The 72,089-nt window shown below is 43.6% G+C and overlaps 1 protein-coding gene across 1 annotated transcript; it reads right to left on the reverse strand.

The window, feature by feature from the left end:
• Positions 1–15,713: 15,713 nt before the first annotated feature.
• On the reverse strand, positions 15,714–49,841 carry POU2AF2 (POU class 2 homeobox associating factor 2; the record flags this gene model as incomplete). The annotated part of the gene is made up of 4 exons (XM_081098772.1): positions 49,737–49,841; positions 20,224–20,266; positions 17,399–17,700; positions 15,714–16,115 (listed from the first exon to the last, which is right to left on the reverse strand). The coding sequence occupies exons 3-4, from the start codon at positions 17,684–17,686 to the stop codon at positions 15,714–15,716; spliced, it is 690 nt and encodes a 229-aa protein (XP_080954898.1). The 5' UTR covers positions 17,687–17,700; positions 20,224–20,266; positions 49,737–49,841.
• Between the last annotated feature and the right edge of the window lie 22,248 nt (positions 49,842–72,089).

The following is a 72,089-nucleotide window of genomic DNA, read 5'->3' on the forward strand; positions in this document are numbered from 1 at the left end:
TTATGAGACTGTACCTTTTAATCATTGAAAGTAAAGCAGCCTGTATCTTCCAGTTGAATTGATAATTTTACCAACCGAGTAATTTAGGATTTGTTATTATTTCTTTAGGTTTCAGGTGCTGGCTTTAATGTTTAAAGGGACCAGCTTTGCTCTGTGATTCACCGCACCTCTCTCTCGGGTTCCAGGGTGTGCTCACTCCCACACACAGAGCCACTGGGAGAGCGCCGCCAGCCACGGCTGAAACAGGAGGTGGTGTTAATTTTGAAAGCGATCCATGCTGTAATGTCATGAACCAGGAAGCTGGAATCCTTCACCAGCTTTTCATGCAAATATTTGGCTGCAGCTTGAGCTAAAGGACTTGAAAGGAGTGGGTTTAAAAACTGCTTCATTGTAGGGCTCTCATTAACCCCATTCCTGCCCCCTCTTGCCCCATGGTCTGTTTGTCTGCCTCCCCACCTTATCTCCCTCAGGTATGTTTACAATATCCTACTTGATATTATCTTCCTAGTCATGGGTTCACTTTCTACTTTGCTCCAAGAGTACAAAGAAAGGCACCCTTCTCTTAGATTTCACACAGCGCAAAAATCCACAATCTAAAATTTAAAAAACACATCAAGGCTGTTAAGAAATTAATGGTTAAAAAGGGGTAAATTATATATTTCCATAAGTACTAGCTCAAGTTCCCCTTTATCCTAAACGTAAAATAAGTGTGTGCGTGTGCGTGTATGTGTGTGTGTGTGTGTGTGTGTGTGTGCGCGCGTGCGTGCTCCCTGGGTTGTTTGCAAATTGATCTGGCCTGGCTGAAATCAGTTTTTTTAAAAGTCAAATTTACAAATACTGCACACACACATTTCTCCTGGCACTGTTTGAGACCCTGATATTCATCTCAGTCTATAACTTCCATTCACAATTGCCTTCTTGAAATTTCAAATTGTGGTGGATACTACTGATTCTATGACAACTGAAGATACATTTCTTCCTGCTTTGTATATTTTATAAAATTAACTCTCTCCTTGGCTTAAAGCTCCCTAGAGCTATCCTTTAACCACCGAACAACTTGGAGATCCTCTGTATGAAGCCAGAAGTCTACACAAAGAAGCAGGCACATGTTATCCCCTCGTATCCGCTCTACGTGCCTCCTGAGCATACCTTCACAGCTTTCTTGGAATCCCAGATCCTTCTGATGGCTCCCACGGAGGGACTGGACTGTACGTCTGGCTCTCATAATTAAATCATCTGTGTGGTGCTACGCCTGCCTATGAGGGCATGGGCGGATATACTATGCAAGCAACCTCTGCAAGGCACTAGTTTGGAAGTACTGCTTTATTATTTATCGGGGGGGAGGGGGGGAGGGGAGGAGGAAGGGGGATTGAGAAAAACTTAGATAAGTCAAACATCTCCAGGGAACAGATCCTGGTTAGATACACAAGCTAAATGCTTAACCCTTGCTTTCCTTCCTGCAGCTAGCTAACAGGGGAACAGTGGCCAAACCAACCTGCAAGAGGCCAACAGCAATAAAATCGCCATGGATTTCTCCAGGTGTAGCTGAAGCAGAATTCTACCATGTACCAAAGCTCCGTAATGAAAGATTACATTTTGTTATGAATGTCTTGATGATTTTTTTCCCTTCCAGAAGCATTTCCCAGTTCCCTTGATCCCAGTTTTATTAATTTTATAATTATTTCTGAATTGAAGTGGTTGGTGGTTGAGGTTACCAGACTCCTGCTCAGCACAGCTGGATCTGCATAAAGATGAATTTAGGGAGCTAATAGGTGGGAAGTGTTGTGTGTGTGTGTGTTTAAGAATAAGAAGAACTTGGTTCTATTTTTAGCTCTGTCATCAGTGACTGCAAGACTTTGAACTTCAGCTGTAATAGAGGCATACAAATCCCTGATCTACTTACCTCCCCTGGTTATTGTAAGAACTAAATGAAATGAGGGTGCAAACAATGCTTTAAAAGAACCACTGTAAAGTCCTCTACAAGCAGAAGGAGGTTTTATTGTGTTAGCTGAAATTCTGCATATGGAGGTAATAACTTCGCCAGCAAATTTAAAATGTGTGTTCCACGGGCCATATCACAGCAAGCTCACACCTGAACCTCTAAACTCTGGGCAAAGGCGGATCAACATTACTGGAAAGCTGGCTTTCAAGCTTTGGTTGTAATTTTACTGTAGTTGCTTTTCACAAATAATAATGAGAGCGAACATTAACTGAGCACTTACTCCATGAAAAGCTCTCCGCTAAGTGCTTTATATGCAATAACCCATTTAACCTCACAAAATCTTAGTACCTCCAGTTTAAAGAGGCAAGAGAGGCGGAATAACTTGTTCAGGGGACACACACCACAGAGGCACTGAGATCTGAACCCAGTCCACTGGCTCTAGAATCTGTGCTCACCACCCCTACATCATTTGCCTCTTCCCACAAAGGCCCATTTCATGAAGTTGTGCGTGGCACACAGAGAGTACCAGGCACAACACCTGTTGTGGGGCAGATGCCAATAAGCTGGAGACAGCAGCAATGCTGATCCTGGCAATATAGGTCCCAGCTGCAGGTCCCACACACACATCTAAACCAACCCACAAGCAATTGTACAATCAAAGGCGCTCAGTGACGAAGTTCCCTTTCTTGGAGGATAACCCGACTTACTTTCTTTGGTTTTGCCACTGCCCTGAGAGCTCCTGGCAGGACTATCTGCTTAGAATGTATACAAGTGGCGGGGGACTCTTGAGTGTCCAGATTCATCTCGCGATAATTACGTCTTAATGAGGAGGTTCTACATTCCAAGTTGTCTCCCCTAAGGAGACATAGCCCCTTTCTGTTGGAAACTTTTAGTGACTGTTGATTAAAGATAAATGAGCTCAGAGGCTGGGTTCCAGAAGAATGAGGAGGGAGCGGGTCTGTTCCACCGGGATTCTATCCTTGAAGGGCTTCCTACTCTTCTAGGAGAGATGTTCTTTGCATTTGGGAGGGCACATCCACTGTCTTCCCACCAGAGTAACAACCTACTTACCTGCTGGCTACTCCTCTCCCTACACAGGATCAGCAAGCCCTTCCTACTCATTTAGGGTCAGTGAGGGATGGGCTCCCCAAATCCTGAGCCCCTCAACAGACCACAGCTGTTCTTTGTGGCTTCCTGTGGTGAACTAGGATGAAGCCGGCACCAAATTTATGAGACCAGCTGAGGAAGGCAGGTCTGGGAGTGGTGCCTGGGACCTGGGGTGGCCTCTATACCTTCCCAGATGCAGGTTGAATGCGGTCTAAGAAGAGTTGGGAGTAAGTGAAGGGTGTTTGCTTACGGTTCCCCCTGAGGCTGCCTGGTGAGCCCTTCTCTGCTGCAGCAGCTCCTTCACCGTGATCTTCACACGGACACCTTGATACACTTTTGGTTTTTCTGGGGAAAGACAACCGAATCAGTGGTCAAGTGTGGGGTTGGGTGTCAGGCTGGGGTCTGGAGGTCCTCTTTATAGACCGTGGCATCTGAGGCCAGGTTTTTAGGGTTGGAGAACACATAGAGAATGCTAAAAGACAAGTGGGAAAGCCACTCTAGTTGCCAAACTTGAAGGGGTGAAGGAAGAGAGGCAGGAACATACGGAAATCCGTTTGGTCGCCCACCTCAGGTTGGGTCCTATGCCTAGACCAATAGCACACAGGATTTTCTGTGCAGGAACGTGGAGACCAGGCCAGGGGAGCTCACCATCTTGGCTAAATTGGGGATACCTGGGCCCAGCCCGCTGGCCTGGGAGAGGGTATTATGGACCAGAAAGGGACCTGGCGCTGGTGCAGGGATGCTCTGTGACCTGTGGCGGCCATCCTAGCCCACCCCACTCGGATGCACCCAGCGGTGCGCCATCTGAGTCCCTTCCTTCTCCACCAGGCCAGGTGTGGCTTCTGGGGAGGCTCCGACCTCTGCGTGCCCTTGGTCTGGAAGCCAGCGGGGCCGGCTGTCAGGTTGAGCGAGCCTTGTCCTTGGGCCGGCGAGGGACCTGCCAGTCTGACCCCAGTAAAGGGCTCAGGCGCTGGGAACTCCGTCCCTCCCTTCCACCGATCGTTTTCTTCTGCCTCCCCTCCCTCGCCCCCTTCCTCCGCCTTCCCTGCTCTCCTTCTTCGCCTCCTCCCTCCTCAAGTCCCGCTCCTGCGCTCCCCTTCCTCCCGGCTCTCCCCACCCACTCCCTCTCTGGGGCAGGCATTTCTCCGCCGCGCGCGGAGGCTCCGAGCCGAGCCCGCGCAGCGCGAGTTCCGGGAAAGCGGTGCGGGGATCCCAGCGATCGCGCCCTCGGCTGGGAGGCCGAGCTCGGCAGGGGCCGCCCCGGGGCGGCGGGCCGGGCGGACAGCCTCCGGGCGGCGGGGCCAGCCGAGCGCGCGGGCGGGCGGCGGGAGGGAGCCCAGCGCGCCGGGAGCGGGCAGCCGCGGCCCCCGCCCCGACCCCGCCGAGCCGCAGTGAGTAGGTCGGGCCGGGCTGTCAGGTCGCGCCGGGCCGGGCAGGCCGGGCTGGGGACCGTTCCCGGCCGGGAGTGGCCGCAGGCGCGGGGCGCGACTCCGACTCCGACCTTCACTTTGGAGCGAGCGCCGGGGAGTCGCCGGGGAGGGGCCGGGCCCCGCGATCTCGGCGGCCGCGCGGCCGGCCCGGGCGCCGGGCGACAGTGCCAGGTCGCCAGCGCCTCGCCTGGTCGTTGCGAAGACCGCAACGGGTCGGCAGGGAGCCCCCAGGTCAGGTCCAGGGAGCTAGGGGTCTCCCCAGGAAAGGAGGGTGCGCTCCTGGTCGCCCAGACCCAGGGAATCCCGCGCCCCGCCCGCAGGGCGTGGGGGCCGCGTCCCCCCGGCGTCCGGTCTCCCCCGCGATTTCCTCGCCGCGTTTGCGGCACCGCGGGCCGCGGGCGCGGCTCGGGGTCGCCCTGGGGCCGCCGCAGTTGAGCCCTGTGCGCCCCGCACGTCCCTGCTCGCGTCCCGGGCTCACCGTGAGCCTCTAGCACCCCCCGCCGCCGCTTTTGGGCGCGCAGAATCCGGGCCGCGAAGTCCCCGGGTCACAACTGTGGCAAAATGGAGGGGCGGGTGGGGTGCCGGGATGGGGTAGGCAGCCGTCCGCAGCAGCTAACTGGGCATCCGGGCCTCTGCTCTGGGGAGCAGGCGCCGAGTGGGAGCGGCCACAGTGTGGCCCGTGCCCTCTCCGGATCCCCGGCACACCCTTGTATGCTCTGATTTTGTGCCTCTCTGTTCTGTGCAGGAAAAGCGGTGGAAATACACCCAGAAAAAAGGCCCCTGGCCCGCGTGACCCTACCCCGGAGAAGCAGCCGAGTTACCCGACATGCTGGTCAGCAGGAGCTGGGTCTGTGGCTGGAGGCAGCAGCTGCAGGGACTCAGCGCCTAGGATGGCTCCTGTGCAAGGAGAGAAGCAGAGATGCAACATTTTTAAAGTTTCACAAAGCATTCAGTTGCATCCAGGTTCCTGGAGCAGAAGACAAACAGAATTAATGTTTTATACCTTCGGGTATAGGTTTGAGTTTTTTCCCCCTCATGCCAAGTATTTAAAACCTCTAGAAACCCATGATTTGACAATCAATGATTGCGCGGTACTTTCAATTTGAATATTCAAAGGCTTAGCAAAATGGACTATCTTCTGCAGAAATCCTGCACACAGGCACCTCACAGAGAGTCCAGAGAAACAGGGAATGAGACCTTTTTGGGTCCTGACCCTTGCTTTTACTCTATTTTGAGCATTTTGCCCACCTTCCCCCAAACAGAGCAGGAGTGCTCGAAGATGCTCTGTATTTCTGCCTCAAAGGCAGCTCCAGGAGCCCCGAGTGACTTAGGCTGTCCTTCATGTGCACCTGAGCCAGATCGGCCGGCCAGACGGATCGCCACATCCCAAATTTGTATTTTAAGGGGGAAATCTTACATTTCGGGGAATGAACATGACAGCCAGTGGGTGTGGCATAGCAAGGTGTCACTCTGGGCCCAGCTTGCAGGCCAGAGATCCAGCAGGGGCCTTCGCTCTGCTCCTTTTGACACCTCCTGGCCATGTGCAGGCTTCCCTGCCCTTTTGTCTGCTCTCTGGCTGGGCCCCAAACAGTGGGGTTTCGGCCCAGAATGCCTGCCCGTTAACACCCTTTGCTCCCCCTTAACGTGCTGGGCTGCCCATGGCCTGGCGGCCTGGAGATTTTCTGAGGCTGGTGGTTTCTTCATGGTGAAGTCCCCTCTTCTCCCCCTTTTCCTCCCTCTGGAGCATCCCTGCTGGTTTGCTGCCGGAGCTAGTGTTTAGGAATGACAATACGCTTGGCTCCTGCTCCTTTTAGCTCAAAGGACATGATGTACTCAAGCTTCACACTTTGGGGTGAGAGGTGGGAAGGAGGTGGTCCAGGCCCGAGCCCCTCACAAATGACCTGGGACTGTGTTGGGTCATCTTCTCCAAGCACTTCCGGTGCCTCTTCCATGTGACTGGGAAGTTTGAAGGCAGCTGTGGTTCAGGGAGGGAGAGAGTGCCAGGCCCAGCCCTCTCCTAGCCCCTGAGGGGAGGGGAGGCACTGGAAGACAGAAGCAGGGTGGGAGTCCCGTGAGGCCAGGCCAGGCTAGGGGCCTGGGTCTCTGCTGTGTCCCCTGAGTTCTCTGAAATACCAAAGTGGCATTGAGCCCCAAAGGGCACGAAAAAATCATCTAGATGCCCTCAAATGTGTCTATACTGGGTGGAGCATAAGGCAATGGGACCAGGGCGCTCTGAGTGACAACACACCGGAGTCTGTGATGGGTAGGCATTGCTTGACAGCTCACACCTTGTCTCTGGGAGGGGGTCAGGACTGTGAACACCTGAGGCGGCACTGGGAACCCGAGGACAGAACAGCTGGAATCTGTAACAGCTTCTGCAGCCTCTTTCTCCGCAGGCCACTGCTGTGTCCTGAGTTTCCCTGCCGGGAGTCTGGCTGGAGACCAGACTCAGGAGCAGGGAGAAGAATTAAGAGCCTCAGTTCCTATTTCCAGTCCTGCCCTGCCCCACCCTGCCAGGAATGGGAAACAGCTGGGAATTCGGGACGGTTTCATCCTCATAGCTTTTCCATTATTTCTTTTGTCATCTACCTCTTTGTTTCACACTTATTTTTTGGTTTGCTTTTAAAAATCTTCCTCTTTGTCGTTTGGCCTGTTTGTTTATTTTCTCCCCTGAATATCTTTTTGTCTTTCTTCCTGTGGCTGCTTTCCTCCATTTCTTGCCTGCATTGATTGTTTTCCTCCCTGGCTCCCTGTGTGTGTCTGTTGTCCCCTGTACTGAGGTGCTGTCTCACTTCTTTTTTGTTTTGTTTGTTTGTTTATATATAATATATTTTTATTGATTTCAGAGAGGAAGGAAGAAGGTGAGAGAGATAGAAACATCAATGATGAGAGAATCATTGATTAGCTTCCCCTTGCAGGCCCCCCACTGGGGATGAAGCCCACAACCCGGGCGTGTGCTGTGTCCAGGAATCGAACCTGGGACCTCCTGATTCATAGATCGATGCTCAACCACTGAGCCACGCCGCCTGGGCTGCTGTCTCACTTCTACAGGCTCAGTCTCCTTCCTCCTTTCCTTCCATGTGGAGATGGACAGGGTTGGCAGGAGACCACAGGTTCCCTTGGCAACATCACTGAAGTTGATGGTCATGTTTGGTTGGAGAAGGAAGGTAGCGCTGGTGAGAGATGAGCTCCTTGGAAGTCACCGAGTCTGTAGGGACAGTGATGAGCTCTGTCCTTTTGCCAGGAAGCTGCTGCCTCAGCTATGGCAGCGTTCTGGGGGCTTGAGGGCTGGCACCTGCTACTGGGATAGAGGTTCCTGGGCTGTTGCTGCCCAGCAACTTCAGACAACTGGGTTTCCTCAGGCCTGGGCCCTATTTTGAGGAAAGAAGTCCCCATTTTTTAGCCCAATATTAAAGGATTTTAGTTCCTGCTGTTTCTATAATGGCAGACCCCACCCCACATATTCAACAGCCAAACACCAGGCTTGTGGGCATAAGGGAAAATCCTTTCTAGACATGTCCCGTGACTCTCTTCTAGACCTGCCCTTGCCACGAAGCCAGGAGCCACCAGGTCTGCCTTGAGACCCCAGAGAGTTGGCTGTTCCTCACAGGAGACCTTTTTAAAAATTGTCATCTATTGAGTGTCGATTGGATGCCAGACACTGTCTTGTATAGTCTCACCATCTCACAAACGAGGGAACAAGCACAGAGGGGCAAGCAACATGCCCATGGTTATTGGGCATAGACACGGCAGGATTGGGACTCATTCTGCGATATGCCTGAGGCGGAAGCCCTTCTACCCGATCTTTCACAGCACAGGCTTGCAAACCTTCGGCATCAGCTCACAATGAGAAATCCATTTTGCTTGTTCACTTACTATATCTCGAACAATACCTCCATATTTATAAAACGAACCTTTCATGGAACAGTGTACCCCTATGTACACAAGACACTGAACACTTCTATTCCATCCCACCTTTTCCATTTCATTCTATTTATGAAAAGCCTATGTTGGTTGGGAGTCACTAAGGTAGTTTAATGGCCCACTAATTCGTAGGGATGAACGTTGGAAAGATACTGCCTACAGGACATGCAAGCACACGTGTGCGTGTATGCATGTGGAAGTGTTGTGGTGTGCTGTGTGTTTCACTGACCGGTGTGTGAGGAGACTAAGGAAGTATAGCAGACTGACTAGAGTAGCAGTCGCCAACCTTTTGGACCTCACGGACCACCGGTTGGCGACCGCTGGACTAGAGAGTGTTCTGTAAACACAGGACACCAGAACCCTAAGAAGACACTGGCTAGAAGGGAGGGTGAGCTGTTAATTATGCTAATTGCAGTTTGCACTTCTCAGACTGGGAACTCTTCCCTCTCCCAGGGGCACAGTCGGTCACCTCTAGGGTGTCCTGATAATAATTTTAGGGTCTTAATACAAGGCTGAAAAATAGTGTGGAGTTTCAACAGGTTCACTTGCTTAAGTATATAGCACAGGGTCCTGATGTTTAGATGTTGGAAGGGATCTTTTTGGTACTGAGGGACTAAGTCTTTTGCCAGCGTCCCTGCTGGTGGTCATCCAGCCCCAGGCTCTCTCCATTGCTTGCTTGGCTGCTGGCCCCCCATAGACGAGTGGTGAGGAAATGGAAGCTTGCTATTTATCAGGCAACCTGTCCTACTATTAGATTGCTTTAAATATAATGATCATTGATCTAGTCAACCATCAATTAAGTATTAACTGAGCACCAACTATGTACCAGGCATGGTATCGAGTACCAGGAAAGCAAAGATAAGTAAGCCCTGCTTTCTGTCATCAACTGCTCTGTGAGTGAGTAACATGGGATAACTCTTTCCCACTTCCACCCTCCTGCTTCTCCACCAGGGCTTTGTTTGGTCATTCACTGCTTCATTCATTCATTCATTCATTCATGCATTCAACAAGCATATACTGATTATCTGCTCTGACCAGGCCCAGTGCTAAATCTGAAGAAGTTATCATGCCCACTCCCCATCCAAGGCTTTTTTTTGAGGCTCCCCATCTGTCGTTTCTCTAGTTCTTCATATATAATTTTCAGATCTCTGGGTCACTGAGCTCAGAAACCCTTTTGCTTGTCATTGACCTTCTTAAAGTCACTCAGCATGCAGAATAATGGGAATAGAATACATTTCTCTTTAAAGTTTCAAATTAACTGTTTTAACTGTATTTTATATGCACACAACACTGCAGAGCATTATATTTTCCCCACAAAGTAGGAGATTGAACTCAGACATGAATATGAAAAGACTTTCAGTACAAGGAAAAGGGGGTTTATTCCTTCTAAATTTGACTACAGCTCTAACCTCTATCAATGCAAAGTTCTTTTTCCATTTTGACTTTGGGACACTGTTACCAAACCTTGTGGGAAATATTAAGTTCAAAAAAAAGATGGAGGAAATAAGTAGTTACTGGGCCCAGAGTGAATGTTTGGTCCTTATGAAAATAACCAGGAAGAAGATTAGATAGGTGTTATTTAATGACTTGTGGTAAGTCCTTCTCTTCCCATAAAGCATACTCAAAGTTTTAACTTTTCTTTCCGAGGCTTCCATGGGCCGTGAGCATTTAATAATTTATTATTTAAACAAGAAAAATGCCATCAGGCACTGCTTGAAAATTCATCTTTTACTTAAACATTTTTATTATGTAATATATGTCATACAAAAACATATCTAAAGATTACCATGATAAAAACCTACGAAGGTTAAGAAATAGTATAGTTGAGGGATCTTTTATTTATGACCAAATTAATTTATTAAGCATTAAACTTTTATATTATTCCACTCAAGATATCTGGTTAGGGAGAAGATTAGTAGGGACATCTATCTATTTTCCTACTGCAACAGAGCTAATTCTTAGGTATTATTTGTTTTGTCCACATTTTTTCCCGTTTGGAACTTGTAAAATTTTTTAGTTCTCTCCTTTTGGCTTGCGATTTACTGACAATGATATTGCATATTGCAAACCCAGACATCTTATTATAGTGATGATCTGAGGACACTTCTATATCTAATATCAAAGATAGCATGGTATCATAATTTACAGATAATTATAGAAGATTTTCTCACTACTTAGTCTGATTTTGGGGTATTCAAGTTCCTGATTTATTTTTCATATTCATTTTAATCACATGGTAGATAATACCAAGCACTGAATAACTTTTATTTATAAGGCTTCTTAACATTACAATACAGAATGAATATATGAAAATTTTTCTGTACTACTTCAAATCTTCAGTAATTTTTCTTCTTAGAGGCATTTAAGTATACTAGATTAATTATTTAAAATGTATTATCATTAAATCCAATGTCCCTACTCTCAGCATTTGCAGAGAATATTGTTAATGTGAAATGCTAAATGTGGTGAAGAGGAGTGGTCACCCACAGAATGAGGGACTAGATATTCACCTTTGTAGTATGATTTTAGTCTAATGCAACAATGATTTCTTGAGCAGCTACAACATGCTGGGCACTAAGCCAGGTGCTGAGAGCCACTCATGAGTCCTCTCCTTGGCGAGTCTAGCGAGAGAATCACTATTTAGCTAGAGTGGAAGATTTTGCATGTAAACTCTCTAGATTCAATAGTTATTGATTATGGTGTATAGAGGGGCAGTGTCCTGTTGCTTTGATTAGAGAAGAGACTTGATACCGAACCCAATAATAGAACTTAAAGAAAGAATGTGGCGTGTGGTTGGTAGAATCACTCATGTAAAGTGACTTAAACCTAGGACATCAATCGTTATTTCAATTATATTTTTAATTTAAGTTTTATTAAAGTGTAGTTGGCATACAATATTATATTAGTGTCAGGTGTACAACATAGTGATTCAACATTTATATACTTTATGATATGATCACCCCAATAAGTCTAGTAACCACCTGTCACCATGCAGAGTCATTACAATATTACTGATTATTTTCCCTAGGCTGTACATTATACCCCCTGTGGCTTATTCATTTTATAACTGGAAGTTTGTATCTCCTAGCCTCCTTCCCCTTTTTCTTCCATTCTTCCTCACCCCACCCCCCAGGCGACCATCGTTTATTCCCTGTATCTATGAATATGTTTCTGTTTTATTTTAGTGCTTCAAATATATAACTAATGGTTTACTCCTTATGAATGTATTACTTAGATTTGCATATTGAATAGTTGGCCACAAAGCTACTAGTAATCTTTTATATGTATTATGTATGTCTGTAAGTAAATGCATCTTTTACTGTTGGGGTAACTCTTTTCTCTTTGTGGAATTTCTTACAGTATACTTCTAGCACTTCAGTACTAGAGTAGCATCATATTGTGTTATTAAATGAACTGTAGCAAGTCATAATGCTCATTTAGCATTTATTAAATAAATAAGGTAAAAATGTGGTTTCTTCTCTCATTTTTAGGGTTTATATAACATTATAAGAGACACACAAATACATTCAACTACTACTATGATTAATGTCTGTTTTCAGTGATTTATTTTGTCTATATTGCCAATTTTGCAGAGGCACATTTTGCATTCCACTTTTTTTATCTTATCATCTAGTGAGCTTTCTTTTTTTTATTGTATTTATTTATTTTATTTCATTTATTTCTTTGTTAATCCTCACCAGAGGATATTTCCCATTGCTTTTCAGAGAGAGTGGAAGGGAGAGAGGGAGGGGAGAAAAAAGGGTGTGGGGGGGGGGAGGGAAGATAGAAGGGAGAGGGGGAGGGAGAGAGAGAAGAATGTGAGAGAGACACATCAACTGGTTGCCTCCTAAGTGGGCCCTGACCAGGGGTGGAGAGTGAACCCTGCATCCCAGGTACGTGCCCTTGACTGGGAATTGAACCAGTGACCCTTCGGTGATTGGGTCAACACTCTAACCACTTAGCATCATGGGCCAGAGCTAGTAAACTTTCTTAAGTAGCTTGAACTTGACATCACCATCTCTGCTTAATATTTTTACTACTATTATTAACTAGAGGCCCAATGCATGAAATTCGTGCAAGAGTAGGCCTTCCTTCCCCCAGATGCCAGCACCAGCTTCCCTCTGGCACCGAGGACCCAGGCCTCCCTCACAGCCCCAGCTTCATCCGGAAGGTCCTCTGGGAGGACATCCAGTCTAATTAGCATATTATGCTTTTATCATTATAGATGACTTTAGAGAGAGAGGAAGGGAGAGGGAGAGATAGAGAGAAACATCTATGTCAGAGCTCAGCATGGATCATGGATCGGCTGCCTCCTGCATGCCCCCTACCAGAGATTTTGCCCACAACCCAGGCATGTGCCCTGACTAGGAATCAAACCAGCAACCTTTCTGTGCAAGGGACAATGCCAACCAACTGAGCCACACTGGCCAGGGCATCACTGCTTCATCTTAAAGGACCTGAAAGAGATGGTGTTGTGAACTCAAATTCTCTAATTTTCTCTGGCTTCCCCAGGAAGGCTGTGAGTGAGAGCACAGCAGATTCAAGAGAGGAGAGTGAGGGAGAAGGCGCATTTTTCTTCTTCTTGTGCTGCTCATTATTATAAAAAGATGCAGCTGGTCTCTGGAATGAAGTGGGAAATGGAGAGTACTCAGATGGGAAATGGAATGGGGAAATATAATTAATTTCCCTGACATAATTTTATAGCTTGGTTTTACTTTTTAAGAAAGTGTTATAAATTCCTAGAACAATGAAAGAACCAAATTGAAGTATATGTAATATAGAAACACACTGTAAAGCTAAATAGAATTCCTTTTTTAAAAAAAAAAATTTATTGATTTCAGAGAGGAAGGGGGAGAGAGGGAGAAATAAAAATATCAATGATGAGAGAGAATCATGGATAGGCTGCCTCCTGCACACCCCCTATTGGGGATCAAGCCCACAACCCGGGCATGTGCCCTGACTGGGGATTGAACCATGTCCTCCTGGTTCATAGGTTGATGCTCAACCACTGAGCCACACTGGCTGGCCCTAAATAGAATTCTTAAAAATTATTTACCATGTGGAATTATTAGAGCCACTTCCTGTCACCATCCCCATTAGACTAGACAACTTAAATGGATTCTAGATAGAGTATGGGCCTGTATATGTTTCCTTCTCTATAAGTTATTTTGTTAAATGCAATAAAATGGCTTGAATGCTTTAAGAAGAATGTAGACATCACTGGTTCCTGAGCTGTACCTATCTGAGAGCCAATGCGTACTCTGGTTGTGAAGAGATGAACATGATATGTGAGAAGGACCACAGTGAATTAAGAGAGGTGAGCATGCCTACCATTTGGCATTATACTCAAGCAAAAATATTGTGGGGGTATACTTGTGGTTTATGCAGCCATTATTGTGTGTGCCCCTTGGTAACAGATGGTAAACAGATAACTGTAATTATTATAAATTTTATACAATCAACCAATCTAGAAAAATGACTTTGAGACCCTGATGAAGGTCCCTAAGTCTATAGGGAGGGCTAGAGCTCTTCTTTCTGATGCAGGGACCTGCTGTCCAGGTATGAGTGATGCTGGATGACAGATGGCTCTGCCTAGGATACTGCGAACCAGGACTCAGTGGACTTACAGAGAAGCTATCTCCCTCACAGTAAAAGTTGCTTCCAATCCATTAAAGAGCAAATATGAAGCAAAGTAAAGACCAGGGGGTGATAAAGAAGGCAGGAGTGCAGGAGCAGGGCAGGGACCAGGACAGTGCAGCCCAGCAGCTGAAGACCACAACCCTCCCAGATCTCCTGAAGAGATGCTCTCCCAGGACAGTGCTGAGGGGTGTGAGGTAAAGAAAATCTATCTATCCAAGCATTGCAGTGGGTGTTCTTTACATTAGGAGAGTGTTTGTTTCACCATAAAACACTCTAGAAGACCTGGAGAAGGAGGAAGATCCATTATTCACTTCTAAGTGTTAACTAATGTCTCCATTTGATTTTCTGGACTCCTGCCTCGCTGAGGTAGAGCTTAGGGACACTGTCACAGGGTGTGATGAAGATTCTTTAGGGGATTTGGGCAACCAAGTGGAAAATGAGAACATTGGGCCCCCAGGAGATGGAGGTAAAATACATTGGGTCAGGAGGAACCAGAGGGGTCAGAAAATGCGTTAAGGGAATAAAGGAAGGTGGTAAGAAGATAAGAGGGAGGACGTGGGTATAGCCTGTGGGCCTTGATTCATGCACTACAGAGTCCAAGTGTCTGCAAGGCATTGAGATGGGCACACTGCTTGGTGGACATTACTCTGGGAACTTAATTGACAAAGGAATTTAAACCAATCAAACGTACATGAGACAGACGACTGCTTCAGATGTCAGTTTCTTCATTCATACGCAGTAAGAGTTGTACAGTTCCAACCAATGAGCTCCCAACAAGGTCTTCCTTCACATGGGAGATGTGTGTAATGCTGGCCCACACCTGACAATAGGTCCCTCTTCCAAGTGCCTTTGCCTCTGGTGTTCTGTGGTCTGCTGTCTCTTGCCCACCATACAGTCCTGCTCTCTGTGTTTTCTTTGCAACACACTTGTTTTATTTGATCACAGAATGCCCATTCTACTAACCCACTCTAATAACTGTAGGTTTATTCTATCAGAGAGACAATATCTAGCTGGATTATGGCAACCATTGATCAAAAATAAGTTTGGGCCTTTATTGTTTTTTTTTGGAGTGACCTAATTTTTGGACACCCTGTGCTTTAGGGAAAAGTCAAAACTATATATTTATGAAGCCACAGTCTCCCGACTCCTTCCTGTTTTAATGACAATGAAGCGTTCCGGTGTGGTGATAGATTTGTCACCGGGCCTTTGCGGGCCACAGTAAGGAGAGTGCTTTAAAGTCACATGGCATAAAATGAAGTTAGTCTTATGTGCCCTAATCTACATTGTATCCCATGAATTCTCTTTACTAAAGAACACACGTAGTTCATAACTAAGAAAAACTGAACAGGAGACTCATGTTTTGTGGATCTGCATAAACTTTTTAATGTAATTTAAGGGGAAAATATCAGTGCCAGAAATGATACCTCAAAGATAACAGAAGATTCAGAGTGCAACAGGTTACTAACGTTCCTCAAAACCTCACTGGCAGGTTGTCTCATTAGAATGTGGTCCCTGGGGAATATTACAAATAAATCCCATTGTCCACTAACCAAGAGGGACATGATGGCCCATTTTGAAAATCCCGTTCCGAGTGACTCCCACACCAAAAGCCACCTGTGAGACACAGAACCCCAGTTAAAGAAAAGCAGAGAGGTTCTTCGGTGCATCCCTCAGTAAGCTCGGCGGCACTCGTATGACCCCCACACCATGCTCCCGTCCTCTTTGGTCCATGAAGAAGGGTCCTGAAGGGCAGAGGCATCTGACCCCTCGTCTGGCGAGAGGGGCACTGCCTTGGACGGTAGGTCGTTGGACACTGTGGTGAAGGGGGCGAAGGGATATGGGGACGGGGTGGGGTACCCTGGTGTGTGGTACAGATCCTCCAGTGCATGCAGCGAGTAAGACTGAGCTCCAGCCAGGGGAGGCCCCCAGCTGGGGCCCCGGTGCTGGGCAGTGCTCCCCGACTCCAGCTGGGAGAGGCAACTCGTGCTGGGTGGCAAGGTCTGCAGGGCGTCGGTGGGCACAGGGTCGAGCTGGCTGAGACCATCCGGCACTGTCTGCTCCCAGGAGTCTCTCTGAGGAGAATGGAAAGGTCACCAGGGTTAGTCATTAGAGGAGGCTCTGATGTGGACAGACTTCCTCCCCAGCACGGGGTGCTGCTCAGAGAGGGCTTGGTGTCCTCCCTGTCGGAAGCCTCCTGACCGGCAGCTTTTCCCTCTGGGATTGACACAGCAGTGAAGTTTTAGTTTCCCTGTGTGTAGGAAGATTCCTTTCCCAGGCCACATTAAATGAGTGAAATGTGCGAATAAGAAAATGGACATTTATACCGCAGTTTGACGTTTACAATGCACCATGTCTTGCATCCTTTTTGAGTCAGGGTCCTAGAAAGCCCTTTCCACAGTGGGAAGTCAGGCAGCGGCACCTGGAAGGAGTGGGCCTCTCAGCTACTAAAGGGCGTTTGAGTGGGCCGGGAAGGCCACCTGTCTTGCCCAGCAAAGAGGTGGGAATTGCATTGGCTCAGGATGGAAAGATTGTGAGTCCAATCATCTTCCATCCTGACACTTACTAGGTTCAATCTTTCCATCCTGTGACACTTAGTAGGTTCAATCTTTCCATCCTGTGACACTTAGTAGGTTCAATCTTTCCATTCTGCGACACTTACTAGGTCCAGTCTTTCCATCCTGACACTAGAGCACTCACTTTGTTTAATGTAATTTAAGGGGAAATGAGGCTTTAACAACTATATCCTGGGATGTTGCAAGGAGTAAATGAACAAAGGCACAGGAAAGTTCCTGGCTGGAGTAGGTACTTAGTCATGTCCCCCCAAGCTTTAGCTAAAATCCCATTTTTAGAGCGATTCATTCCTTTGGGGCTGAAGGCTGTTTTCTCTAAGGAGGGTGTTGGTGTTCAGATCTGTACGGACTCCCCTTTGGAAGGACTGAGAGAGAACAAGGTTCGAGAGGGTGGAAGTGCTGTGGGAGGGGTGGGTCAGGGGTGGGAAGCACAGTGGGATGCGTGCGCCTGGTCTGAGGTGAAACTGCAGGCGCTCCCCTTGCGCTGGAGGAACGATGGGAGAACACCAGGCCAAGCCAGCGGAGTATTAACAAAATGGATATAAAACCTATCTTGTTAGTCAAACCGGTTCAGGCCTCAGGGTAGACCCTCCTGCTGTCATGGGTGGGGAGGATCTTTGAGAAAGGCCCCTTCAGAGAGTACCCTGGGGGGTGTCTGTCCTGGCATCTCTGGGGGCAGGTGCAGGGCAGCCTCAGGGGTCTCCAGGGCGACCATACCTGGCTGCAGTCCTGTTGCCAAGCCCTGATCCCAGTCACCCCCTAAGGTGGAAGAGCTGCATACTCACCAGCACGAAGTGTGTGGGGTCGCCGGGGAAGGGCGGCGGCAGGAGCGGCGGCAGGGGCGAGGCGCTGAACAGAGGGCCCGCGCTGGGGGTGAGGGCCGGCGGGCGGTGGTCCGCATAGGGCTCCGGGAAGTAGGAGTCTAGGAGGGCGGGGTGGCTCTGCCCAGCTGAGGACTCGCAGGGAAAGGGCCTGGCCCCGCTGGAGGTGCACGCATCGTTTGCAAATTGCTTGGTGCTGTGGAAGTCTGAGTCGGACAGGAAAGATCTTCGGACGCCGTAGTACCCGGACATGACCGGTGAACCTGCTGCCAAATGGAAAGCACACAGGCACACGTTTCCTCCTGGGAGGGCCAAGGCGTCTCTGTGGCACATGCCCCAGCACACGCTCCCGTCAAGGCCGCGTTTAGATACATACACGTCTCCAACGTGTTAGGTGTGGCCACATCACCTCTTTCCTCTGGTCCAGCCCAAACAATGATATGTTTACCTAAAGTTCTCTCTGCTGCCCCGGCTGAGTTCACTTCAGATGGTGCAATAGCTATTTAATGGTTCCCTCACTCAGTGTGCATGTGCTGTGCACCTTCTATGGGTCAGGCACTGAGCTAGGCAGGGGCTGGCCCTGAAGAGATGAGAATAAGTTGGCGTTGACATTTTATGGGATGAAGCATCTTTCCCACAGCTTCTGAGCTCTGTCCTCACATACACCCGGGCCACTCACAAGAGCCTGCTTCTGGCATTTCATCTGAGCTTCAGTGTCTCTAGATACGGTGACACTCTGACCCCATCCCAATCCAGAGGCAGGTTGTACTCTTCCTCTAATCCTTTGTCTATATATATATTGATTGATTTCAGGGAGGAAGAGAGAGAGACATCAACGATGAGAGAGAATCATTGATTGGCTGCCTCCGGCAGGCCGCCTACTAGGGATGGAGCCCGCAACCACGGCATTTGCCCTTGACTGGAATCAAACCTTGGACCCTACAGTCCTCAAGGGGCACTCTATCCATTGAGCCAAACCAGCTAGGGCTACTGACTGACTTCTAACACCCACCTGGCTTGCTTGGGAATGATATAGCTTTTATGCAGTCAAGGTAGGGGCAGGACCACAAAAAATTGTCAGGCTTCCGGGAGACGCGTGTTATTTGCTGCCCTCTTGTGGCCATAATGTGGGCACAGCACGCTTGGAAAGAGAATGCCTGGCACAGTTTCCCTGAGGAAAACGGGAAGAAGATGAAACTAAGAGTCATAAGTAAGGCTAAGGCGAGTGCAGTGGACCCAGAAGGAAAAAGAGGTGTTTGCTAAGGACTTTCTGACGCTGTCGCTCAGTTGTAGCAGAAAACACGATCACTGAGAACATGTTCAGGGCACGGGCTCAGCCAGTGAAACTGTCCTGCTCATGGTGGGTGTGCTTTCATCAGACAAGGCCGACACCTGCAGGCTGAAGTGGGAGGAAGATGCAGATGCTTGACTTGCCTACCTCCCCCCAACCACAGCGACCACTTCTGAGCTTTGCCCCTGCCCACCCTCCCCACTCGTCTGTAGGGAGAGAAGTCAGACTGCCCTTTGTATCATGACTCAGCCATAGGTCACTCCGCACCCAGCACCTAGGCCTTGCCACATGCTGTGGCACTTCATGTGATGCTCACTACTCTCTCACCTGAGTTACAACCTCTTTCCTATGAGTGCCCTGGGGGCAGAGCTTAGTGTTTTGATACCTTTTCTGTAAACACATTATTTTATTCCTGTGTTCAACAATGACATGTAAACTTACTCATTCATCCAGAAGCCCTTGTAGAAAAGTATAGCACAATGCTACTTACTCCATTTTTATCTTAAGATCTATAGCCCCGAACTTCTAATTTGCTCATGAATTTGAAAGCTACAGTTAGGGGTTTTCTCATAAGCACATTTCTCTAGGGGGAAAAGAAAACTGGAGCAAATGAAAATTAGAATCAATACCTAAGGTTCTGTTTCACACCACAGAGTTATATCCGAGGGAGTGGTTATGGCTGAGAACAGAATTAAGGCTATGTACACACATAAAAACAAGCACAAAGAAAGACTCTGCTCGGTTAAGCATATTTTTTTTTCTCCCTAAGAAGAGGAAGAATAATTTTAGGTGGTAAGAGAAGCTATCTAAGTTTCTCTAATATAAAAAGGAGCAGAATTTAGTAACAATAACATGTGAATGGGGAAACACAATAGAGACATTCAGACGTGTGAACCTTCTGCTTATTCCTTCCCCTATCCATCTCTGAAGGTTCCTAAAATTATTAACACGACGGCACTTCTGAGTTTGGGATCTGGAAAGAATGTGTGTGTGCATATATGGAGTGCCCACTACTGTTATCAAGAATGCCCCTTTTGGGTCCCCACAGGGGCATCTAATGAGACATATGTATTTAAATGAACACAAGACACTTAGCTCAGTGCCTGACATATAGAGAGAACTCAATGTGTACTCGTTTCCCATCTGCCCACAGGCCTCCCTCCTTGTGCGCTAAAGCAGGTGCATAATCCATCAGATCATGGAGCCAGAATTTTAGACCTTTTAAAATTGTAGCAAGAGCCTAAATGCCATTGCTTTTGCTCAATAAGCTTCTGCTAGGCAGGTGATCAAAAGGCTGCCTGCAAGACAGCGAGAGTTCTAAATTCAGGAATGACTGAATTAGGTCTCTCTTCACTGATTTGATATTTTATAAACAACTATTTTAAGGAAGCAACGTTTAAAACGTGCCGTTGGACAGCTATAAAAGAACCAGAGCCCAGGTGTCCCATTGAAACTCAAAAGGGAATGGATGCACAGCTCGTTGAGCTCAAGTACTCACCTGGCACCTGGACAAATGGAGACGGGGAGGAACCGACGCTGCCCTGGAAGGCAAAGACAGCGAGTGTTTTCTTCTTTAGAAGCACGTTTGGATTTAAGGAAAAAAGATCAGGAATACATTTTACAAACCTTGTTTCCTGATGCTAAGGAGCACTGTTGAGGGGGGTTAGATTGGTGGGAGTCACCTGAGGCCAAGCATGTAAGCACCGGAGAACAAAGTTTTACAGGGAACAAAGAGAAGCCAAAGTTTTAGACGCTGGTAATCATGCCAAAAATCACTGGCTAGATGAAATGGAATAATCTACCCTTTGCTTTTTACTATTTGCATGAATATTCTTCATCAAATCTATATCAAGTATAGTATCTATCTATCTATCTATCTATCTATCTATCTATCTATCTATCTATCATCTATCTATCATCTATCTCTACCTACCTGCATGGCATTTGGCTTCAACATTGAATTGCCACAATTTTAATATCTGCCTTTATGCAGAATCAAGTGCCACTGAGGGTGGGGACCCTGACTGTGACTTGTCTTCAGTGCCCAGATCAGAGTGTGGTTCATAGTCAGCACAATAAAAATATGTGGCATAAATATACAGTCCTCTAAACCACAGGTAGTGAGCTTGGGAGGTTGGGGGATGTTGTCAGTTGAATTATATCCCCCAAAAGATATACTGAAGTCCTAACACTCAGTCCCTGTGAACATGACCTGATTTGGAAATAGAAACTTTGAAGATGTAGTAGTTAAAGTAAGATGAAATCATACTGCATTAGGGTGGGCCCTAGATCCAACATGACTGGTGTCCTTTTAAGACAGCAGTTCTCAACCTGTGGGTCGCGACCCCTTTGGCGGTCGAACGACCCTTTCACAGGGGTCGCCTAAGACCATCTGCATATCAGATATTTACATGACGATTCATAACAGTAGCAACATTACAGTTATGAAGTAGCAACGAAAATAATTTTATGGTTGGGTCACAACACGAGGAACTGTATTTAAAGGGCCAGATGGTTGAGAACCGCTGTTTTAAGAAGAGGCAAGAGACACAGGCACAGAGGGAGAAGCCACCTGAAGACAGAGGCAGACATTTGAGTGATACACCCTCAAGCTAAGGAACACAAGGATTGCCAGCAGCCACCAGAGCCAGGAAGAGGCAAGGAGGGAGGCTCCCCTAGAGCCTCCAGGGGAAGCGAGCCCTGCTAAAACCTCCATTTTGGACTTCCAGTCTCCAGGGCTGTGACTAGACAAATTTCTGTTGTTTTAAGCCACTGCATTTGTGGCTTTGTTATTTGAGCCCTAGGAAACCAATGCAAGGACTGATGGATGATTAAATAGATGCTTTGCTACAGTGTGAGAGGTGTCATGGTCTGGCGAAGATGTGGGAGGAAGGCACTTAGGCTGGAGTTAGGGATGGGTGAGGAACACGTCCTGGAGGAAGTGGTGCCTAAGCTAACCTCTGATGGGAAGTGTTTCCAGGTGTATAGTCTTAAAATATATAAATGAAAATCTGGCTTTAAGATGATCAGGGACAAAGTGAAGTGGAAAATGTAGCTGTTTAGTAAGAGTTGAATCCTCAGTATCCAGTTCTATGGATCTGAGCTCTTGGCCCTGACCCTCACAGTCCTGTAGACTCTCAAGTGCGGAAGAGATTTTTATAGATAGTCTCATCCAACCACTCACTCAGTGCGAAATCCTCTCCATGCTAACACTGCATGCAGTTAGCTTCTAGTGATAAAGAAATCTGCTGGGGGTGAGGGGTTGAGGGAGGGAGTGATTAATGGGGAATTTATATGTATATATGCATAATCCATGGACACAGACAACAGTGTGGTGAAGGCCTGGGAGGAGTGGGTGTAGGGTGGGGGGGGGAGGTGGAGGGGGGGTGTCTTTGAAGAGGGAAGGGTACATCAGTTTGATGGATGTAAGTATTGTCTCCTCAGCATCTGTCAGCCATTCTTTCACCAGCTGCCATGGCTCTGCCTCTAGACTCTATGAAAGCATGGATAGAGCTCAGTCCATGCTGCCATGGCCCTTCAGATTTTGACTTCTCTGTTGTAAAAGCTTTCCTAGCTTTCCCTCCACCACCAATCCTCAGGATCTTCTTATACCCCTTCTTCTTCTTCAGCCCAGGTTTAATTCTTACTATGGAATTCCCAGCACCATATTCTCTCCAACCGAATTTTAATACCTGAGGACTCTACAAAGGTTTTTACAATCTGAGTGTAGTTTATGTTATTTGTTATATGATGAAAATAAGCCTCTTGTGTTCATTTTTCCTGTGTAATTTTGCCCCTCCCTGATGTGGAAATTAAACTCTCTATCTCAATTCTTTATGGTTACCCATAAAATGTTACCTTGTATATTTATCAAAGACTACAAAGAATATCTTAAACCTCTCACCGACAGACAAGATCCTTAGAACATTAACTCTTACTACTGCTCTCTTAATTTACATATGTACATTATCTTTCATTTTAGCTAGTTTTTGTTGTTGATTGTCGCTTTTTAAAAAATATTTTTATTGGGAGACCGTGCCATCTTGGGTGACTGTCGCCGGCATCCAGAGACCAGCTACTAACCCGGCAACAACGGCTCTCAAGCAGCGCGACTACGTGAACTCAGAGGAACTCGGCTTCTCCCCACAGAAAGGTTAGACTTTCCCCAAAGGTGCGGTTTGCAGTTTAGGTTGGAGAGTGGAACGCGCGCAGGGGGGTGGGGGCTCTGCGCCCCACAAAGACCGCGGCCGTTGGAGCCAGCGTGACCCACGAGTGTGGAAGGGCACCCCCTGGGCTGCTGGCAGAAGGGAACGCTATAAATAAGCCCACAGTTGGACGGGACACAAACGGGCAGCCTCAGATTACGCCAGTTTGCCGGCTACTCGGTGCCAGGAGCCAGAGCGCGCGCAGAGACTTCGCGCAGATTTGGAAGGTGAAGCGTTGCGAGTTCGCACAACTTCCCAGGCTCTTAAATCTGTGCGTTTGATTGTTGAACCCAGTGCAAGGGACTACCCAGTTGGGGGCAGTCACAGAGCTTGTAAGGGAAGGCTGTTTTGGGGGAGCCTGGGAAACAGAGCGGGGAGTGACTACTGGAAAACCAGCTCTGGGCAGAGGACATTCCCAAACCAGCTTCCGGTACAATAGAGAACACCTGGTCAGAGAGGTCCTATACCCTCGGAGGTCATTCCCGACGCACTGCCACCCAGAGGCAGAGCCATGAACTGACTCTTCTGTAAATACAGATAAGGGCTGTCTGGGAAACCAATGTAGCCTGCCTTAAAATCAGGACTGTGGCTTACAACACAGAGGAACAGTGTATCAGAGGAAAATTCAACATTCTCCTGAATACCTGGTGTGCCAAAAAGAGGAGCAGAAGATCTGAAGCACCTTCATTACAGCCCATTTTTTTTTTTAATTATTTTTTTTTAATTATTGTTTCACCTTTTAACTAAGAAACCATTTATTTTCTTTTTTCATCACCTGATATTACCCTTTTAATTACTACATTTTTATTTTTAACCAGTATTATTACTGCTGCCATTTTACCATTTTTTTTTTAAAGTGTCATTTTATTTTCTCTTTATTTTATTTTGGGACTAAGGTTCTCCATTCTATTTTCATCATTCCTTTAGCATCATTTTCCTCTACCTCAATTGTGCTGCTGTGCTAAAACTCTCTTCCCCACTTTTCCCCTTTTGCTGTCCTGTTTCTCTTACCCTATTCCTGCTTTAGATTTTTCCTATTCTTCATATGCCCTGTCTAAATTTCACCCTACTTATATATCCCTTTTCCAATCACCTGCTCTAAATCCTTATCCACCTCTCCCTTATCTTTCTTCACTATCCAAATTTTTTATTCTCTCCTTTTCTCTATTGTTCTGTTGTTGCTTGCTCGATTGTTGAGTATATTGTGTTTTTTTTTTTCTTTTCTTTTCTTTAAGGATTGTATGTGAGGTTGTTCTGCTTTTTCTTTTTCTTTTTCTGTCTCCCATTCCCCCTCCCCACCCCACCCCCGGCCAGTTATTTTTGTGCTTCTGCTTTCCCTTGCCTCACTTGATATTATTGGCTGTTTGTAGTTTGTATTCACTCCAGAGATCCGTTGCTGGAATTTGTTGGGATTAGTGGCGGTTCTATCGGAGTTTTCTCCTCATATGAATAGTCTCCTCCCCTCTTCTACTTCATTCTATTTTTCTTTTTTTTTTCTTTTTCTTCTTTTTTTTTCTCTTTTTTCTGTTTTTCTCTCTATCTTTTTCTCTTCTTTCTTCCTTACCCCCCAACTCTCTTAGCTTGGGTGGCCATCTTTATTTGGGGTTATTAATACCGTAATTCATTTGTGTTCAGTGCCTGGTACGTTGTGCCTTGTTGTGTTGTATTTTGTGCCTTTAAATCAACGCAGCAGATCCAAGCAACAGCGGCCTCCTGACCTCCACACGCTCTGTCTGAGGAACAGCTGCTGTGGGTAAAGCCTCCCTCCACCAGCCAAAAGAGCCACAACAGCTGTGAACAGCACCCATCAGAAGACCCGCTAACAACAGAGGAGCAGCTGCTACCACAACCGCCCAAGGAGCAACCACAGCCCAAGGAACCACTGCCACCTAGGGAGCAGCCACTGATCGACTCAATATCTATATACGTCAGTGAGATCAAACATGGGTAGACAAAGAAATCCCCAAAGGAAAGAAAAGGAGGACTCACCAGAAAAGCAGCTAAGTGATACAGAGGCATACAACATGACAGAAAAAGAATTCAGAACAAGGGTCCTAGAGTGCATACACCGGATGGAGGAAAAAATCGACAACTTATCCAAGAAGCAAGAAGAAACAGATGAAAAAATCGACAACTTAACTAAGACCCAAGAAGAAATGAAGTGCGATATAGCTGCAATAAAGAACACCATTGAAAGTATCAACAGTAGACTAGGAGAAGCGGAAGACCGAATTAGTGAATTAGAAGACAGGGAAGCAAAACACACCCAAACTGTACTTCAGTTGGAGAAAAAAATTAAAAGACAGGAGGAGAGCCTAAGGGAGCTTTGGGACAACATGAAACGAAACAACATACGAATAATAGGGGTGCCAGAACAACAGAAAGAGGAACAAGGATTAGAAAACCTATTGGAAGAAATAATATCAGAAAACTTCCCTGAGGTGGGGAAGAAAAAAGTCACACAAGCCCAGAGAGTCCCAAGCAAGGTGAACCCGAAAAGACCCACACCAAGACACATCATAATTACCATGGCAAATGTTCAGGACAAAGAGAGAATCTTACAGGCTGCAAGAGAGAGACGGAAAGTTACATACAAGGGATCTCCCATTAGATTATCAAATGATTTCTCAACAGAAACACATCAGGCCAGAAAAGAATGGACGGAAATTTACAAAGTGATGCAAAGCAAAGGACTGAATCCAAGAATACTCTATCCAGCAAGGCTATCATTCAAACTTGAAGGGGAAATAAGAAGCTTCACAGACAAAAAAAGGCTAAGGGAGTTTATCACCACCAAGCCAGCAATGCAAGAAATGCTAAAGGGACTGGTGTAAAAAGAAGAAATAAAAATCCCAGAAAGAAAACAGCCACACACACAAAAAAAGAAATGGCTACAAACAAGTACCTTTCAATAATAACTTTAAATGTAAACGGGCTAAATGCTCCAACCAAAAGATATCGAGTGGCTGAATGGATAAAAAATCATGACCCATACATTTGCTGTCTACAAGAGACCCACCTCATTAGAAAGGACTCACACAGACTGAAAGTGAAGGGATGGAAAAATATCTTTCAGGCTAATGGAAAAGAAAAGAAAGCTGGGGTAGCAATACTTATATCGGACAAAATAGACCTCAAAGTGAAGGCCATAACAAGAGATACGGAAGGCCACTTCATAATACTAAAAGGATCAATACAACAAGAAGATATAACCCTGATAAACATATATGCACCCAATGCAGGAGCACCCAAATACATAAAAAATCTTCTGGAAGATATCAAAGGAGAGATCGACAACAATACAATCATAGTAGGGGACTTTAATACACCACTGTCATCACTGGATAAGTCCTCTAGACAAACAATCAGCAAAGATACAGCAATACTAAATGACTCACTAGATCAGATGGACTTAATAGACATCTTCAGAACACTTCACCCCAGTGCCACGGAATATACATTCTACTCAAGTGCTCATGACACATATTCAAAAATAGACCATATATTGGGTCACAAGCAAAGTATTCCCAAATTCAAGAAGATTGAAATCATAAAAAGCGTCTTCGCAGACCACGATGGCATAATATTAGAAATAAACTGCAATAAAAACAACCCAAAATACTCAAACACCTGGAAGCTGAATAGCATGCTATTAAATATTGATTGGGTTACCAATGAAATCAAAGAAGAAATTCAAAACATCCTGGAAACTAATGACAATGAAAACACAACAATCCAAAACCTATGGGACACAATGAAAGCAGTCCTGAGAGGGAAGTTTATAGCTCTACAGGCCTATCTCAAAAAACAAGAAAAAATGGTAGTAAATCAGCTAACTCTACAACTCAAAGAATTAGAAAGAGAGCAACAAGAAAACCCCAGAGTGAGCAGAAGGAAGGAGATAATAAAGATTAGAGCAGAAATAAATAACATAGAGACCAAAAAAATAATACAGAAAATCAATGAAACCAAGAGCTGGTTCTTCGAAAGGATAAACAAGATTGACAAACCTCTAGCCAGACTCACCAAGAAGCAAAGAGAGAGGACCCAAATAAACAAAATCAGAAATGAAAGAGGTGAAATAACAACAGACCCCACAGAAATACAAATGATTGTTAAAAAATACTATGGACAGCTCTACTCCAGCAAACTAGACAACCTGGAGGAAATGGACAAATTCCTAGAAAAATACAACATTCCAAAACTCAATCAGGAAGAATCTAAAAATCTCAACAGGCCAATAACTATGGAAGAAATTGAAGCAGTCATCAAAAAGCTTCCAGCAAACAAAAGCCCAGGACCAGACGGCTTCACAGGGGAGTTTTACCAAACATTCAAGGAAGAACTAAAACCTATCCTCCTCAGACTACTACAAAAAATTCAAGAGGAAGGAACACTTCCAAGCTCATTCTATGAAGCCAGCATCACCCTAATACCAAAACCAGGTAAAGACAACACAATGAAAGAGAATTACAGGCCAATATCCCTCATGAACATAGATGCCAAAATCCTCAACAAAATCTTAGCAAATCGGATCCAGCAGTACATCAGAAAGATCATACACCATGACCAAGTAGGATTTATCCCAGGGATGCAAGGATGGTACAATATCCGCAAATCAATAAACGTGATACATCACATAAACAAATTGAAAGAAAAAAACCACATGGTCTTATCAATTGATGCAGAAAAAGCATTTGACAAAATTCAACACCCATTTTTGATAAAAACTCTCAGCAAGGTGGGAGTAGGAGGATCATACCTCAACATAATAAAAGCCATATATGACAGGCCCACAGCCAACATCATTCTCAATGGACAAAAACTTACACCATTTCCCCTAAGAACAGGAACAAGACAGGGATGCCCCCTCTCACCACTCCTGTTCAACATAGTACTGGAAGTGTTAGCCATTGCAATTCGGCAAGAAGAAGAAATAAAAGGCATCCAAATTGGAAAAGAGGAAGTAAAACTGTCCTTATTTGCAGACGACATGATATTATACATACAAAACCCTAGAGACTCCATCAAAAAGCTACTAGACTTAATACATGAATTTGGCAATGTAGCAGGATACAAAATTAACCCCAAGAAATCTGAGGCATTTCTATACACCAATAGTGAACTTTCAGAAAGAGAGATTATAAAAACAATCCCGTTTACCATCGCACCAAAAAAACTAAGCTACCTAGGAATAATCTTAACTAAAGAGGTAAAAGACCTCTACTCAGAAAACTACAGGACGTTGAAAAAAGATATAGAGGAAGACATAAACAGATGGAAGAACATACCGTGTTCATGGATTGGTAGAATCAACATCATTAAAATGTCCATACTACCCAAAGCAATCTATAAATTCAATGCACTTCCCATTAAAATACCAACGGCATACTTCAGAGATCTAGAACGAACTCTCCAAAAATTCATCTGGAATAAAAAAAGACCCCGAATAGCTGCAGCAATCCTGAAAAAGAACAAAGTAGGTGGGATCTCAATACCAGATATCAAGTTGTATTACAAAGCCACTGTTCTCAAAACTGCCTGGTACTGGCACAAGAATAGGCATATAGATCAATGGAATAGAATAGAGAGCCCAGAAATCGGCCCGAACCAATATGCTCAATTAATATTTGACAAAGGAGGCAAGAACATACAATGGAGCCAAGATAGTCTCTTCAATAAATGGTGTTGGGAAAATTGGACAGATATATGCAAGAAAATGAAACTAGACCACCAACTTACACCATACACAAAAATAAACTCAAAATGGATAAAGGACTTAAATGTACGACAGGAAACCATAAAAATTCTAGAAGAATCCAAAGGCAACAAAATCTCAGACATATGCCGAAGCAATTTCTTCACTGATACAGCTCCTAGGGCACTTGAATCTAAAGAGAAAATGAACAAATGGGACTACATCAAAATAAAAAGCTTCTGCACAGCAAAAGAAACCATCAACAAAACAACGAGAAAACCCACTGTGTGGGAAAACATATTTGCCAATGTCATATCTGATAAGGGCCTAATCTCCAAAATCTATAGGGAACTCATACAACTTAACAAAAGGAAGATAAACAATCCAATCAAAAAATGGGCAAAGGACCTAAATAGACACCTTTCAAAAGAGGACATTCAGAAAGCCAAGAGACATATGAAAACATGCTCAAAGTCACTAATCATCCGAGAGATGCAAATCAAAACAACAATGAGGTACCATCTCACACCTGTCAGACTGGCTATCATCAACAAATCAACAAACGACAAGTGCTGGAGAGGATGTGGAGAAAAAGGAACACTTGTGCACTGCTGGTGGGAATGCAGACTGGTGCAGCCACTATGGAAGACAGTATGGAGTTTCCTTAAAAAACTGAAAATGGAACTCCCATTTGACCCTGTGATCCCACTTCTAGGAATATATCCCAAGAAACCAGAAACACCAATCAGAAAAGATATATGCACCCCTATGTTCATAGCAGCACAATTCACCATAGCTAAGATCTGGAAACAGCCTAAGTGCCCATCAGTAGATGAATGGATTAGAAAACTGTGGTACATCTACACGATGGAATACTATGCTGCTCTAAAAAGGAAGGAACTCTTACCATTTGCAACGTCATGGATGGAACTGGAGAGCATTATGCTAAGTGAAATAAGCCAGTCAATGAAGGAAAAATACCACATGATCTCACTCATTCATGGATAATAGAGACCATTATAAACTTTTGAACAATAATAGATTCAGAGGCAGAGCTGCCTCAAACAGATTGTCAAACTGCAGTGGGAAGGCCGGGGAGGGTTGGGGGGCAGGAGGGAGGGGGGTAAGAGATCAACTAAAGGACTTGTATGCATGCGTATAAGCATAACCAATGGACATAAGACACTGGGGGATAGGGGAGGCTGGGGGACTGTCTAGGGCGGGGGGATAAAATGGACACATATGTAATACCCTTTGTAATACCTTAAGCAATAAAAAAATAAAAAAAAAATAAAAAAATAAAAAAAAAATAAAAAAAAAAAAAATAAAAAAAAAAAAAAAATAAAAAATATTTTTATTGATTACAGAGAGGAAAGGAGAGAGAGAGGGAGAGAGAGAGAGAAACATCAGTGATGAGAGAGAATCATTGATCAGCTGCCTCCTGCATGCCCCACACTGGGAATTGAGCCCCCAACCCGGGCATGTGCCCTGACTGAGAATCGAACCATGACCTCTCCCAGTTCATAGGTCAACGCTCAACCACGGAGCCATGCCAGCTGGGCTTAGCTAGTTTGTTTTTATTAAACTTATACAAATTAGGCATTGTAATTACATCATTTTATCTGCTTGCTCTTCTTCCAGACTTTTTCCCTAGATTCATTTTTCCTTCTTCTAAACTAAAACTTTAGAACATTCCTTTTGTGAAGGTGGTGTTGGTGATAAACTGTTTCAGTTTTATTTACCTGAAAATATTATTTCTTTGGCCCTTGTATTTGAAATATAATATTGCTGTATTCACAACTATCACTTTATAGTTATTTTTCTGCTGGCACATACCACTCCATGACTGGCTTCCATGATTGCTGTTGAGAAGTTTGGTACCAACCTCACAGTTATTCTTTGTGACTATCTTTCATTTTTTCTGAGTGATTTTTTAAAAATATATATTTTATTGATTTCTTACAGAGAGGAAGGGAGAGAGATAGAGAGTTAGAAACATCGATGAGAGAGAAACATCGATCAGCTGCCTCCTGCACACTCCCTACTGGGTATGTGCCCGCAACCAAGGTACATGCCCTTGACTGGAATCGAACCTGGGACCCTTGAGTCTGCAGGCCGACGTTCTATCCACTGAGCCAAACCAGTCAGGGCCTGAGTGATTTTTAAAATACTCCCTTTGTCTTTAAGATTTTTCAAGCTCACCTCATTTTATCTAGAGGTAGATTTTTAAAAATTTATTCTGCTTGGTATAGGATGTGCTTCATGTGTCTGAGAATTTATTTCTCATAAGTTCTGGAAAAGTTTCATCCATTCTCTTTTTAGATAGTACCTTGTCTGTATTACCTTTATTCCCTCCTTCTGGGACCCTTGTTTAGATGAATGTTAAACCTTTTACTTTTATCCTCTGTATCCCTTAACCAGTCCTTACTTTATATTCATGATTCTCCCTTCTATATTTCAGTATAGATTAGTATACAGTTCTTCAAATCTACATCCAGCTCTCTTATTCTTTCTTCAACTGTAGTTAAGTTTCTGTTTAACTCATATATTGAGTTTAAAAATGTGTTAATGGCCCTAGCGGGTTTGGCATCGGCCTACGGACTGGGGGGTCCCAGGTTTGATTCCTCCCAAGGGCACATGCCTGAGTTGTGGGCTTCATCCCCCAGAAGGGGATATGCAGGAGGCAGCCAATCAATGATTCTCTCTCATCATTGATGTTTCTATCACTCTCTCCCTCTCCCTTCCTCTCTAAAATCAATAAAATATATTAAAAAAATAAAAATATACTATAAAAATAAAAATGTATTAATGATTATATTTTTTCATTTCTATAAATTCAACTTGAATTTATATGCTTGGTAATTTTTAAGTCTTTTGTTGAGTGTTCATTATTTATTAAGTTATTATATATTTTGTATCTGGTAATGCTAATACCTGAAAGTTCTGAGAATTTAAATTTATTGTTTATGCTGACTCTTATTCTTAGTGGTATTTTTTTTAAGCATTTGGGGATCTTTGATTGAAACTCATATCTGGTTAATCTGAATCTGTGAAAATTCAGGGTCCTAAATTGAGGTTGCTTTCCTCCAAAAGATTTATGTTTACATTTCTTGGGAGCCAGCTCCCTTCCAGGTTTCCCAAATTAATCCTGGAGTCCCAGTTTGAGCCCTTCAAACTTGGCAACAGCTCACGGACCAGTCTTCATGTGTAAAGCTAATTTGGACACCCGTGCTCAGGGGAGCCTGTCTTTTGGTGTAATCATTTTCTCATCATTCAATGTCTTAATTTCTGCCCAAACCTCCTATGGCAACCCTACCCACCACTAGACCCAGCTTTGGAGATTTCCACTGCTTCCTGCCAGTCAACTGTGTTTCATGAAGGATCCAGTTTTATGTGGGTGAACTCTCCCACCCCAGACCATCTGTCTGCCTGAAACAAAATGGAATCCCTAAACGTTAAAACTAAATATTTCTGATTTTTACACAGCACAAAAGCTTTTATTTTTCTATGACTTTCAACATTTTTTACCACTTGTAGTAATTTCATAAACATACTGTTAAAGACACGGCCAAATATATCATATGCATTATTTCATTCAATTATCACAACAACCCAGAGAGAATAACCCAAGCTCCCTTGAAGGTCATGCTGGTGGTGGGTGGGATCAAATAAAAACCTTTTGCCTTCGAAGCATTTTAATAGCTCAAAAAAAAAATAGGGAAGCATCAAAGTTAAAAATGTTTTTAAGGAGATGAGGGCCTCTAAGAGAGATTAATTATATAATTATCTAAAAGCTCACCAAAATGAGCAAGTAGTATTTATACTTCCCTGTCTGATATCTATCTATCAATCAATCATCTCCTTCGTCTTTCAATGAATATTCTATTTTTGGAGGTTCATCTTTATGTAGGAATAATTTACATATAGTAAAATTGACAAATTGTAAGTATCCAATTTGATGAGTGACAAATTTGACAAACTCTTGTGACCCACCATCAAAATCATGACATAAAACATTTCCATAAATTTATTTTATAGCTATTGTTAGTGCTGCCCTCTCTACGGTGGCCTGGGAAATATTTAGAGGGATAAATATAAAAAGCAATGATAATGCGTCACTTCACTCCGTCTCACAGGATATAGAAGGGTCCTGAAGGGCCTGCATGGGCCTGGGAGGGATTTCACTGGGCAGGTTTCAGAGCTGGAACTTCCCCATCCCATTCCCAGATGTGAGAGGTTGAGCAAGAACAGCCTAAAACACGAGCCTTCAGCATGAGCACCAGTTGTCATTGCTCATGTGAAAGGAGAACTCATATTCCTTTCTTACTTGTTCAAGATATAACACTCATCATGTTGCCACTCACCATGTGAATCCTCTAGAAATAGCATTAATATCGAAGAGTCCATATCTTTTGACCAGACGAGATGGCATATAATTTTTATTTTGCATATTGCAAACAACAGGATCTTGCAATGCCAGGTACCCAAATTTAGAGGTTTATATTTGAATGAAATTTGCCAGTCTGCAACTTCCTGTAGCTAACACAGCAGTCTCACAGCTGCCCCCAAAGCCCTCCCATGAAAATGAGTTAATTTGAACTAATAGGTCACCAAGGTAGTAAAGTGATAAGACTTCCCCTTGAGCACATTTATAGTCCATTTTTATGACCCTATAATATTTTTAGGTGCCAACCTAGAAGAAGGAACACATTGAAAGGAAGAGATCTCTGACTAGCATAAGACATTTCACACTATTGTACAACATATTTTTAAAATTCTAAATATAAAGTTTAGAAAGTATTTCTTTAAACTTGAAGATAGTGCACCCTAACTGGTTTGGCTCAGTGGATAGAGCGTCAGCCTGCCGACTGAAGGGTCCAGTTTGATTCTGGTCAAAGGCATGTACCTTGGTTGCAGGCGCATCCCCAGTGGGGGCTGTGCAGGAGGCAGTTGATCAATATTTTTCTCTCATTGAAACTCTCTATCCCTCTCCCTAACTCTTTTTAAAAAATCAATAAAATATATAAAAAAGAGGTGGATTTAAACTTGAAGATAGTGCTATTAATGCTTAACCAATAATAATCATAGCCACTTGTGAATAAATTCCATTTCAAGGAATGTACAGTTTATATATTTAATTACTCATTGTCATTATATTGATGGTTGGGAGAAAGGTGGAACTGATGATGTCATACTGAACATTTTAAAACCATATGTTACTATCTGAATTTAGATCCACCATAGGTCATGATTTTCCTCCAACTCTAAAATAAATGGAAAGTTAATGTAAGACAGTCAGCCTTTAGATGGATACCTGTGTTAGGTATAAATACCTTCCTCCTCCAGAAGAAAATGGGCAGAGAGAATCAGATGCCTGAGCAATTGCGACAAATATGAAGTAGACCTTGGGTCATTCTGATTGGTGTGAAAGCTTATGCACAGTGACTAAACTATACCAAGTCTGTTCTAATAAATCTTGCTGTTTTGCAAAGTTTGAAGCAGGTTTTGATTTTTGGACCACTTACCTTGAGTTATATAGTAATTTAATCATAACTTAGAAAAGTGCTCCATAATGAATAGAAACTACAGTTATAAGCACCTGTCGTGTGCCCAGTGTTTTATATAGTGTTATCTCATTATAAGGCAGTCATTGTCCTCTGGGGTTTACAAAGAGAAAAGCACAGAGAAGCTAAGTCATTGTGTCTCCAATCTTCCATCTAGTAAATTACAAAACTGGGATTTAAAACCAGCTTCTCTGACTGCTCCCTCAATCTCTCAGTGACATGACCAGCAGGTTCCCTGCACTAGCCCTTCCATCAAACCACAGATGTTTACTGGCCACCTCTGAGGTGCAAGGCACAGTGCTGAATGCTGCAGGTGCCAGGGAAAAATGCAACCCAACAGCTTAGATGAGGTTCCACTCAGGGACACAAGCCATTTGTGGTAGAATAAATGTGGCCACAATTTCTTTGCAGTTCCTTCCATCACGAAGTGAAGTCTACCACCCTGCCCCTTTGACCCTGGGTTGGTTTTGTGACTTGCTTTACTAACAGAATGTGACAGAGGTGATGTTGGATGAGATTGAGAATCTAGGCTTCAAGAGGATTTGCAGCTTTTATCTTTGCTCACTTTATTTATTCCTCACTTGAGGATATTTTTCCATTGATTTTTAGAGAGAGTAGAAGGGAGGAAGGGATAAGAGAGACAGAGAGAAACATTGATGTGAGAAGACACACCGATTGGCTGCATCCTGCACGCACCCAGACCAAGGCTGAGGATTGAACCTGCAAACCAGGTACCCCAGGTATGTGCCCTTGACTGGGAATCGAACCTGGGACCCTTTGGTGCACTGGCCAATGTTTTAGGCACTGAGCCACACTGGTCTGAGCTACCTTTGTTATTTCAAGTGCTGCCTTCTAACTTCCTCTTAAGAAAGTCACTTGAGCCTCCTGGATGTTGAGTGACAGCGTGGAAGTGAATCCAGGCCCTCCTGCTGACAGCTAGCATATACCAGACATGTGAAGGAGCCCTGTTGGACTTCAGCTAAACACAGCTGCATGAGTGAGGCCCAGGGGAACCTGCAGAGAAACTTCCAGCACACCCACAGGAATGTGAGAAACCAGAACAATTATTATCAATTATTCAGGTTCCAGTGGGTTCTCAGGGAACTGATACAGACACACCCAGAAAATAGATCATGGTTCAGGTGCATGGCCCATGCTCTACAGACTGTAGAAGTCGAAAGGGGAGAAATCAACTGGCTGAGGATTTGGACACTGAAGGATGAGAGGATGCAGCCAGGAGAAAGGAAGCTCCCAGCCCCAAGGGATTTTGTGAACCAAGCCCACAGGTGGGAATCACACCCACCTTCTATTCTTTAAGAGAGTATAAGCAAGTTGGCTTTTCAGGAGCAGAAGTTTCACTGAATTGATTAAATGAAAATGTATTGTGTGCCTACTACGTGACAGGATTGTGGTAATTTCCAGGAGTACAGAGAAGAATAAGGCGTGGGTCCTGTTCTTTGGGAGCACGTCATTTCATAAGGAGCACAGCATACGTAAATAAAAGTGAGGGTTGAAAGGACTAGCATTTCATGAATACGTCATGCTAGACTCTGAGTCAAACACTTTACATATATTAATGTGTTTTTAATCATTTTTAGTAACAACTAACATTTGTGTGCTTTACATGCCTTGCACTACCCTAGATAATTTACATTCATTATCTCATTAAATCTGTACCATTAACCAATGAAATAGATTGTTGTAAGTTATCATCTCAGATTATATATTGGAAAACTATTAAATAGTATAATGAACTTGTCCAAGATCACAAAGCTAGTAAGTGACACAGGCTGGATTCCAATCTAGATTGATTATAACCATGATTTAGTGTAGATAGGAGTGAGGGGTTGGATGGAGGTAAGAATGAAGGGAGGGAGGGAGGTGGACTGCTGTGTTGAGGAAAGGTGACTGAACACATCATACTGCAGATTATATTTGAGTCCAGATTTGAAGGATGAAAGGAAATGAATAAGCAGATAGAATAAGTGGTGTTATAGCTGGGGACCAGAGCGGGGCTTGAACGTGTCGGCAGCAAGTCCCAGATAAGAATGTGTGCAGGAAGTGTGCAGACAGAAAAGCTGAGGAGAAGCTACAGGGGGGTGGAGGAGCTAGGCCAGAAAGAACCTTTGATCCATGTCAAGGAACTTGGTCTTTGTTTGGTAGCAGGCAATGTCCCTGACAAGCTTTTAGCAGTGTGGACATGGTGAAAGTGGCATTCTAAGTAATTTAATCTGGGGCTGAAACTGATAGGTCAGGGATGGTTTGGGGGTGAGTTTTAAGTGATTTGCTTAAGGCTTCCAAATGTATAGAATGAAATGAAGACTAAAATACATTTAAATTTTCTCTTGGGGGAAAGGAACTTACTGTGAAAACCTCAGTTTATGCCTTTTGTAATAGTGCATGTAAATATCTAATATTGATTTCAATCTTCATTAACTTGTTGGTGCAGCAACTTAATTTCTTTATAATATAACTAAAGGCCCGATGCACAAAATTTGTGCAAGAGTAGGCCTTCCTTACCCCGACTGCCAGCATGGGCTTCCCTCTGGCACCCAGGACCCGGGCTTCCCTCACAGCCCCAGCTTTGTCTGGAAGGTCATCCAGAAGGATGTCCGGAAGGACATCCGGTCTAATTAGCATATTACGCTTTTGTTATTATAGATAACATAACAAAATTCTGGGAGATTGCACATGAAACTCAGAGTGGTGAGCCCTGGGAAGTAGGAGGGGATGAGGGGTAGGGGTCCGTAGACTTCTGTTTATACTTTTTACTGTTTGAAATTTTACCATGCATCACTTTTGTAATTAAAACAACTAGCTAATAAAAGCTAAAAAAATATAATTTAGGTTTTATATCTTTATTGTAAATCACAATTTTCTAATAAAACGATGATTCCAAATGTCTGAAATTTCTGGTACATGAACTATTTTATATCCTTTGGAAAGCTAATGCAGTTACAGAATTCCAACTCTCTGACAACTTCTTGAAATTTTGCTGTTAAAACTCTACTGTTTGGCACAAAATTATACCCAGACTGTCTCCGTGAGGAAGTAATTTCTGTTGCCTAAGTTACAAAATGAAACACATTTTTTTTTTTTTTTATCCCTGGGCCTTCACGTGCCTTTGGATGCTTTTTGCATTTCTGTAGCTAGATTAGAACAAGAACCACGGGGATCCATGATGGTAGGTGGTCCTGTACGCTTTGGCCAGAACTGAATCTGCAGACTGCAGCCCCGCCAACGGACTTGCCGTGGCTCTTGTGCTGCAAAACATGGCTATTTCTGTGAGCTGTGCGAAAGAATTCACTACCAGGAAATGTTTGGAATTTCATGACATTAAAAAAAATGACAGAACCAACAGAACAGCTGAAAAAATAAGTTGCCTGTAAAAGGTTCGCCTTTGTTATTATTTTAAAAATTTTCTGCAATTGTGAAGGAGCAGGTGGTTGGGTGGAGAACGCAGAGAGCCCTGGAAATGTGGTTAAGTTCTCTAAATGGGGCAGGATAGTGGGCTAATTAAGGTCAGACAATGGGCCACTCTGAAAGCCTTAGATAAAGCATCCGTTCGAATGAATAGCACAGATATAATGCGTACCTCTGTATTCAAACATGGGCATTTTGAGTTTATAAGGCATTGCCTGCTCAGAAAATGTTTTGTTTTTGTGAGTGTGTGTGTGTGTTTTAGGTTCTTTTTAGGTTCATGAAGGGAGTAAGCTGGCAATGTTAACAAGCAATATGCAAAGCACTGTGCTCTGGGAATGAGCAAAAAGGTGTACTAGGGTAAACATTGATTCCCTTTATCAATAGCCTTGCAAATGTTACAGATAAATGGATCCCTCCTCTGGCAATTCAGAAAAAAAAGCAGGAAGGGCAAATGCGATGGACTTATTAGCGAAAAAGAATAATTTCCCTAAGAGATTTAGTAACTAAACACAAAGAGTTAAGGCACTGCTAAAAATAAGAAAAAGAAAAATCACATAAGAGAAATAATACCCAGCACAGCAAGACATACTGGGCCATGTGACGACCATTTGCTGTACCCAGGTAAGCATGAAAATCTCACCAACGCTGGAAAACATTGTAGCATGGGTTTGGTTTATGAGTCTTGAAGAGATGATAAATGGTTTTTATGGTAAATTTTAAGAAATCAGAGGAGAGCATGAATATTTCTTACAATAGCCGTGGTACAGACATTTTTTGTACTCACACGTCCTCAGAGCTTTGGGATGCCTGCTAACCAGAAATTGAATATAACATGTGTGTGCTCTGTTCTTAGCTTTGGTAGTATAGGGATGTCTGCAATGGCTGTGCTTTCTCCCTTGAATTTATGTCTGGCCAACTCCTACATTTAAGGCATGGATAATCAGTTAGTTTATTTACATCAGGCTATTTACACTCTGCTTCTTTCGGCCTTTTTATTGTTGTTTAGCACCACCATACATAGCACACTATATACATTGACCAAGTGTTAGCAGGGCTCGGAGGGTATAGCTTGATTAAAATTAAAATTTGATATTAGTATATATGTAGGCTTTCATGTCTTTTGTATGGAATACAAAAAGTTGGCTTTGTACTTAAGAATGGAATCCATTGGTGGTCCCCATCTCCTCATCTTTTCTCATACTTTCATAAGAAGGGAAGAGCATAAAGATATTACCCTCCCTTTCCTTCATGGATATTGCATTTATTAAGAATATGCATATGATCAGTTAGTGTATAAAACCATGAGAGAATGCTGGGTACCACAAAGGTTGGGAGAGCCTCTAAGAGGTGGATCACCAGAGACAGCGGGTAAAAGCTATCAGCTCTGTGGGCTCAGGGATCTCTTCCAACCCTCAGAGGAAACTGATGTGCCTTCTGCCTTTGCAGTAGGAGAAGTGGCATTTTACACCCAGTCTCAAGAGTGAGTCTCCCAGGTCAGCTGGGCAATATTCAGAAAAGAAATCTCCCCTCATTGCAAAGCATAGCAGAAAAGGTCAGCGCCAAATGGGTTGGGTGAGGTAGGCCCTAGAGATCTACAGGAGGATAGCAAAGAGGCTTCTAGAAGGTCAGTGTGGTATGTTTTCCTATTTTACAGAGAAGGCCAGGTGCCATGGAAAGCCCAAGAGATTAGGGGTCCCGCAGTGGTGGGGAATGACACAGAGGAACTGTATTTTGAAAGCAGGTTCGGATGGCACTAGAGAATAGTTCTAGACAGAACTATGAACTTGCATGTAGATATCTGAGTATCATAGGAATGAAAGGCTTTGGCTCTGATTTGAGCTGGGTGTGGCATCATCTGAGCAGCCTGCAGAATCACTACAGGGTGGGCAGGGAGACAGACATGGGGTGGAGAGGGAGCCAGACTCATGAATGCGGCCACCAGATGAGCACTGAGCAGGGGAGCTAAGCAAAGTGGCGATTCCAAAGCCAGTCCTGCCTTGGGCCAGAACTGTAAATTTAAGAAGGCAGCACATTAGGTAAAATAAAGGCCCTGGAGTCCAAAAAACCCTGGTCCAAATCTAAGCTTCACTGCTTTCTATGAGGCTTAGTTTCCACATCTGAAAACAGAAGTGTTGCCCTCTCAAGAGAGTTGTGCTTCTTGTTGATAAAAGAGATGTATTTAGAACTACATAAATGAAAATATTTGTAAAGTCCCAATTAGGAGCCCAGCAGTAAATGATGGCTATTATTATTGATGTTCTTTTTACCTCAGAGAGAATTGAAGTGATGGAAGGGGACCCAGGATTTAACTCTCTGAGAAGAATAATGGGGTTCAGCTTAGCTTGGAGATTGGGGGTGGGGGTGCCAGTGGATGGAATATGTTCTGAGGTAGGGAAAACTATAAAGTCAGGATGAGAAAGAGCTGTACCCAGTGGGGAGGAGGGGAAACACTGTAAGTACCAGTTCCATCCCATCTATACCACTCGTAAGATTATAAGATCTTTTGTCATTGAGGAAATGTAGGTTCAAAAAAATAACATTATTTAAGTCAACAAATTGGTAGCAAATCCTGACCAAGATGTTAAGACTTTTATTTTCTTCTTTCTGCCATTTGAAGTTGGAGTTTCCTGAAAACTCCATGATTGGGAGGTATAATACTTTGTGTGTTATCCAAGACTGGTTAAGTCTGGATGTTGGCAACTGCAGAATGAGAGCAGGTGGATTTACATTAATGAAATGCACCAAGCGGGAGATTCAGTTCTGGCCACCTTGTCTTTCAGAACAGACGAGGGTGAAATTGCTGAATCTGAATACAAAATAAAGGTGCTAACTGTGGCTTCTACTGTCTTATTGTTTCATTCCTCACTGTGAATCGATTTTTCCAACCTAAAAAGTCATCCAGTAGCCTTTCTAATGGCCTGACTTACTATATGATGTTAGAATCTATAGTAATGGAAACAGGAGTATCTAACTGCAAAGACTGCTGTTCAGAGCTGGCCACAGTCTTGGGGGTATCTACCTGTGTGCACCAGACTTTCCCTGTAATGTTAGCAAGTGCTACCATGTTCCAGGGACTGTAAACACCATGAAAGTGGCCATTAATTGAGCACTTATAACATGTCACAGCTATACCAGGAGCTTTGTATACATTATCTAATTTCATTTTCATGGCAACTTGATGGTGGTATCACTATCCCCATTGACATACGCGGAAACTGAGGCCCAGAGAAGTTAGACAACTTTCACACATTAGAATCAGATCCTCAGTCTGTCTGTGTCCTAAATACGAGCTCTTCACCATTCTACCACACTGCCATTCCTCTTGGCTGGAGACTCCAAAAGGAACAAATAGAAATAGAAAGACATTAGCCATTTGGGGGGAGGGGTTTAAACAAATAGTCATAATGCAATGCAGTAGGTATTTTAGCAGATAGATAGGCTGGAGTCTCTGGGAGTAGAAGGAGACTCTGGGAGGCCTTAGCAAGCAAGACTAGCACTGAATTTGGAAGGGTCATGGACCAGGTCAGGTCTATCAACCTTCTCTTTCAGTTCATCCTGCACACCACATTGGCCCATCCACCTCATGTCACAGACAGAGTGCCGCCTCTCTGTCTAGACCACCTGTGTTCTGTTTGGACTTCATCCCTCCTCACCACTCACTTGAGCTATCTTCTTCTTTCAAAGCCTAGGTCAAGGCTCATCTTCTTCTGAGAAGTCTTTTTCATGTATAATTCCTTCTCCCACAGCTGGACTGTACATCTCTTCAGGTCAATCAATCTTACATCACTTTGAATTCTAACTTTCTTTGCAGTAATTAATAGCAAAAGCATCAATTGAACGCATACCATGTGCTAAGCCCTTAACAAAAATTAAATCTAACTCTTATGATAACTTTGCAAGGCAGATATTGCCTTCCTTCAACAGCAAGATCAAGTCATTGTACAGTTGGCAAATGGCAGATCTGGGATCTGAATTCAGGTCATCTAGATCCTGAGCCCAAACTCTTCCCCCAACTATGCCGTCTGTGTCATAGATGGTGAACTTCAGGCACCCTGAGTGCTGTAGGTTCCCAGACAAACTAGTGATCTCAAGCATCAGCTCAAAGATGCTTCAACTTGGCTATGAGCAAGTTCTCAGAGACTCAGATCTATTTAAAATCCTAAACAGTGAAACGGGAACATTTGAAACATGAATAACAATAATAAAGAAGATAAAGAAATGGGATGAACTCCTAAAAGTTTGAGTATTAAAATTGAATACTAAAATGGGAAAGACACAACTGTCAACTTTTAGAGAGAAGCTCAGAGAGAAGAGAAAAGTTGCCTGAGACCACCGATAGCCAGAGGAGTGGTTCAAACAGATGGAGCAAGGGGCAATTTCTCATGTCTTGGATGCATTTTCCAAAGCTTTAGGGAAGTCAAAGAAACTTTGGGATGCTGCAATATACAGTTCCCAGTTGTGTATGTTTTTATTTTTTACATTTCTCAAGAAGTCCAAATGCAAATCACAGATATGCACATCGCCATGTTTACACTCGGCGGTGACTGAAGTGTGCCTGTGATTGGTGCCATAAAACAGCAGCTGGACATTAAACTAAACAAACCTCTATAGGAAGACAGGCAGTTATTAAGCATGGAGCTGGGCAATGCACATCTGTTCCACAATTAGAGTTTATCCACTTCTCAACACGATCAAACACTTTCAGTTACTCTAGGCCATAAATGCAGTATACGGCACCCATTTGCCGTCTGTTCCTCCAAATTTCCCACCAATGTGTATGCTTGTCATCTTCTTTCTGTGTGTGCATTGATTTCCTTCCAAAAATAGGAAAGATTTTAATCAAGGTGCCCAGCCGACAATATGGCCAGATCTTATATGTTCTTGATGTGGAGATTTTAGCAGCTCATATAAATGTAAGGATTTGGGAAAATATAGAAAAAGGAAGTAATTATTAGTAATTGTGATTTGGAAAGTAAACACTTGAGGCTGATATAAAAGAATCATGTCAAGTGGAGATAGTTAAATTTTAGGCTATAAATGTATAATATGTATAATTCAAGGTTGATAGAATATAAATATATTTCCACTTGGGATATATCTCTTCAATATTTTCCTCAGTTCAGAACTTCCAAAACAACTAGAAATCTTCACTTATTTTTCCTTATGTTTATGTACAATATTAAGTTAAAATAACTTTCATAGCTATTTCCTTATTGTTCCTCACTATAGCATTCTGATAAATGAGCAGAGAATGAGCTATTAGGGTGTCCATAAACAAACAAAATATAAATAAAAATTGAGCATCAGACCATGATTCCCAGGCTCATTTATTTTTATTTTTTGTTAATCCTCACCTGAGGATATTTTTTCCATTGATTTTTTTTTTTTTTTTTTTTTTTAGAGAGAGAGTGGAAGGGGGTGAGGGAGAAAGAGAAAGACAGAGAGAGAGAGAAAGAGAGAGAAAGAGAGAAAGAGAGAGAGAGAGAGAGAGAGGAAGAGGGAAACATCAATGTGAGAGAGACACATAGATTGGTTGCATCTTGCATGTGGCCCAACTAGGGCCAGGGATTGAACCAGCAACCCAAGTATGTGGCCGGGAATCAAACCCAAGACCCTCCAGTGCATGGGCCAATGCCCTAACCACTGAGCAATGCTGCCTGGGCCCTAAGCACATTTTAATCTCCCCCAACTGCATTGTATTTCCACTTTCCATGACATAATTTTAATTCCAAACTGGTTTTAATTTTCTACTCAGCAAGTTTAAGAATTTTCACCTCATGCCAGCTGTTGTATACCCAATGATTTTAAATGAATCTTTATGATATTTTAAGAAAAACTTGATTAGAAAACTCAATAGCTTGGAAATTATTCACTGAATTTCAAACCAAATGAAAAGTGGTGGTTATTAGCCTTAGTGCTTCTTTTTCTTGTTATTCCTTTTCCTTCTTTACTATAAGTAACTGAGAGTTCACTGAATTTTGTGACATTATTAAAATCTCTCAGTGATTAGCCTTTATGGATCTCAATGAAAATAGTGTAATTGAAAAAAATGCAACCTAAACCTACATCAAAATTCATATATATATATATATATATATATATATATATATATATATATTAATATATATACATGTTGGTGAATGGTTCATATTTTAAATATTCTGGTAGAAGATCTAGCAGTGTAGTAAGGAATAACAGAAAAATTTGAGAAAGAAAGAGAAAAGCCCTTATTTAAAAGCAGATATCCCCGGTAACAGTGTGAAACCACAGGATTGTGGCTGCAGTGTACGCGAGTGGTTTTAAGTGCAGTCTTTGGTGAAAGTTTTTTTTTTTTTTTTGATGGGAGGGATTTTTCCCCCTTTGATTCCTCCTGTAAAGATGTGAAAAACATCTCATAGTATCACAAACAGATGCTCTTAGGGAAATTGTGGTAAAGCCGGATCTACACAACCTGCGTAAACTTATCAAAGCGTTGGCTGGAAGAGCAGAGCAGCAATTTGAACTTCTAAAAGATACTTATCAGGGGACACAGTGCCATAATATATGTGTATTAGCTTCCTAGGGCTACTGGTAAAAAATTACCACAAACTGGGTGGTTTAAAAAGACTGAAATGTATTCTTTCACAGTTCTGGAGGCCAGAAGTCCAAATGAAGGTGTCAGCAGCGCTGTCCTCCATATAGGCCTCTAGGGGAGAACACATTCTTTGCCTTGTCCGGATTTTGATGGCTGCCTGCATTCTGTGGCTTGTGGCTGCATGACTCCAACCTCTGCCTCTGTCTCTTCTGTGTGTCTCCTCCTTCATGTGTGTGTCTCTCTCAAACTCATTCTTACAAGAATACACGTGACTGCATTTAGGGCCCACCTGGTAATCCAGGGTTTCACCTTTCAAGATCCTTAATTTAATCACTTATTTTGCCCCATAAGGCAACATTCACAGATGCCAGGGATATGACATAAGATATTTTGGAGTCCACTTCTGGCCTAACACAATATGTATGATAGGACCTCCCATCTCCTTAAGTTAGCCCTTGACTGGTTATAATCTATCTTGTTAGGAACAAATTTTGAACATGTATAAGGGTGGCTTCCCTATCTAAAATGATTCAAGATATCTGACTCATTGTCACCTAGTGCACTGGAAAGAGAAATAGGAGGTAGTCTTAGTATTACCCATGCAATTAGAGCCCCCAAATGCCTGCCAGTAGTGTGATTCTCCATGATTCCTGCTCTTGGGTTTCATTTGCAACAGGGTCAGAAATAGGTCATCAAGAGTGGATTATTAATGAATACAACATCCTTTTGGGGACATACAGATGTTCTAGAATAGTGGTGGAGAAGATGAAAAATGAGCAGGTAGACAATAACATCAATACATGAAGACACCTAAAGTTCAAATAACCACATTTCAAGTTTATACTCATTTAACTACCCAAATTTGAAAGGTCATTGAAGTGAAGATAATAAGATACTAGCATTGAGACATTGGAATATATATAAACTAGTAGCCCGGTGCACAAAATTCATGCACATTAAAAGGGAATTAATTGCCCATCAGCCTGCGGACTCAAGGGTCCCAGTTTTGATTCTGGTGAAAGGCATGTATCTTGGTTGCTGTTACATCCCCAGTGGGGAGTGTGCAGGAGGCAGCTGATGGATGTTTCTCTCTCATCGATGTTTCTAACTCTCTATCCCTCTCCCTTCCTCTCTGTAAAAAATCAATAAAATATATTTTTTTTAAAAAAGGGAATTAATTAACAAACTGGCCACCTGTTGATTCCGTGAGGAAAGGGGCTCCCTCCTCCCTCCTTTCAGGGTCCAGGGTGCAGGAGAATGGGGTTTCTGGCTGGCAGGCCACTGACAGCAAGCTATCCAACAGCGGATTCTGTGAGGAATGGGGCTCCCTCTTTTCTACTGTCAGGGTCTGGTTTGAAGGTTGGCCATGCCCCCTGTTGGGCCAGACCCAGAGTTCTACCATGCCATGGCCTCCACCTCAGCAACCCAGGACTGACTGCTGCTGGGCGCTCCTGGGGCTCTGAGGGTGGGTTCTTCCCTCAGGCCACACGGGAAACAGCTGGGGAGGGCGCAGCTTTTGGCAAAACAACCCCGGATTCAGTGGGTCCACGCTCTGAGGGCGAGTTCCTGCCTCAAACCCCGCCCTCACCAGAAACAGCTCCAGGAAACAGCTCAGGGGAGGGTGTAGCTGTTGCCAAGACAACCCCTGCAGGACTGACTTCCTTCCGCTTGGTCCAGCTTCTGGCTTGATGTTACACCCAAACAGCTCTGGGAAACAGCTGGGGAGGGCTCAGCCCTTGGCAAAGCAACCCAGGATTCAGTGGGTCCATGCTCCGAGGGCAGGTTCCTGCCTCAAACCCCACCCTCACCAGAAACAGCTCTGGGAAACAGCTCGGGTGAGGGTGCAGCCGTTGGCAAGACAACCCCTGCAGGACTGACTTCCTTCCACTTGGTCTTGGTTTTGGTGGTCGTGATGAACACCACCCAGGGTTTTTATATAAGTAGATGAGGTTAAGGCTGAGTTCATACAGCTCCCACTTATGCCAAAGAATAAGTGCATAGTTAGAGCTGGTTTGAAATTTTCTAGTCCTAGAAGTTTCTTTTACATAAATATATTTTCTTGAATTTTCATTACCTTTGTTTGATGTACTATGGCCTGAAAGTTTATGTCCTCCCCAAATTCATATGTTTAAATCCTAATGCCCAATAAGATGATATTAGGAGGTGAGGCCTTTGGGGTGATTAGATCATGAACACAGAGCCCTCAGGAATGGGAGTAGTGCCTTTATAAGAGACCCAAGGGCTCCCTAGGCCCCATGTGAGAATACAGGGAGACTTCTACCCCCCAGAAGAGTAGACTTCCAGCCTTGATCTTAGACTTCTAGCCTTCAAACTGTGAGAAATGTTTGCTGTTTAAGCTACCCCTTTTGTGGTATTTTGTTATAGCAGCTGAAATGGACAAAGACAGCATGAGTCAGAGATTTTGCTATTATCCACATTGATCTTTCCCTTAAAAGGAATATGGAACTAGAAGTCAGAAAACCTGCCACTTGCTAACTGTAGCATAAAAATAATCAATTCCCTTCTCTTGTTCTCAACTTTATAATCTCTAAAATGGGAAACCATGTAAATCTCAATCTCTCAGAACTAATGTGTCGATTAAATGAAATAACATATAAGGAAATGTACTTTAAACAGTCCTTATGTAAACATTGTTACAGTCTTCATATCACATGGCCATACTGCCTGGTCTTTTGTCTTTACCATTCAGTCCAGTGCTTCGTTATATTGTCTTGTATATTTTTAAGTGGATAAGTATTTTTCCTTTCCACCAGCTTATTTGGTGTTTAATGGCACAGACCATGTATTATGCATTTCTTGTAGCCACTTTCACTATAACATTTTTAATGTCACTGGGCCAATTAGCAGTAGTTCAACAAGTTCTTATCTGGGTAAAGATAAGAACTATGGCTGTGGTATGCGAGGCTTCAATGCTTACTCTTTGCTCCATGGTAAAGTTCTCAAGATATGATATGTAAAGATTCACCCAAGGAACTAGTTAACAATGACCATTTCTTGGCTCCAGCCAAATAACTCTATGTTAGTAGACATGGTAAAAGGATCAGGAATCTTCATTTTCATAAAATAATATAGCTTATTATTAATTATGTTTATATTGTTATAGCTCTTAAAAAGTAACATCAACAAATAAAGAAAACACTATTTGATAGTCATAGATATTGAACAAGAAGTCATGTTAGGTCATTTTTAAAAGAAAAATATATTACCATTTGGTCTTTTTTTGTAACTCTGTTGGGTATAGGGCAGGGGTGGGCAAACTTTTTGACTCGAGGGCCACAATGGGTTCTTAAACTGGACCAGAGGGCAGGAACAAAAGCATGGATGGAGTGTTTGTGTGAACTAATACATGTTAACACTGCTGCTGGTGAAGGAGCGGAGGGGAGAGCAAGAGAACCCTCCGCTCTTTCGGCACCGTGGGCTGGATAAAACAGCCACACGGGTCGGATCCAGCCCGCGGGCCGTAGTTTGCCCATAGCTGGTATAGGGCCTTATCATTTGTATATTGACACTAGAGGCCCAGTGCACAAAATTCGTGCATGGGGGGTGGGTGGGAGGGGTCCCTCAGCCCAGCCTGTACGCTCTTGCAATCCAGGACCTACCGCTGGCTCCTAACTGTTTGCCTGCCTGCCTGATCGCCCCTATCCACTCTGTCTGCCTGCCTCATCGCCCCTAAGCACTCACCTGACTGCCTCATCACCCTTAACCACTCTTGCTGCCTGACCCCTAACTACTCGCCTGCCTGCCTGATTGTCCCTAACCACCTCGGCCTTGGCCCCATGCCTTCATCCAGAAGGACGTCTGGAAGGTCATTCAGCTCTCTGGTCTAATTAGCATATTATGCTTTTATTATTATAGATTGATGACAATTCCAAGGAGTGAGTTACCTCCTCACTCACACTGAGAAGATACAGTATCTGCTCCTTGGCTATGGTGTTATCTTCACTGTGATCTTTATCTTCCCAATTGACAGTATGCCTGTAACTTTCATCATGTTGCACAATTTTAGCTAGAGTTGTGGCCAAGCAATTTACAGTACTTCCATGAAGCTGTAGTTCATTTAGAGTAGATGCTGAAATCTCTCTCTCTCTCTCTCTCTCTCTCTCTCTCTCTCTCTCTCTCTTCCCCCTCTAGATTGGTATGGATAATTTTAACACACGCCCCACACACCCCAGATGATTCTAAGCAGGCGCTATGAGAAACACTGCACTAGGAGCAGACAAGAAGCCAATTATTTCGATTTCTCTTTATCAGCTAAGCTCCATTTGTTGAACTAGAGGAAAGGAGATGGTTTAAAAGAAAAAGAGGCAGAAAATATGGATGGGAGGAAATAGAATCTGGGTTTGCTCATTTAATTTGATTTTGGAGCAGTGTTGGACATGGTGCTGACATTCAGAGCAGACACACTGGGAGACCAGTGCCCACTGTGTGCCAGCCCCTGGGTGAGGTGCTGTCCATGCTTGCTCAGTTATTCCTGGCCATCTGCTCTGTGCCCTGCACCCAGCAATCCCCGACAGATCCTGATATTTATGTTGTTGTATTTTACCTAATAGATAATGATTATATACTGTCTTGATAACCAAATACTATTTCCATTCTTGAATCACTTTTTGTTTTTTGAGAATTGGTGCCACTACTTAAACATTTTAGGCACAGAGTGTAGCTACTTATGAAGACACAGTTGGTATATAAGGGTGTTAGAATTAAGCGTATCTCCTACTAGGATTTTTCTTTAAACTTTTTATTAAATGTATTGGGGTGACTTGGCTAATAAACTTATATAGGTTTCAAATGTACAATTCTATAATACATCACCTGTATACTATCGTGTGTGTTCACCATTCAACCTCAGGTCTCCTTCAGTCAGCATCGGTTTGATCCCCTTTATCCTTTATTACACTCTCAACCCCATTCCCTCTGGTAACCACCGTACTGTTGTCTGTATCTATGAGTTTTGTTTGTTTGTTCGTTGACTTGTTGCTTTCAGTTTTATATCCCACATATGAATGAAATCATATGGTTCTTGACTTTTTCTGTTTGACTTATTTAGATTAACATGATATTCTCAAGATGTATCTATGTTGTTGCAAAACCCAGTATTTCATCTTTTCTTATGGCTGAGTCCTACTAGGATTTTAGAATCTGACTTTGCATGTTACAGAGAGGATTCTTCTAAGTTGTCTCCATCAGGCTTAGAATAATGTGATTATTTTCACCAACTAAGCCTTTGTTGATTCATGACGGGTTGGGCGGGGGATGAAAAGGCAGAGCACAGTTTCCTCTCACTGCCACCAGCTGTAGTAGTCAGCCAAACAGTGCACAGAGCTCTTGGAATAGCTTGACAGATGTGCCATAGTGTTAATAACAGTAATTATACTGTAAGTGCCAGTAGAAGGAAAGATTTTCAATGGAAAATATCAGACTCAAGAGGTGAGAGGTTGCTGTGTAAATAAAAGAAGAGGGGAGATAACTAATCTTAATATAGGACTCCCCCCCCCCCACAAAGACTTCAGAATGTATGAGACTTACATTAAATCTTGAGTTACTTGTCTGCTTGGATCGTTTTTCTGCCAGCAGATCTTTGACTGTGTGCTTCACTCTCACGCCTTGATATACTCGTTTGCTGTAGTCTCCTGGGACTTAAGCAAATGGAATAGTAACAATCAAATGTGGGTGGAGTAATCAGGTTAACAACTAGAGAGCTGTAGTCAGAGGCTATAATTCTAATGCTGTTTTATTATTAGCATGATAGACTTGAATTTGAAGTGGCTTCACAGAGGCCATCTAGTCCCATCTCCTGGCCCTGAATGGAAACCCAACCAAGCTCTGATTAAGTGAAAGAAACACCATTCCAACTTCTACACAACAACTCTCCAAAGTGTCTTCTTATTTGTACACTGGTTTGCTAAGATCTACGTAAGGAAGACTTAAAATTTATGCTTTAAAGCAAGATCAGAGATTGGATGCAACTAGAAATGATGCTTCTTACTGCATGGTGCAAAGGTGGATTTGCATGATTCAGATTACAGAGGGAAAGTATTCCTGCTGGCTCACATTCCTACCTGCTGTGGGTGAGCAGATCAACTGGACTGTTTCAGGAAGATTATGTTCTTTTGTTGTTGTTGCTAATCCTCACCCAGGATAGGATTCCCATTGATTTTTAGAGAGAGTGGAAGGGAGGGAGGAGAGAGAAAGCCACATCAATTGGTTGCCTCCTACACACACCCTGATCAGAGACTGGGCAAACCTGCAACCCAGGTATGTGTCCTTGTCCGGGAATCAAAACAATAATCATCTGATGAGCAGACCTATGCTCCAACCACTGAGAAACACCAGGCTAGGGCAGGAAGATTATATTATTAAGGAGAAAGTCATTTGTTTCTGTTCACTATACTAATTTATGTTTGTTTTTTTTATTTTTGAAAATACAGTTACACAACATGAAGAGTTGCTGCTTTGAAACTAGGCCAAGGATCAGGGAAGTGTCATTCATTTATTTAAGAATATTTATTGAGCACTTACCACATGTACTGATCAACCATATTATGGTGCTGGACAAGATACATGCATTATTTCATTTGATCCATTTTACAGATGAAGAAGTTGTGGTCTGGGGCTAAAGTGATTTGTCAAAGTCTCATAGCTACTAATCAGCAGACTTAGTGGCTAGGATCCAGACTGAGGTTAGATTGTAGCTCTAACAACCAGAAAATTTGCTATTTTACCCTGATGAAATTACAGAGCCATAACAGGCTATCGAGAAAATATTCCCCCAAGGTTATGAAATTGGGAACATGGCTTTTGGGGACAGTGAGTTCCTTGTCACTAAGGGTGATCAAACCACCACAGGAGAACCTTTTGCTTGGATGATGATAGAAGTATTTAAGCTCTTAATTGGTGGTTAACTAGAGGAATTATAAGACATTTTTTTAACTCTGAAATTGTTGTTCTGGAGACGGTTTGATGGTTTTGATTCATTGAGGTGTTGCTGGTTTATCAGCAATTTCAGCTGGCTTAGAATTCAGCATCAGTGTATATGGCAGAACATACTAACATATATATGCATTAGGTATATAACCAGAAATATTCTCCAATCTGGTTGAATTTGTAAATAATCTAGCGTATATTTGACTTATAAGTAAAATATCATCACAAAGAAGATGAAAGGAAGGAAGGAGGAAACCAAACCCAAACCAGGGGCAGAATGCTGCATTGGTACAAAGGCTGCTGACCTGAGTCAGTGCTATAAAACCACATATTAATCACTGACTTGGGAAAATCACCATCTCTCGGCCTCATGAAGAAGAAATAATCTATAGGTTACAAGACAATGTATTGTTTAATACAAATAAAAGCACACACAATCTGGTCTCAGCAAAACAAAGTTATTTAAGAGTCCCTTGGGTCTAATTTTGAAAGGAGTTGGACTATATATCTTTTTTTAAAAAATTCTTTATTGTTTAAAGTATTACATGAGTCTCTCCCCCCCACCCCCCCATTGACCTCTCCCCCACCATCCTGTCCCCCAGGCACAAGCCCTCCCCCTCCCCCTACTGTCTGTGTCCATTGGTTATGCTCATATGCATGCATAAAAGTCCTTTGGTTGATCTCTTACTCTCTCCCCGGCCCCCCACCGCCTTCCCTCATAGATTGTACAGTCTGTTAGATGCTTCTATGTCTCTGGTTCTATTTCTGTTCATCAGTTTATGTTGTTCATTATATTCCACAAATGAGTGAGATCATGTGTATTTATCTTTCTCTGACTGGCTTATTTCGCTTAGCATAATGCTCTCTAGTTCCATCCATGCTGTTGCAAATGGAGAAAATAAACAAATGGGACTACATCAAAATGAAAAGCTTCTGTACAGCAAAAGAAACCATCACCGAAACAACAAGAAAGCCTACTGCCTGGCAGAATATATTTGTCAATGTTATCTCTGATAAGGGTTTAATCTCCAAAATTTACAGGGAACTCATACAACTTAACAAAAGGAAAATAAACAATCCAATCAAAATATGGGGCAAAGGACCGAAATAGACACTTTTCAAAAGAGGACATTCAAAAGGCTGAGAGACATATGAAAACATGCTCAAAGTCACTGTTCATCTGAGAGATGCAAATCAAAACAACAATGAGGTATCATCTCACACCTGTCAGGATGGCTATCATCAACAAATCAACAAACGACAAGTGCTGGAGAGGTTGTGGAGAAAAAGGAACCCTCTTGCACTGCTGGTGGGAATGCAAACTGGTGCAGCCATTTTGGAAAGCATTATGGTGTTTCCTCAAAAAATTAAAAATGGAACTCTCATTTGACCCAGTGATCCCACTTCTAGGAATGTATCCCAGGAAAACAGAAACACCAATCAGAAAGGATATATGCACCCCTATGTTCATAGCAGCACAATTTACAATAGCTAAGATTTGGAAACAGTCTAAGTGCTCATCAGAAGGCGAGTGGATTAGAAAACTGTGGTACATCTACACAATGGAATTCTACACTGCTGTAAAAAAGAAAAAAAATTTACTATTTGCAACAGCATGGATGGGACTATATATCTTTTAATTAAAGAGGCTTAAAGAATGTCTTTCAAATCATCCTCAAATTTAAAGTTTAATGACCTTATGATTTTTTTCAAAGGAACGTAAGTATTGTTCCTAAAATTATATGTGATGACTTATCCTATATAATAAAAGGGTAATATGCAAATTGACCCTAACAGCAGAACAACTGGGAATGACCGGGCACTATGACACACACTGACCACCAGAGGGCAGACGCTCAATGCAGGAGCTGCCCCCTGGTGGTCAGTGCGCTCTCACATGGGGAGCTCTGCTCAGCCACAAGCCAGGCTGATGGCTGCCAGCACAGTAGTGATGGCGGGAGCCTCTCCCGCCTCCTCAGCAGTGCTAAGATGTCCGACTGCAGCTTAGGCCTCCTCCCCGCTGTCAAGTGGACATCCCCCGAGGGCTCCCGGGCTGCCAGAGGGATGTCTGACTGCCATCTTAGGCCCAATCCCCCTGGGAGCGGGCCTAAGCCAGCAGGTGGACATCCCCCAAGGGGTCCCTGACTGTGAGAGGGCACAGGCCGGGCTGAGGGACCCCCCCGAGTGCACAAATTTTTGTGCACCAGGCCTCTAGTCTTTTAGAAAAGCCTAAGACTGTATTTACTCATTAAATATTTATTGAATATTTTCTGTGTCAGGCATTTCAGAACAGGAGATGCAAAAGAACATGCTATCAAGTGGGAGGAGAAAAATACTAAAAAAGTAATTATAATGAAAATGCACTAAGTACAACAAGAGAAATATACTTAAGATACTCAGATAAACACAGCATGTGTCACTTCCTTGTGAGTGTGGGAGGATGTTAGGGAAGGCAAGGTGACACCTGAGCTGAGGTAAGGGGTGTGTGGTGATGGCAATATGGGCAAGAACATTTAGGCATAGAGACAGCATGGGCAATGGCCTGGAGGCAAGAATACAGAGGTGTGTGAGGGAGAATGTGGCAAGAAGTGAGCCTGGGGAACTAAAATGAGTAGGGCTCAGTCATGAAGTTTCTTGTATGTGAAGGAGTTTGGACTTCATCCTATTCAACACGGAGCCATTGCAGGCTTTTAAGCATGGGTGTATTGTGGTTAGATTTGCATTTCAGATGGACTTTTCTGGAAGCTATGTGAAGAATGGACTTAAGAATCACAAAACCACAAGGAAATCAGGCAGGGGGTTTCTAGAATAATTCGGGCAAGAGGTGATGGGGTCTGAGCAGCGGTAGATAGGAGGGCAAGCAGCAGACAGATCTGGCAATTATTTGTATGTGGGAGGGAAAGGAGAGGGAAGATCCAAGGGTGATTCTCAAGTTTCCATCATGGGGTTGGTCTAAGTACAGAAGGCCCAGAGCCATCATGATGTTGATGGTAATGAAACCGGGAAAGAGGATGAAATCTCTTGGGGGAGTGTTTAAAAGGTAGAGTCACATGATCGCCCACATAGAAACAATATGTGTCTGGCATATGGGAATAAACAGGCCAGGCTGTTGCTGAGGGCTGAGAGGATCAATATCCTGGGAACTCCCGTAACACCAATTCTTAAAACATTGGACTAAATGGTTAAAGATGGAACCATCCTTTTCTTGGGGTTGTGCTACTGTCCAATGAACATCTAGTGAGGACAATACTGCTAATTCCTAAGATAGATAGATAGATAAATAGATAGATAGATAGATAGATAGATAGATAGATAGATAGATAGATGCTTAAAGATGGTCCCGTGGAACATCCTCATTTGAAGGGTTATCAGAGGAGGAGAAAACCCAATGAAGAAGAAATGGTTGGAGAAGAACCAGGTCAAACCAGGGGAATAAGGTATCACAGAATTTAGGGGGGGGGGAGATTTTAAGAAAGAAGGGAAAGGTATGAGATGCAACAGAGTGATCCAGGAAGATAGAGACAGCAAGGCATCCTTTCAATGCAGTGGTTGGTGTTAGACTTCCCCAATGGCAATTTTGGGAGAGTAGGGTAGTTAGAACCTTGTTCCATGATACCTCTAACCTCATCTCCTAATACTCTCCTCCTTACAGGTAATAATGTCAAGAGAAGAGGTAGAGATGGAGGGAAATGACTTTTTGAAGTTTGAATGAGAAAGGGAAACAAGAGATTGGATGAAAACTAGAGAACACTATAGGGTCAAGGAGACATTTGTTTATGTTTTTATATCTATTTATGTACTTACTAGAGGCCCAATGCACGAAATTCATGCAAGAGTAGGCCTTCCTTCCCTGACTGCTGGCACTGGCTTCCCTCTGGCACCCAGGACCCAGGCTTCCCTCCGGCTGCCGGCAGGCATCCGGGACCCAACCTGGGCTTCCCTCACAGCCTCGGCTTCTTCCGGAAGGTTGTCCAGAAGGACATCCAGTCTAATTAGCATATGACACTTTTATTATTATAGATGGGTGGCAGAGATTAGAGGATATTAAAGTAGGACAAAAGAAAGGACTAAAGATTTAGGAAAAGAGGGAGAAAATGATGGAAGGACGTTTTGAAAAAGAAGCAAGAAATTGGGGTCAAGGGCACAAGTTGGTTCTCAACCTCTGAGACTGGAGTAAAGAAAGGGGAGGAGTGGTATGCTCAATGACCAAGGCACCTCTACTCTAGTGCCCCTGAAGCAGCCTGGTGTAGGAGAATAACTCAAGTACTAAATGTCACAAGAAGGCAGGGGTCAGAGTCAGATAGACAAGCCTAAGTGAGAATACACCCAGTAATCCTCCAAGTGTGGTCTCTGCACCAGCAGCAAGGGCATCAGCCAGAAGCTGGGACGTGCAGGTTCTCAGGGTCTCCTCCAGATGAACGAATCAGAAACTTTAGTGGTGGGGCCCCAGAAATCCATTGTTTAATGAGTCCTCCTGGTGATTCTGATGAGAACCACAGGCATACATAAGAATAAGGACTTTGGATAAGGTTCCTGCGGAGGTGGGGGCCAACTCTAACAGAGGCATCCTGGCTAAGCATAAAGGTTGATGACTGGTTGATGGCAGGTGTGGACTAAGGTCTGAGAGGAGGAGGTAGAAGCTGAAGAGGTCCAGGCTGGATCCTTTGTGTGTTTGCAGAGTCTTGGCTTCACTTTTTTTCTGAAGGCTTTTTAATTGCTGATTTTAATCTGAATGATCTACTTATGCTTTATGTGTATGCCAAAAAGCCTAGGGGAATTACACCTATTCTAAATAAGTTTAACAAATAACCACATAGCAATGAATAGAGGGATAAAGTTCATGAGATGGTAAACAACCAGATCAACACTTCTGAAGTTTTATCATAAAACAATCAGTCTTACATTCCAATTGGCACAGACTTGTTGTATGGGGCTATATGCCACAGGGGATGCAAAATAAGTTTAGAACATATAACAGATGTCCTCAAAGAGATCCTATTTTAGTGAGAGAAATAAGACATTCACACGTGAAAGGTAGGGGAAGAGTACACTCTGGATTGTTGATAAACTTTTTTGTGGGAAGGGATGGGTGGGACTTGGGTTGGATTTAGACCAGTGGTTCTCAACCTTCCTAATGCCACGACCCTTTAATACAGTTCCTCATGTTGTGGTGACCCCCAATTTCATTGTTACAAATTGAACATAATTAAAGCATATTGATTAATCACAAAAACAATATGTAATTATATATGTGTTTTCTGATGGTCTTAGGAGACCCCTGTGAAAGGGTCATTCGACCCCCAAAGAGGTCGCACCCCACAGGTTGAGAACCGCTGATTTAGAAGGTTGTGGATGGGATGGGAGGAGGAAGAAAGGTATTTTAGACATCAGGAATGACATGAGCAAAAGAAGAGGCAGGAAGGAGCAAGGCATGTGCAGAAAGGGTAAAGAGCTAGTGTAATTGTGGTGGCTTAATAAAATAAAGTATATAGGTCAGGAACTTTGACAAGAATTAGAACTGTACATCTAAGAAACATCATTAAAGGTATGGTAATGAAAGCTATGAAAATGAAGTTCTCCAAGGAAGACTTTGTACAAACAGAGGAATAGAAATCCAAGCGCTGAGTATGGGGAAAAGGCTACAGTTCTGGTTCTCTGGGGAAGGCAGGGAGGGGGTCAGGGGGTTGGGGGGGATCAGAAATATAAGTAATGTTCCATCAGGATAGCATCAGAGACATGAAAGAAAGAGGGCCCGTAGAGAAAGAGAAATAACTAGCAGGTGCTCAATAAAAACTTGTGGAGCAAATAAAGTGCTTTAGAGAAGTTGAGGAAAATGAAGGCCCAGAAAGACCACAGGGTTTGCAAAGGTGCAGACCTTTTTGAGCGTGCAGGGGAGCCGTTTTGTAAGAGGTGGCAACGAAACCCTTTCTCTGGTTGGGAGAAAACAGTGGCCATGGAGATAAGCCATGGTCTGAAGCAGTGGCACAAACAAGCAAAGACCAAGCTTTTCCCAGCACCTAAGGTGAATTCAAACAAAGTTTAACTAAGCAATGGGACCTAGTACACATCCTTTCAACTATCATCTGGAATAGTCTTCATGTTTTTGAGAATTCTCAGGTGGCTTAACTACCCTGCCCTCCTTTTTTGGAGTGCAGTGATATTTAGAGTTTAAAATGTTACCAGTATTCCTACTCCCAAACATTATTTTCCCTGTGTTTTGTGTCTATTTAAAGACTACACACCTGTATAAACCTGGAGACACTTGAGTTTTTATTCAAATACTCTAGGTACCAGCTTGCATTCAGATCAGTTGTTGATAAAACAAAGACAAGTTTCCGGAGAGAAAACAACACAAATTTATCAATAAGAATCTATTTGTTCTTTAGAATTTGGAAAAAATTGTACTGTGGTATTGTGATATATATATATACCAAATTGTCTCAATCACGCCCTCTCCTTATTCCCGTTCACTTTGCTGAATAATTTGGCCCATAGTAGATATAATGGTGTGGTTACCTTAACCTTATTTTTGAGAATTAAACAGTTTCTGCATTAAGTAAAAGTCATGTATTTTGGAGTTTAATATTTTAAATGTATGTGATTCATAAACCTTTTTTTGTTATTAAATATCGAATACATTTATGGCAGTGGTCAGCAAACTGCGACTCGCGAGCCACATGTGGCTCTCTGGCCCCTTGAGTGTGGCTCTTCCACAAAATACCGACTTCTGCGCATGGGCCACGAAGTTTCAATCGCACTGTACGTGTGCGCCTGCACGTGGTATTTTGTGGAAAAGTCACACTCAAGGGGCCAAAGAGCCGCATGTGGCTCGCGAGCCGCAGTTTGCCGACCACTGATTTATGGTATTTGAAGTACATCCTTATTTTTCTATTTTTTATGACATTCTCTGGAATACATTTTCTTGCTTTCAAAACTTTAGAGTCTCTAAGTGCATGCTTGTTATACATGTAAGGGAATAAAGAGATAGTTCAAAACAGAAAAAGAATAAAACAAATACTCATCTCATAACTTTAGAAAATAATAACTTATGTTTTGAGTTACGTCATTAGATAATGCCAAAATTAAGATAATAGATGATTCTTGGCCAGGTGACCCAGTTGCATGGAGTGTCACCCCATACACAGAAAAGGTGGTGGGCTTGATTTTTGGTCAGGGCATATACCTAGGTTTTGGGTTCCATCCAAGTTGGGGCATATATGGGAGGCAACCAACTGATATTTCTCTCACATCAATGTTTCTCTCTTTCTCCCTTTCTTTCTCTCTAAAATCAATAAAAATACCCTCAGGTGAGAATTAAAAAAAAAAAAGATAATAAATAAATTCTCCCTGCACTGTATATTCTCAAGGAACAGAATATAGGCACACTCTCACTCAAGACAGAGCAGAATAAAAATCCAAAGTGACAAGTTACTGGTGGATAGCATCCACATTGGTTTTATTCCTCTGTCTGTTAGAAAGTGCCGAGAATGAGGTCTGGACAATCCCGTGGCAAAGCAGTGTGTCAGTGCACCACCTGGCTCAGGGGCAGCCCTGGCACCGGGGGGCCCTCTTGGGCCACTAGCCCAGCTCTGCCTGCCTTGCTGAGGGGCAGACCTCCTCACCAGGAGACAGATACCCCCGCAGGAATAATAGTGGTAGGTCTACACCTTCGAAAGTCTCAGGGTCTGTGCTTCCATGTCTGATCTGGGAAATGGTATCATATTAGTTTTATTATGGGGGACCTCCAGGAGGACACAAGGAAAGGCGCATTCAGCAACTTCTCTAGAAATGTTCAAAATATCAATTATTGAGCAGAAAATAATATATACTGCTTTTGAAATAAAGACCAAAACTTTTAAAGAAGTGAAGCCAAAGTAGTTAACCTGTTAGGATTTTTTCAGTTTGGCTGGCCCAGGTAGCAGGCCTCCATCCACAGCCCCTCCTATCCACAGCCCCTCCCAATACCCCAACAGCCCCCCTCTGCACCTTTAGAGCCTCATAGCTGGATCCAGAAACTTAGCATTCCTGCCAATAACCAATTCCATGCTGCAGGACCTAGGAGCTTGTGTGGCTCTGGCTGTCTCCTTATCTTTTGAGATCAGACTTCGAAGAGCTGTGGTGCTTTAAAATAATATTAGTTTTTCTTCCAAGCTACTGCCCAAGGCATATTTGAAATAGTTCCTGTCATTATTGACATTTAAAATGCTCACTTTTTCATCTCAAATTTGGGTTTTCCTCTCTGCTGACACTAACATCCGTGTCTTCAGAGTGAACAAGCTGAGAAAGATTTGTGTAAAGTTTGAATTCATGAAATAACGGCTCAGGTTCTCCCTTACATGTATGTGGGAAGACCTTCATCCTTAGCTTAAGAGCTCAAAGCAAGATGCATGAGTAAAAGATATTTGAAGTTCTGAATATATGTGGCTCTTTCTCTTGCACTTTCCTTATAACAATGGGTGTACTGGAACTCATTACATTTAATATAAAATTTCACTAGACTGAAAAAGAATGCTTTAATATCCAAGTCCTCATTTTATAAAAATAATGTTCAATAGAGTTGATCTTTCAGAATAAATGCCAACCTAAACTCTATGCAGCAAAAGGAAATCTAACAATTAAGGATTATATGTGACTGGAATTATGAAATGTTACCAAGAGTAGTAAATTGTTGGTGTCTGATGTATGTTTTCATATTTTTATATTTCATATTCTAGCCAGGGTTAAGGATATTTCTTCTTGTTCTTAGCTTCATTTATGACTTTATGATGCCAAAAATAAACATAAGCGTTATTAAAAGCTTTATAAAAATTGTAAAAATCAGCGCTGACTCACCACCTTCCATTCTTGATGGTTCTGGTGAATTTCCTTCTGGACGGGATGCAGGGTTTCTGGTGAGCGAGCAGCCTGCTCTCTTGGGTAAAGGTCCTGGCCTCCTACAAGCTCAGCCAGATCCTGAAGGAAAGGCCTCTGTACACGGTAGTGATGCTTCTGAAATGACTTGCTTTAGATTTTATTAAATGCAAATCCTTGGTGTCTGTTTCTCTGCAATTTGCATCCCCACTGTAGATTATATATGAAGGTACTTTTTTCCTCCCTAAGAGGATTTTTATTCAGTAACAATGAGTTTCCATTAGGAGCCCACGCTTTTAAAAGTTTATTATGTAAACAAGGAATCCATTATTTGTCTATGAATAGCAGTGGCATTTTCTATCCCTTTAATTTAGTTAGGTTTTACAAAAATAAAATGTATGAAAAGCCCATATTTCCCTGTTCAAAATGTAGGTATTGTGCCTGTAATACTTAGATTATGGGTACAAGATTTTTAAAAGCTGAGTATCTTTCAGATATAGGCGGAATCCTAGGAAAACGTTTTTGTTTGGGAATCAGAATAAAAATGAATGCCATTTTAATATAATTGACTAGCCTGTTCCTTATGTATAAACTATATAATACATATTTATATATGCTCCATAGCAGAGCCACTGGTGGAGCTGGTTAGAAATACCGTTGCCTAGTGTCTATCCTGTTCTAATTCAGAATCTTTTGAAGAGAGGCTCAAGATAGCTGTATTTTAAACCACACTTTCTGATATTTTAAAAGAGGGCATTTTTTGATAAAAATTATGAACAGTAAATGGCAATAAATACATACCTATCAACAATTGCATTTTAAAAACAAAATAAATGAACCAGCAGAACAGAAACAGACTCATGGTTACAGAGAACATTTTGACAGGTGCCAGATGGGAGGGGGTTGGGGGAGGGGTGAAAAAGGTGAAAAGATTAAGAAGTACAAATGGGTTGTTACAAAATAGGCACAGCACAGGGAATATAGTCAATAATATTGTAATAAGTATGTATGATGTCAGATGGGTGTCACATTTTTGGGGTTGATCACTTAGTAAGTTATGTAATGCTCAGTCACGGGGGTATACACCTGAAACTAATATAATAATGTATGTCAACTGTAATTGAAAAGTAAAAATGATTTGAAAATGGGGGAAAGGGGATCTATATTGATGTACAGTCAGTGTTGTGAACTCCTCTATAGCAAAATAAAAAGAAGTCACGGTTTAGGTATTTTCTGACATTTTTCTCATTCTTTACCCACAATTGCTGTTTAACCTAATTTTGGTTCTGCCTCCTGGTCCTAAACAGGGTGAGTTCCCGGACCCCTTTCTAGTCTGACTGGATTTGTGTAACACTTGGCATTTCAGGGCTTCAGATGGGTATCATCTTCCTGCTCCTCCAACCTGGCTCTGAATCACATGGCCCAACCCCGTTTCAGACCATGAAATCTAGAGAACCTTGTTTCTCAAAGTGCATTCCGCAGATACCCAGAGGTCCCAGAGACTGATTCAGGAGATCTGCACAGTCCAAACTAATTTCATAACAAATTAGTTCACCTTTTATGCTTTCATCATCTCAGGAATGTACAGGGGAGGTCTCTAGAGGTTATCTGACTTGTGATGGACTAACAGATTGACTGGAGAAGCAGAGAATCCAGCTGTTTTCCACAAAGCCAAACATTCAGGAGATTCACAAATTTGTAAAACAGTGACAACCTTTTTCAGTAACTTTTTCAGTTTGAAAAGCACTGTTATTTTTTTATTATAAGATTATCTATGTGGATATGTAAATGGTGCATTATTGTTATTTTAAATGACTAATAAATATTTTAAAATTTCTTAGTTTTAATTTCTAATGTAATAAGTGCATTTAAATTAATTAGTTATTTTAATGTATTCACACTTTAATAAGTCATATTAAAACCAAGCTCTTTGGGGTCCTCAATAATTTATAAGAAAGTAAAGGGGTTCTGAGAGCAAGATGTTGGAGACCTGCTCCTCTGCTCATTGGGAAAGACATCTGCAGTTTTGATGAGTTTCTGGGGTGCTCTAATGCACAGGCAGATTTGAGAGCTTTGTGTAGGCACTTCTCTGACCGATAGAATACATCTCTTATAGTTGCTACATTTCTAAAGGAAATCCCTGCCCTTCCAGCCCATGTGATTCTTTTTTAATTGAATTTATTGGGATGACATTGGTTAATAAAATTACATAGGTTTCAGGTGTACAATTCTATAACACATCATCTGTATATTATATTTTGTGTTCACCACTCAAGTAAGTCTCCTTCCATCACCATTTATTCCCCCTGTACCCTCTTGTCTCTTCCCCCATCCCCTTTTCCCTCTGGTAATCACCATACTGTTGTCTGTGTCTATGTCTGTGTGCTGCTGTTTTTGCTTAATGCCTTCACTTTTTTTACACAGACCCCCTAACCTCTTCCCCTCTGATAGCTGCCAGTCTGTTCTCTGTATCTGTGGGTCTGTTTCTATTTTGTTTGCTAGTGTTTGTTCATTGGATTCCACATATAAGTGAAACATGGTATTTGTCTTTCTCCGACTGGCTTACTTCTCTTAGCACAACCATCTCCAGGTGCATCCATGCTGTCATAAAAGCTAAGATTTCCTTCTTTTTTTTTTATATCTGAGTAATATTCCATTGTGTGAAGGTACCACAGCTTTTTTACCCACTCATCTACTGATGGGCACTTGGGCTATTATAAATAATGCTGCAATCAACAAAGGGGGTAGATATTCTCTGGAATTAGTGGTTTGGGTTTCTTGTGACAAATTCCTAGAAATGGAATAACTGCCACCCATGTGATTATCAATAAATAATGAGGGTTGATGGCCCCTGCTCTGGCTCTACCTGAGAACTCAGTGGTTTTCCAGATTCACCACTAATGCTGCCTTCTCCACATAGTTTGCACCAGGGTAGATTCAATGGGCCATTTCATGGTGTTTCTTACTTGAAATGACGCTGATTTCATGCTGCTTTCCATTCTGGCCAGTGGTTTGCATATCTGTCCACCATCGCCAGCCAGATAGCCTCTTTCTGCTTCTCTGTATTCCCACAGCACTTGACTGTGCTTATGGGGCTGTGCACATAGTGGGTCCCCAGTGAGCGCCAGCCATGCTGAACCCTGCCATAGAACCCAGCAGAGGCAGCGGTCTTCGGGTATAAGCAGTCCATGGCAGATAAAACAGAGCTGAGGGCATCCCACCAGTTTTCTTGTGAAGAAATGTTATTAAGTACAACCCCTTTCTCTTTCCACAAACTGAATGCAACACTGAAGGCTTTGTAACCATTGCCCTGTAGACCGTTCCTGTACCCCAAAGACTAATGATTTTCTAGAGGAAGTTTGATGCAGAAATGCCTAGCACCCCGCAGCAGCACTGCAGATGTTCAATGTCATCAGAAGAGCTGAAACGCATGGAAGCTGAGAAATTGATTTGCAAAAGATCCGTGTGCTTGTGCTGAAAACACCCTCCATACACTTGCTTCATTTGCATAGAGCTCCAGAATTGTTTACATAGAACTAAACACATTTACAAAAATCCCAGGAAAGGTTGTCTTCATAGGCCAAGGAAACACGTTTTCTGCAGATTTGAGTGGCTGGTGGTTGCTGGAAGGATGTGGGTTGGCGGTGGGTGTTGTCTGTTCAACTTCAGTAGCTGGTGGGTTCCGAAACAGGGCACATGTGCAGTCAGGCGGGCTGTTGGGTCTCAGTGGGGATAGTGGTGGCCTGGGCAGCATGTTGAGGGGAAAAAAAAGCCGGTTTGGGTAGAGTAAACACAAACCCGCAGAGCACAGGCAGGATTAGTATTCATCGCCTTTCCCTTGTATAGGGAACAACCCTCAGATACTCCCAACCACAAAGTTTCTGTGCCGGCTTCCCCCTTCATTCCGTGGCTGGGCACCTGCTGTGTGGGTTGGCAGCTCCTGACAGCTTGGCAGACATGGGGGAGGGGAGGGGTGAGGGACCCGGGAGCAGGCACCTCTGCTTCCCCCACCCTGCCTTTGTGCCGGGGCTTTCTGTTCCTGAGGCCTCTCTATGAGGGAGAGCTGAAAGGAGCAGTAAGCGGCTCCGTGGGTTGGGCGATGCCAGGCTCCATTCGCATGGTGCACAGGGGCTCAGGGACAGCTTACTACAGGGACGAGAGGAAGGGAGAGGATTCTACTGGGAGGTCGGGGAGCAAAGTGCTAGTAGCACATGAGCTGCCTCTTACATCAGAAAAGAATGACATTGTAAAAAACTTAGAAATAGATATTGGTTTCTGCTCTTGGTTCATGACACAGAGCTCCTAAAACCCTTGTAATTTCCTAAGTGTTAGGAGTGCTAGGAGAATCTTTTTCCCCCTAATATTTGGTCTTTGGTTCCAGCTACTTCCATAGAGCTCCCCAATCCCTTGGAATAACCTGGGAGACTGAGTGTCTTTGTTCTCATGAGGTAACACTTGGCAGCTCCTGGGTAGCTTCAGGATGGGGGCTGGTCAGCAGGTTAGGCACTTGGAACTTTTAGCCTTGCCTCCCATCTTCCGGGAGGGGAGAGGGACTGGAGAGTAAGTTAACAATTGATCATACCTATAAGGTGAAGCCTCCATAAAAGTCCCGAACCTATATTCTCCAGAGAGCTTAAAGGTTGGTGAATACACAGAGATGCAGAGAGGGCATGACAGCTCTGTATCCCCTGCCTTATGCATCTCGCCCATTTGGCTAGTCCTGGTGGAATCCCTTATAATAAATCAGTTAATAGCAAGTAAACTCTTTTTCTGGGTTCTGTGAGCAGTTCTAGCAAATTATTGAACCTGAGGAGGTTGTCATGGGAACTCCTGAGTTATAGCCGAGTGGTCAGAGTACATGGGACAACCTGGGACTTGTGATTGGCGTGTGAAGTGGGGAGGACGTCTTACGGGACTGAGCCCTTAATCTGTGGGGTCTGCACTGACTCTGGGTAGTTAGTGTCAGAATTGAGTTTAATTGCAGGACACACCGGCAGGTTCTGCCAAGAGTTGGAGAATTGCTTGGTGTGAGAAAACCCACAGCTCAGTGTCAGAAGTGTTGTGAGTAGAGAACTTTCTCACTTGTTTTCCTTTTAGGCATAAACAAGCACATGCCCAGTGGGCCCAGTGGAATTCTCACATGCAGAAGGAAGTTGGAAGTTTCTGTCCTCCCCACACCTGGAGAGGTGTGATCAGTGTGGCTCAGGCACCCTTGAGGGAGTGGCACGTTTCTGGGTCTTTCCATCAGCTTCATAGTTCATGGGGGCGGGGTGCGGGCGGTGGTGGAAATAGTCATCCTGATGAAGACTGAGCAGGGAGGAGAGCCTTGACCACTGGAGTTTGCCATGCGAGGGTGAAGATGGCTCAAGAACAGAGCCAGAGGCTGCCCTGAGGCACCGTGAAGGGCAGGGAAGATGCCAGATGTGGCCACTTGAAACCAGCTGAATTGTCATTTGGGGGGGGCCTATCCGGCATTGATAGTAGGACATCCTGGCCACTTATTATGATTCTTCTACACGCAGCCAGTCTCATGGCCACAAGCTTTCCCTGGAATCCCAAAATAGTTGTTTTGCAAATACTCTGGACACTGAGGTGAAGAATCAAATGTCGATAATGCAGAGTTTCCACTGGAAAGAACATTGGAGATTAGGCAGCCTATATTCCTTAATTTGCATGGGAAAAATCACTATGCTAGACCTAGCTTCTAGATCACCACCCCTGGAAAAATGATTAAGTACACCATGACTTTGTTTTTTTAAACTTTAAAAAAAATTCCTCACTCCAGGATATTTTTATTGATTTTGAGAGAGAGGACAGGAGAGAGAGAGAAACATTGATGTGAGAGAGAAACATCGATCCACATGCTCCCCATCTGGGACTGAACCCTCAACCCTTTGGTGTGTGGGATGATGCTGCAACCAACTGAGGCACCTGGCCAGGCTCCACCATGACATTTTGTTTGGTATCACAGGCACAATGGAGTTACAGATGAGAGGAGCCTGGAGGTCTGCCCCAGGGGGCTACCTTTGGCAGGGCATGCTGGGGGTAGGCTGACCCCTAGCCCTGGAAGAGGATGAGTGAGATGGCCTAAGGAAGCCTTTGTGGATTTACTTGATTTCTCACACCCTTCGGTGACACCCACTGGCCCCTCCAGGAAGCAATGAGATTGATCTTGGGGGCAGGGGAGGTAGATGGGTTTATTTGCTGAGCAGCAGTACATAGGGCCTGAAGAGGGTCTTGGACCCTGAATCTTGCACTTAAGGATACCAGTAAGTTTCATGAGCCCATTGCCAGCATCCATTAGGAAAGAATTTAGGGATCAGGGAAATTGCTAAGTGAGCGGATGTGGTGGTGCAGCTGGTGGATGCCCGTCCACCCCCACCTCTGACTCTCATGCCCTTTCTTTAGTGGAAGAGGCTCTGAGTCCCTTAACTATGGTGTAGGGAGGGGAGGAAGCACTGGTGGGAGGACTGAAGTAAACCCTCTTCCTAACTAGAGTCCTTGATTAGCAAAATGCCAGGATTTAGGATCATAAGGTTCCCATATCCTTAGGCATCCTGAATGTGACTGTTGAAGGGGAGAGCTTGACGGTACACATCAAGAAGTCGACAGTAGATTTGATCTGCCTAGGGGTTTATTAGGCACGAGGGGCAGGTAAGCCCACTCAGAGAGTCTCGCTTTCTGGCAGGAGCCGGGCCTGAAGTTGGCCAAAGCACACCTTGGGAGGACCAGAGAGGCCTTGATACAGGGACCTGGCAGACACTTACCGTCAGGTACAGTCTGGTTTGCAATGATTAGGATGGTCTTCGCATTTATCTGGACAAGGTATTGTATCTTTCGAAGTTACAGCACCAAGGATAGCAAAAACACACCACGATTTTGTGTGCCATTGAGAAAGAAAGCAGAAGTGGCCATTTAATAGGTCAATGACAACAGTCCTGGTGTAGGAAATGGTCACAGAACCTCTTGGTTTGACATTTCTGTCTTCCATTTTGAGGGCTGTGATGATTTTTCCTGCTTTTAGTCACATTGTTTGGCATGTAAATATATTTATTAAAAATATGTTTTTGCAATGTATTCCCCCCCTCCCCCACAAATGTAACACATCTCTGTGGACTTGAAGTATCTACTTAGTTTTGGCTTTGTAAGAAAATATGGAATTGGGGGCATTTCTCCAAAAATGAATATTTGCTTTCCTAATATCCAATTCATGTCCCATTGCCGTTTCTATGCTTTTTGTGGACATGACAGTGTGACCCTCAAGGTGTGACCCTCAAGGCCATCACAGTGTCTTCTCCTTGAAGACACTTTGAATGACATTGAGATCCAAAATATGTGGTACCTACAAGGTGGGTGCATGGCTAAGGTGGCCCCCTGCCCGCGTCTGCATGGGACAGTCCCACGTTTGTCATGGCATCCCGTCTGGCTGGCATCCCCTTTCACTCTCCAAAGAGTCTTGGTTTGGAGGATTAAATTCCGTGGTCGCCTTACACTAACCTCAACTGAGGTGGCAGCATGAGCAGCTACGACCAAGCTGCCTGTCAGGCAGTGACAGCTAGCCGTTACTCCTGCTTGGATGCAGGGACCCCTCAGAGATGCTGAGATGTGAAAACATGGGTATCTCATAAATCCACGAAATAAGAAAGAACTCATTGATTTTGTGTGGCCAAGTATTCATTTTTCCAAGCTGCCAACCTTTTCCTCGAGGAAGGAATACACATTCATTCTCATTCAGTTCTTCAAATGGATCCCTACTGTGTGCAAGACAACTACAAGTCCACTCTCTTAGGGGGCTCGTGGCTGAGTGGGGAAGGCGGGAGTCAGTGAATGATCCGCATGTGTGGCTCAGCAGCACCATTTTTGAGAGCTGAACCGTGCCCGCTCTGAGTTGTGTGGTATTCCTCTGTTCACTTCCGACATGCGAACAGGTGTCAGATCTCATCTGTGTTGTCCCCATGGTGGGCTTCCCTCCCGGCTCCTTTCTCTGACTTGTAACCTGGTTGCAGACAGTGTTGTCTCCTCCCAACTGAGTGGTAGTTTCCTTTTAGTTCCTTCATCTCCAACCTCCCCCTTTAGCCGACCTCTCTCAGCAAATTCAGAGCTTGGACCATTCACTCTTCAACTTGAAACCCCAAAAGATCCCCCATCCCTCTCCCCCACCCTGAAGGCTTGGTTACACATTCATCCTCTACAATGAGACTCTTCCCTCCCCGCCCCCCAGCCTTGCTCTGCTAATACACTATGTGCGTATGCTCACTGCTCCCTACACTTTCTACATTTTATTGTTTCTAAGCTTTGGTTCATACTGTTTTCTCCACTGGTAACATTTTATCCTCTTTTTATCTACTAAAATTTTATTTATCCTTCAAATTCCATCTCACATACAACTTCCTCTGTGAAGGCTCTGCTGTTGCCCTTGAATTGAAGGTGATGCCTCCCTCTTTTCACCCCTACAGACCTTCTGTTGAGCTTGTTTTTCTTCTCCCGACATACTTACTCGTGTACTTGTTTGTCTTCCCATTAGATCAGGACTCTGAGGAGGCGGAGACTGTATCTCTCATGAAATGTGACCCAGCCGCTTTTAAATAGTAAGTGCTCAAATATCCACTGAACATAGGAGAGTTCTCTAAAACACAGTGAGGAGGTAAAATAGACGAGACCTTGAATGACTCCGCCCAGCAAAAGGCTTGTAACTTTTCTGAACTGTCACACGAGCAAGAAGGAAACTTTATTTTTGAGCCACTGTAACTCCAGGTCTCTTTGTTGCCGCAGGTCAGCTTTTCAAGCAAACACAACAGGGAAAACACATAAGTAGGGGATGCCATTCTCAGCTACAGAGGAAGGCTCATTCCTTTACTGACCGCAGGGATGCGAATCAGCTCTGTCTGACAAGGAGATGAAGATCTAGGAGTGATCCCTCCACCCTGAATGGTGCTGGGAGCCAGCTCCTCCGTGGCCTGAGCCTTTGAAGGAAGGAGAGACCGTGGTGTGGCAGCTGTGGCAGGGGCCTGACATGCAGTGGAGAGGCCCCTGACGCGATGACCCTGACCAGTGAGGCCATCTGACCACTGGGAGTCTAAGCGCTGAGCTCAGCTCAGAGCAATAGGTGAAGAAGCCGCACTTCACCAAGGACAGAACCAACCCTGAAAAAGGGAAATAAAGGTGAGCCGGACTAGACGAGAGAGAACAGAGCCAGGGGAGACTAGAGCTGTAGGGAACTGAGCATGGAAACTTTCGAAGGTGAAGGTGTGGACTGAAATCCAGTCCAGATGGATCTGAGTACAAGAATTCTTGAGGCTAAAATAGGAGCAATGTTGGCCTTGGCTGGGTAGTCAGTTGGTTAGAGCATTGTCTGGATATTCCAACGTTCTGGGTTAGAGCCCCAGAGGGCACATAAGTGGAATAACAAATAAGTGGAACAAAAAAATTGATGTTTCTCTCTTTCTTTCAAATCAATACGTCTATAATAATTAAAGCATAATATGCTAATTAGACCAGACAGCCAAATGACCTTCCAGATGTCCTTCCAGACAACCTTCTGGACGATGCCGGGGCTGCGAGGGCCGAGCCCCTTGCACAAATTTCATGCATCGGGCCTCTAGTAAAATAATAAAATAAAATAGGAGCAATACCATTCTTTGCCTTGGTCTGAATGTTCTGTTTTGCAGGAGCGGGAGTGCTTACCGAGTGGATGTAATAAAGACAAAGGACAGAAAGGGACACCTGGAGGCACATTCTTAGGGAAAATCCTGGTTCCTTTAGGGTCAAGGGTCTATCACTACATCTGGCTGCTTCCCAAATCTACTTTTGTCTGTTTACCCGTCTCCTGTTTGATCTCTTCAATGCCTGGCATGTCTCCATCGCCTCTAGAGGTGAGACGGGGTAGCCCAGACAGCTGCCCTGTTTCCTGGGGCTGGTTCCTACCATAAACCCTCTCTCCAGCCACCCTGACCTGACTTGACCAGTTTACAGCCTCAGGTGTACAAAACATTGCTCAGAATTCCGGCATCTGGACTTACATCCCATGGCTTCAAGTTGCACCTCCTAGCTGTTCCCTTTCTCATAACTCTCCGCTGTCACATGCCTGACCTAGGTCAGAGTTCTGTTAAGGGACTTGACCTTACCTGCCCATCCCTCCTCCACAGAATTGTGTCATACCTCAGTCTCAGGTCAGCTGCCTTGGTCTGGATCAGGTCCCTCAGGGATAACCATCACTGATAACTCCTGAAGCCAGTGCCTGCTACAGCCCTCCCCTTGATGACTCTGAGATGTTTGTATAAGCTCCTTGGAAACTGTTCTACTTTCTCTTTGTTTTTCTAATCCTTCATTATCACCAATAACTCCTGTGAGTTATTCCCGATGTGGAGTAAGGTGCCCAGATATCCAGCATGGTTTTCAGTTCTGGGAAAAGATTTAGGAGGCACAATTTTTCAGTCTATTGGAGAGAAAGTGACAGGGGTCTGGAGTTGAGGTCTCCTGGATTCTAACTCTTGCTTTGTTCCTGATAACCTTGAACAAGCCTGCATAAATAAAGACGTATGTTCATGTGCTGCTAGAGGCTACAGGGAGATAGAGAAAGGCTTGGGGTGTGGGTAACGTTTGCTTTCTGTTTTCTCTTCCTGCCTTGGACAGATCTGTTTCCCTCCCTGCCTCTGATTCTCCCTCCCGGGACGTCCTTTGCGAGTATTTTCAGTTTCAGCCACTAGGTGGTGCCTCAAGCCAATCCGTAGTTTACCAAAGGGCTCGCTCTGACAGCTGGGTTAAGAGCAAGGATTTTGGGGGGAACTGCAGTGATATGGAAGGAACGGGGAGTCAATCAGTTCTTTCCATGGTTGCCTGCGAAGGAGGTCATTTCCTAACTTCCCTGCCTATTCCTCTGCCTCCTCCCCCTGCCCTTTGCTGCTAATTGGAGGAGGTTAACCACGTTCCAAGCCTTTCTCCATTGCCCTGGAGCCTCACACATTCTTTGGGAAATCCTGGGGTGGGAACTCCGCTCTTCTTCATGTGAGGCAGCAGAGACAAGTGGTTACATGCACAGGCTCTGGATCTATTGGTTTGAACCTGGCTCCACTTTAAAAACTATAAACTTAGGTAAGACACATGACTCAGTTTCCTCATCTGTAAAATGGGCATAACCAAAGAGACCTGCTTCAGGATTGTTACCCTGTGGTAGCATAGCTGTTATCTATTAGGCCTGTTCAGGTTACATACTAGATCAAGCCAAGAAAATTTTAGTCCTTGGTAGGATCAATCTGCCATCTCACCGGCCCTGGTGAAAAAAATATCAGTTTACATCTTTTCTACTCTTTTCTCTTGATATTCCATGCCTCCTGCTCCCAAGGAGGGCTCTACTTCTGACCACAAAGCTGGGAGAAGACTGTTGGCCTGCTCTTCTGGTCTTGAACTTCTTCCAGTTGACCATATCCTTGGACACAGAGCCTCCAGACCGTACACCAGTGTTTCAGCTCAAGGCTGGCTGCTTCCCTTTGTTCCTGCCAGCCCCGCCCCTTCCCTTCCCTGCCCCCATCAGCCTGCTATGGGCATTTCCTCCCTTTGAACCCATCATCTTTGGGGCATTATTTTTTCTTTCCATGTCTGGAGACTTTGCTAGATATAACACTTTTGAAATCGGTTTGATTTAAAAGATTTAATCAGTGGCTCTTATGATGGCCAGACACTGCGGCAACATGTTTTGTATCTGCTGGGTATTGTTACTCCAGTGTGTGCCTTCAGTTCCAGCGCTGGGGTAGGAACCAGCTCTTTCCTCACAGACAGAAGGGACTGTGAAGGTATCAAGTCACTGAGGAAGTGTGGGGGTGCAGAACTGTGAAGGGTCCCCTGGATACATTAATCGTCCGTTCTCTATGTCAAGTTGTAAAATAAAAAATTCACATCTACTCAGGGGTCTACTCAAAAATCACAAACGGAATAACCTCAACTCTGCTGCCCACAATTCTCTTTATTGCTTAGCTTTCTCTCCATGTCTGTGTTTTATGTCCTTCAGTTTTGCCCTCCAGTCAGTAGCTATTGGACTGACTTTTGGGGTTAAGTGGGGACTTCAGGGGAAATAAATGGAATCCCCTGGGCTCCTGTGTCAGGAGGCAC

Source organism: Myotis nattereri (genome assembly GCF_964212035.1).
Source record: "Myotis nattereri genome assembly, chromosome: 9".
Classification (NCBI taxonomy): Eukaryota; Metazoa; Chordata; class Mammalia; order Chiroptera; family Vespertilionidae; genus Myotis; species Myotis nattereri.